At 40.1% G+C, this 72,089-nt stretch overlaps 1 long non-coding RNA gene and 1 pseudogene across 1 annotated transcript; both read right to left on the reverse strand.

Annotated features, from left to right (window-relative positions):
• Window positions 1-3,721: 3,721 nt before the first annotated feature.
• Window positions 3,722-48,705, reverse strand: LOC128870020 (cytochrome b-like; annotated as a pseudogene).
• Window positions 48,706-52,845: 4,140 nt separating this feature from the next.
• On the reverse strand, window positions 52,846-54,129 carry LOC128869675 (uncharacterized). The gene is made up of 3 exons (XR_008455360.1): window positions 53,339-54,129; window positions 53,148-53,277; window positions 52,846-53,091 (listed from the first exon to the last, which is right to left on the reverse strand). It is a non-coding gene; the product is annotated as an uncharacterized LOC128869675 (long non-coding RNA).
• Between the last annotated feature and the right edge of the window lie 17,960 nt (window positions 54,130-72,089).

A 72,089-nucleotide genomic window follows, 5' to 3' on the forward strand; every position in this document is an offset into this window, starting at 1 on the left:
TTTTTTTGTCACACAGTGTTATTGGTCAAATAAATAGTCAGCAATATTCCGCGTTCTGGAGCAGTGTAGCGTAACATTGTTTATTAGTTAACGTGTATTTCGCATTTGTTTACTACACAAATGTCAAAACAGAACTGACATTAGGGGCCAATCGCAAAATTTATAGCATTTTCTGATAGGAGGATTACTTTAGCGCCACCTGTTATATGCCTCTCACAAACAAACTAAACATGCTATATTGCTAAAACTGTGAACATAAGTATATTCGAGACGAGTGTACCAACATAAAAAAAATAATTACCAAAAGTTGAATGTACGTTGCCCACGAAATTTGGAAATTCATCTTATTTTTTTACCTCTTATACATCTTTTATCAAAAACTTTGATCAAATAGTTAGGTCGATAAAGGATGAGGGCGATGAAGTTTCATACATGACTAGTGCAACTTTTGACGGCTTCGAAGATTTAAATTTGACCTTTAAAGGTTTCCATGCCAGCCTGTTCCACAGCTTCTCTGGTGGCATTAAACAGTACATTAGTTGTTCATTCCCATCGATATATTGTATCGCTACTTTTCCGAGCCGAACTTAATGGTAGCTAGTACCAGAATTTCATAATTTTCACTTAGGTGTTCTAATTAGACTAAAAAATATGGAGCAGGTGTTTGCCCAAACTTCCAAATTGCTTACATAAATTTATGAGAGAATATCAAGATTTAGGGCATATGGAGTTGGTTGGAGAATCCCCCAAAAATTTTACTCCGCTCTCATATTATTTGCCACATCATGGCATAGAAAAACTTGTACAACCACAAAACTGCGCGTTGTATTTGATGGTTCGAGTCAGTACCCAAATAATCGCTCACTTAACGAGGAATTGGCGGCCGGACCTGCATTACATTCCGATTTATACCAAATAATATACATAATACTTCGTTGACGCAGGCATAAAGTAGCTACATATGTATTCTGGCATAGAAAAAATGTTCAGGCAAATTGTTCTTAAACCTGATCACGAACGTTTTCAAAATATTCTCTGGAGAGAATCTGTAAGGGATCCTATAAATATATATAAACTAAAAACTGTAACCTATGGCACAACTTCCGCTCCCTTTCTTTCTATCAAGACATTACAACAGCTTGCTACAGATGAGTCTGATGCTTACCCAATAGTCTCAGAAGTGTTGTTACACGATATTTATGTGAATGACTCTATAACAGGGGCAGACTTCTATCCGAGGATTTTCATCTGCAACAAGAATTGTGTGCACTACTAAAGGCTGGAGGATTTTATTTGAGGAAATGGTTTTCAAACAGCGCTAATCCTTTTCGATCAATCCCTGAAGAAATGAAATAACTGCAGTAGGTTTATGGGCACTTCAAATCAAGACGATGCTTTACGTAGTTTTTATGATGCAACGCACGGTGCTTATGGAGCCGTGGTTTACTCGAGAACAATTATGGAAATTGGAGAAGAAGTGGACCCTTCTAAATTAACGGAAGATAGGTTTGTTGAAAGCAGCAGCGATACAGCTGTGAGTCGGAGCACAGCCATTCAACATGGCGATAAACCAATTACCTCCAACGGCTCTGCTAGAAACAATTCTAATCTTTCCGTTTAGTGAAGTATTGTGGCCTTGGGACCGAGAATGTCCATGCTAAGCACATTTAAGTAAATATATAGTATATGTTTACTTATTACCATGTTAACGTTTATTATTCTTGTTCATGCTAAACATATTCAACATACTCACAATTTGTATAATTTAATTTTTGTGACTCACAATACCGTAAATGCAAAAATGCAATAAGTATTTGAAGTAAGTACTGGAAAAATACCGTATTTGAATGCTCTCGCCCCTTTCAAATTGTAATGCTGAAAACAGTGACCGACGTAAACTCAGTCCCCTGTCAGCTGTTGCGATCAAACTAATGAGAACCCCATGTAAATGAAGAATTTCTTCTTTTCGTATCGTAGTATCGTAAATTTTATTTCAGGATTTTTGAAAATTCCCGTAGAACCCTGTCAGCTGATTGCTCTCTCACCACACAGTGTTGCCAAGCAGTACATTTCGAAATCATTTACAAAATAAACTTAGAAAAATTATAATTTTTTGGCTTTGGTTTATTATACAATGAAAAATTATAACTGATATCGCGGATGTGGGAAAAAATTTTTAAGCAAAAATATCAATGGCAACATTGTGTAGATACAACCAAACACAAACCGATGTATTGTGTAAATATGTAACTAAAAGAACGCAGTTGCTCTCTACGGGATGAGTTTTGCTCAGTTTTGTGCTCGTTAGGGGCTGCGGTAAGGGACTGCGTACGTCGGTCACTGTTTTCAGCATTACCATGGTGCCGATTTACACACGGAGACATCTGGAAGGGAGACACTGGAAATTCTCTTTTGATGTTTCATTCGCGGTCACACGGGCAAAAATTCTTTCGCCAACATTCGTTAGCATCTTTTGACATTTCTCTCATTCGTGTAGCCGTGATTTTTTTGAATTTTATAAAGTGAAGAAATATATTAGTTTATAGCGAGTAAATATGGATTACAAACTAAAATATGAACTAATTAAAAGCATATGGCCATTCATTGGGGAGGCTGCGGAATTAGGCTGCGACGACAGCGATAAAGAAGAAATACTTTTAGGTAAGTATTTACATGCTTGTAAAATGTGTATATTAAATTATACTCCAATTAGGAACAGCAAATTTGGGCGAGAAAGCTTCATCGTTGGCTATCAAGAGGTCCAAGCGGCAATGGATAAAGGAATGGAGAAAAAAGAAATGTGATCACGGCTCGTTCGCTTTTTTAAACAAAGAGTTGCTGGCGCATGGTGCAAATCTTCCTTTTGCAGAATAGCTCCCGAGGTATGCAGTGTTTTGCTTAACAAATTAAAATCGTCATATTTAAAGGTATGCATACATTTTAGAAATATTATATTTCCAGTTAGACTTGTTTGATTTTGTATTTGTTTAGCTGAAACTAATCGAACACCTTTTGACTTTGCTGAAGGTGAATCTGAATTAGTTTCTGGGTTTAACATTGAATATAGAAGTGGTGGATTTGCTTTGATTTTTATAGCTGAATATGCTAGAATTTTATTTATAAGTATATTATTTTGTGTTATTTTTTTTGGTTGTGATTTGTTTAATTTAGTATTTTATTTAAAATTGGTTTTTATTTCATCTGTTTTTATTTGAGTTCGTGGAACTTTACCTCGATTTCGTTGTGATAAATTAATGTATTTAGCTTGAAAGTGTTTTTTACCTTTTTCTTTAAATTATTTTTTATTGGAGTTAAGTTATTATTGATATATTATATATTGTTAATTGATTTTAGTAAAGGTAATAGGAAATTTTTGTTCCTGTATTATGTTTTCAAAACATACGTTTGTTCAAGCTCATTAACTAATTAATTAATTAAATTATCTCATCATTTATAAATTAGTGGGTTAATAATGTAATATATTATAAAAAGTAAACTGCTCTTAAAACTGTTACTGTTGTCCGATTCATGTTAATAGAATTACAGTAACTACTATAATTCAAAATAGAATTTTATTTACAGGGTAAAATTGGATTCCTCGAAAGTTTCTTAAATGATAGAATGGTAAAATTGCTAGGATATTAATTGATAGAACTAATGCAATAACTCCTCCTAATTTGTTAGGAATAGAACGTAAAATTGCATGTGCAAATAGAAAATATCATTCAGGTTGAATATGAACTGATGTTACTAAAGTATTAGCAGGGATGAAATTATCGGGGTCTCCTAATAAATAAGGGTTAATTAAAGTTAATAATAGAAGTGCTATAATTATAACGATAAATTCTACAATGTCCTTGTATGTAAAATATGGATGAAATGGAATTTTATCAATATTAGAGTTTAATCCAATTGGATTATTAGATCCTGTTTGATGTAGAAAAAAGAGGTTGTCTGTAAAGTCGGTTTACTGACGATAGTTTAACGTGACAACGTCATAAGAAAATACTGATGTAAGGGTTGCAATTTTCAAAACAAAATTTTTATTTTATTTGTTTGATAGATATTTTGTATGGATATAGAGGAGGAGGTAAATGGAATTGCAGTGGAATAGATCAAGTTACATTTACACAAACGTGAAAAACGACGAAACATTTATCAAATTCATTAAAGATATGTATGTTCAATTTCGATTGTGCATCAGACGTTAATAAGTCAACAACACTAAGAGGCACCATCATCGATTTGCCTTTTTCAAGATACTTTACACTCGAAACACTCCCTTTCATTTCCTACTTTTTCTATCATCGTCCTATTCTCAACAGAGAAATGGTTCATTACCATGCACACAGGAAGAACGCATATGCAAATACAAGTATGTGAATTTATATACAAATGCGCACATACATACATATACATACATATATATGCTCACTCAAGTAGGACAGAGCCAGATGTCGAACGTTGCCGAACGCGGAGGCCGATTGTGCTCTTTGTCGTTCGTTCCGCGCTCTCGCTTGTAGTTCAAGCACATTAGCTTACATTTGCTTGCGTACGGAATAGATTCGTATATTTGATATGTCCATATGATTTGTATGCATCTTTACATATAGATTTGTTCTTTTTGAAAATTGCGCGAAATTGTATATGTATATGCATGTTTATATACATATATTAGTATACAACATATCTTATAAGGTATGTGGTAAATATTACCGTACATTTTTTCCTTCATATATAATAAAAAAATTAATAATAATAACATTAAAACAACAGGTATTATTAACAAACTTGGTTTTATTTTAAATTCTTCAAGTAAATCAAATTAATAATAATCAATAAGAAGGCATATGCAAATACAAATACGTGAATTTATATATGTACATATGCGCATATACGTACATATATACGCTCACTTAAGTAGGAGAGAGCAAGATGTCGAACGTTGCCGATCGTTTGCTTTGTTTGCTTTGTCGTTCGTTCCGCGCTTTCGCTTGCAGTTCATTCAAGGTAACGACAATGAGCAAGGTAACGACGAATGAGCAAGGTAACGACAAATGAGCAAGGTAACGACACATTTTTTCGTGCGTGCAGCCGGCTAAATCGAATTATAAGACGTTGTTACGTCAATAATAAATGAATTAGTGTTATTGCTAGTACAATAAATGGTAAAATAAAATGAAATGTAAAAAATCATGAGAGTGGCATTATCTACTGCGAATCCTCCTCAAACTCATTGAACTAAATCAATTCCTAGGTAAGGAATTGCAGATAATAGATTTGTAATAACTGTAGTTCCTCGGAATGATATTTGTCCTCATGGTAAAACGTAACCTATGAATGCTCTTGCTATAACTAAAAATAGAATTATTACTCCTACTAATCATGCTTAACAAATTAAAATCGTCATATTTAAAGGTATGCATACGTTTTAGAATATTATAAATATGTAATAAAATAAATATTTCGCAATTAATGACAACTTTTTTCGCAGCTTCCGAATAGCAAATCCGAACGGGAGGCCATAGCAACAGAATTCGCGCTTAAGTGGAAATTCCCCAATTGCATTTGCGCATTAGATGGATAGCATATAACTTTCCGTCCCTCACGTTCTGACGCAGCTTTTAACTATAATTACAAAGGCACTAACAGCATAATTTTATTAGCCCTGGTGGATGCTAATTGTAAATTTATTTTCGTTGACGTGGGTTGCAACGGTCCAGGAATGATGCTGGGGTTTTTCTACAAAGCAAGTTAAGTACTGTTCTTCAAGATGAGAAAGAAATATCAAAAGCAGCTTTAATTTGAAACAATCGATGCGTTCCGTATGTTTTAGTCGGAGACGATGCATTTCTTCTGCATGTGCATTTAATGGAGCTACATATATCCACACGCAATGTGAAGAACAGCAAGTTTTCAATCAAAGACTCTCCCGGGAAAGGCATGTAGTGGAACATGCATTTGGAATTTTGTCGAACCGATTCCGCGTTTTTCTTGCTCCTATAAATCTAGATGTGGCCACTTTACATAATTATGTGATTGAAAATGGCGAAACACACACTGATGGTAGCGGAAATGTAGAAACTGTAAACAACTGGTTCCATTATATTATAAAGGGTCCGCCATATAACTTTACGTAATTAAAAATGCTATAAAAAAGAAACTACTCAATATTTTTCCAAACCGGTTTTTTTTTATTTTGAAGTACAATCCTTCCGGTTAATGATGAAATACAACTTCATTCATATGGCTGCCTCGGCTAGCCATGCACCATCCCCTACGATCGGTCCAATTTTTCAACACATTTTCGATTGTATTGTTGAGAACGACGGTGAACTGATGTTCCTGGTGATTCACGAACACTCTCGGCCACTGCAGCAATATTTTCGGGTGTACGCTCGATTTTTGGTCGGTCACGCGTTGGTTTGTCAATAAGCAACCCAGTTTCTCTTACTTTTTTTGCAAAGTAACGCACATACGCTTCATTCGGTGCTTTTCTTCTTCCCATTACCGTGCGAAATTTTCGTACACATTCTGCAACATTACCATGATTTTCAAAGTAATGTCGCAATATTCCCCAGCGTTCTTTGAGCGTATACACAACCATTTTCGTTCAACGGAAGAATAAAACTAATTTTCTGTCAAATCAGATGACAGCTAAGTGTTACCATTCTTCAAATAATACCTAGTTCAAATCCGTAAAGATAGGTGGCGGGCCCTGTATAATCCGAGAAATGGTGAAAGGGAGAACGTTCGTCAAAAGTTTCTTAAATACAGTCGAACCTCAATAAGTCGAACTTCGATATCTCGAATCAAATTGCTTGGCAATGGCGTTTAGAGTGAGAATTGAGTGTAATTTTTACTTGATAACTCGAACTTCTATTACTCGAATATCTTGATAGCTCGAACAGAATATTTGGCGCCAGCTTTGATAAGTCGAGTTTCCGGGGGAATTCCCTTATTACGTGTTGCTTATTTTATAGCAAACAGATGTCAGCAGTTGGGTCGCTGCACTGTTTAAGTCCACAGGTATTTTATTAGTAGTTCTTACGCGAAAATAAACTCTGTTGACAGGTCATCAAAACGTTGTTTAAAAACTTTATCTATTGATGAAAAATTTAAACTAATAAAGGAAGTAGAAATGGGTGCGCGAAAAAAAGGTTTTGTGTAAAGTATGTTATTCCGGCAAATCAAATGTCAACTATTTTAAAAAATAAACAAACGGTTATTACTGCAATCGAAAGTGGTGGTGCAAGTGGGAGTTCAAAGAGACTAAAAAAGCCAACATACGTAAATGTGGTCAAAGCAGTTTTAGAATGGTTTAAATCGGCAAGAACACGGAATTTGCCTATAACCGGAGGATTACTTAAAGAAAAAGCACTGGAATTTAGTCAAAAATGAAAACAACCGAATTTCAAGGCAAGCACTGGTTGGCTCGATAATTGGAAACGAAGGTATGTGCATTCATAAAATAAATGTGCAAGCTGACACCTAAAGTTTGTTTTTTTCTAAGATCTGGTATATGTCATAAAAAGGCGTGTGGTGAGAGTAATGATGTAAGCGAAGAAGACTGTATGAAATGGCAACGTGATGTTTTATCTCATTTATTAGAAGGCTATCAAGCACGGGACGTATTCAATGCAGACGAGACGGGCTTATTCTTCAAATGTCTTCCAGATAACACCTTAACTTTTAAAAACCAGAAATGCCATGGAGGAAAGCACAGTAAACAGATAGTTACGTTGATGATTGCCGCAAACATGGATGGATCAGAAAAATTGAAATTACTCTTGATAGGTAAAAGTAAATCCCGCTGTTTTAGAGGTGTTAAATGGTTACCTCTCGACTATAAAGCAAATTCAAAGGCGTGGATGACGGGAGCCTTTTTTGAAGAATGGCTTCTTAACTTAGACAAACAATTTGGAAAATCCGGAAGAAATATTCTACTTTTTATTGACAATTGCCCAACCCATCCTAAAGACATACAACAGAGATTAAATGCATTTTTTCCCCCGAATATGACATCAAAATTACAACCACTCGATCAAGGTGTCATACAAAATTTAAAATGTCATTATCGTCGCAGAATTTTAAAAAATACTATAAAATGCTTTGAAGTAAACAAAAATCTTAACATTACATTAATGGCGATATAAAGCCTGAAATCATCTCTAATTGTTTTAGAAAAGCCGACTTCGGTCAATATTCTGAATGGGAGGAAGAAGATGACATTCCTTTGGATTTCATAAGCGAACGCATAAAAGAAAGGAGTAAAGAAGAAATTCAACTGCGGCATGAATATGAAGCTTGGCAAAATGTCAAAGGTACAGAAGGTGTTACCTTTAATGATTTTATGCATGTGGATGACGATATAATTACTTCAGAGTTTCCCACAGATAAAGATATTGTGGAGCTATTGGGATCTAAATCCGAATTTGAGCATGATAGCGAAAGTGATATAGAAGACGACTTGCAAGATGATATGCTGCAACCAGTTTCAAACGAGCTAGTTGCAAATTTGTTCAAGATTTTGCGGTCATATTTAAAAACCAATGAACATACAACCGATTCTCTGTACAATGGTTTAAATAATATTGAAGCATTTTTTGAAGATCATAATAAAAAACCCTCTCGTCAATCCCAAATAACTGACTTTTTTACTTTTAACGAATGAAAGCTATACATCTATTCAAACAATGTTCTTAATTATGTACATATATTATATTGTATATAATTTTAAAATATACACATGCAATATTATATAGCAACTATACATAATTTGAAGCATGTACTGTTTTATCAATAAAATTGTTTGCTAACCCTTGAGTTTTATGGATTGTTTTATTTTTCCATTAGGTTTTATTTTGTTTATGGATTTTTATGTATGTATGTACATATGTATATTATATTTGATAACTCGAAATCTTGATAGCTCGATTTTTTTTTGTGGCATGTCATAGTTCGAGTTATCGAAGTTCGACTGTATTTTAATGAAGAAGGCAAACTGGATTGGTTCAATAATAAACAATTTGTTTTATTTTTAATAACTTGAAATTATTATATATATGTATATAAACTTTTGTACTTGAATAAAAATAAATAAATTAAATATACTTCATGTATAAATATAGATATATATATATATATATATATATATAATATATATATATATAATTGGCGCGTACACCCTTTTTGGGTGTTTGGCCGAGCTCCTCCTCCTATTTGTGGTGTGCGTCTTGATGTTGTTCCACAAATGGAGGGACCTACAGTTTTAAGCCGACTCCGAACGGCAGATATTTTTATGAGGAGCTTTTTCACGGCAGAAATACACTCGGAGGTTTGCCATTGCCTGCCGAGGGGCGACCGCTATTAGAAAAATGTTTTTTTTTTCTCTTAATTTTGGGAGAGATTCGAACCGACGTAGGTTCGAATCTCGGTGAAACACCAAAATTAAGAAAAACATTTTTCTGATAGCGGTCGCCCCGGGGCAGGCAATGGCAAACCTCCGAGTGTATTTCTGCCATGAAAAAGATCCTCATAAAAATATCTGCCGTGCATCTGAAAAACAAATTTGTGACCTATGTTAATTATTCAATCATGTTAGCTATGTAGTATACGTCTTACGATACCATAATTTATATTTTCTTAAAATTTGTAACACATTGCATTTTAATACTACTATACTACTACATGGCCTTCTGTAAACGAGAGCTGATCAAAACACCAAAGCTTTGTTTCATATACATCATTTACTACGCTTTCAATTTTCTTGGAGTTTTTTATTAAACGTAGCTCCCTCATATATTGAGTACGGACCAACCTTGTCATGTCGGTGTCCTTGCCGCGGGGGTGAGGCTTAAGTGGTAATTTAACCCCATGACATGGAGATTAACTTACCACGAACTAAGAAGGCAGCTCCATGTAGGAATTGGGTATCCACCCATCCGCGGAACGGTGGAATTGGTTACCACCCAAGTACTATGTGGAGAGTACCGTACCGACAACCTGGCAGGAGGTATAAAATGCATTTTTCTACAATGTTCAGGTTAAAGATGGATGTGTCTGCACGAGGTAACCCACTTTCTGGAAATCCTTCCGTCGAGCAGTCCCTCCCTCTCAGTAGACTCAGATGGATCTCTGGTACCGAGTAAATCTTTGACAACGGTCGAACCTGGTGCGAATCAGGTAAGTATCGGTAAAAGACTGAAGTTATTGGAGATTCGAACGCAGGTGTTGGTCTATCCATCTGTAATGGAAATGGGGATTCGTGGCAGAAGGGAGGATTCCTTTGTAACGTGTAATCGGTGAGTCGAAAGACTTTCGAGGGGGAAAGCGTGGTGGACAGTATCGCAAAGGTGCACTGTTTCAATGCCTTTTCCAGAGAATGGCTGGGAAGAGAGATAGCAAAAGCTCCAGCCTGCGAAAACAGCAAGTTCATTCTTGTTGACAGTAGCAAAGAAAGGCTGGTACGAGCGAGTGCCTGGATTCAGGGTCCTTCCTGTAGTTCAGCAGAACTGCTCACACGCATCCGTGTGCAGAACAAAGATCTTGACACGACTCTCTGGAGAGTATACACATGCACGAGGCAGAAATCCGCTACCACTTCGGAAGTGGGTTCCCATCTGGTACTGGGTATCTCGGGTACCTCAAGGTTCTTAAGTCGAAGTACGGGTGCCGTCCTCACCTACATCTGGGGCGAATCCATTTCTGTGTCCATGATAAAGTGGAGGACAAAGCGTAAATATACTCAGTCTCATGACTGAAGTAATATTTACACAATAAATCTGCAGCATAGCAAAGCGTCTACGGCTCTCCTGTGCCGTAGTCATGCAAAACTGCAAACAAACTTACACATACTAATACAAGAACCATGGGTATGTCACAAGCGTATCTGTGGTCTAGGTGCTATGTCGTGGGGACAAACACTTCATTGTGAAGGGAATATGAGACCGTGAGCATGTATTATCATGCCGAGGTTGATCGAACACACGATGTTAAAAGAGCTATGCTCCGGAATTATCGTTGTTGTAAAAATAAAGTACTGGAAAAGTGGGACACTCTTCCCAGCTATCATAGTTTCGGCCTACCCTACGACTCTTTACAGCCACCTTCTTCGAGGGAGCTAAGAGAAGCGGTCAAGTATGCAGAATCCAATAATCTGGGGCTAATAGTGAGCTGTGATGCAAATTCACAGAACATTGCATGGGGAAGCAGCAAATGCAACCCCAGAGGTCTCAAGTTACTGGCTTTTATCCTGTCATCCAATTTGGTCATTCGAAACACTGGTAACCAACCATATTTTGTGACCAAAAGGAGACAAGAGGTTATTGATTTAACCCTTACCAATAAGTCAATGGGAAATCAAATGAACCGATGGCGAGATTTGGAAGAGGACACTCTTTCTGATCATCGTATTATCGAATTCCGACTGGGAATTGATACAATATCAGTACCTTCCGGTAGGAATCCTCGAAATGTGGACTGGGACAGGTATGGTGAGCTTGTAACAGAGCGATTACCAATCATGAAAAAACTCAAATCAGTAGAAATGATTGAAAATGCTACTAAGAAATTAGAAGGTACTTTAATCAATTGCTTTGAGGAACTGTGCCCACTCAGGGAAAGTAGACAGGGGAAAGCGGTTCCTTGGTGGAACCCTGAACTGTCGAAGCTTTCTTGTACGATCCAGAAAAGGTCTTAAAGACCCAAACAGATGAGGACTGGGCTAATCATCGTCTTACACAGAGAGAATATAAGAAAAAATTACGGCAAGCCAAACTTGAATCCTATAGAAATTTCTGCAGTAAAGCCGAAGAAGTGAGGGAAACGTCCTTCATTTAGACCGCTAAGTACGGCTGGATTCCATTCGAAAATCTGATGGTTCATACACAATTTCCAAATCGGAAACGTTTAATGCTCTACTCGAAACACATTTTCCGGGTAGTAAAATTCTCTCTGAAGTAGAGAGTTGCATGAACAATAACGGTAGAAACGGTGGAACCTCTAGGTACAGCTGGTATATTGCTAGTCGGATAGTGACAAAGGAATCGATAAGGTTTTCCCTGTCTTCCTTTGAGAACTTTAAGCCCCTGGATCTGACGGAATATATCCAACAATAATTAAAAACGGAGGAGACAGACTGATTGAGGCCCTGAAAAGGATCTTCACAGCCTGTCTTGCGTCCCAATGGCGACGCGTAAGAGTAGTATTTATTGTGAAACCAGGAAAAGATGACTATTCCCTAGCAAAAAGTTGTAGACCAACCAGTTTGACAGCGTGTTGAAAAGCCTAGAACGAGTGGTGGAGAAACATATTCGAGTAGGGGTATTGCCGAGAATTCCACTTAGTAGAAATCAACACGCTTACCAGAGTGAAAAATCATGTGAATCAGCCTAACACGATCTTGTTACCAATATTGAAGCCGGGTTGGAAGCTGGCGAATACACAATGGGCGTGTTCGTGGACATTGAGGGGGCTTTTGATAATGCCACTTTCAGCTCGATATGTTCTTCTGCCGAAAGACACGGAGTTATCAAACCATTTTAAAATGGATATATTTCATGCTCGGTGAGAGGCTGTTAACCGCTGGTGGGGGCAGTGACGAACAAATCACAGTCGGGACCAAGCAAGGATGTCCCCAAGGGGGTGTTCTTTTTCCGCTGCTGTGGTGCTTCGTCGTACGCTCTCTACAAGCGGAGATGCAGGAACCCGGTTTTCATGCCCAAGCATATGCGGACGATGTATGTACGCTAACAACGGATAAATTCTTAAGGAGGCTTTGCACGAAAGTTCAGAGGATTCTTGACAAAATCGATGACTGGTGCATGAGACAAGGTCTTTCCGTTAATCCAAACAAAACAACCATAGTTACGAGAAACCGGAAATTGAATGGACTCAGTCTTCCAACACTGAAAGGTGTGACACTTGGTCTTTCCGATGAAGTTAAATATCTAGGAGTAATCTTGGATAAGAAGCTGACTTGGGAGACACACGTTTCACTGAAGGTGAATCGCGCATCGAAGATTGTTCAAGAAAGTAAGAAGAAGCTTAACTCTTTCGCAAGACAAAGCAAGCTTGTACTTATATGGGTTCCGGTGCACTCCGGTGTTCAAGGAAACGAAATTACCGACAAATTGGCCAACTGTGGATCAGCGGTGCCCCCACAGGGACCATAGCCAATAATCGGAATCAGTTCTGCAGGAATTATGAATTGGATCAGCGATTATGTAGGCAATCTACACAAAGAGCGATGGTCCGGTCTAGAACGCTGCAGAGCTGCAAAGTGTTTTGTGACAAGTCAGAACAGAAAACTGTCAAACTTTCTACTAAAACTTAGAAGGAAAGACATTCGGTTGATGGTCGGCTTCATTACAGGACACAACCCATGGGGTCAGCATATGACCACCATTGGAATCATTGAGGACCCAGTATGCTTGTCATGCTTGGAGGAGGCGGATAGCACTAAGCACTTTCTCTGTGAGAGATTTTGGTTCCGATGTCATGAGAATGAGTAATATTATTTCTGTTAAATTGGAGGATATTTATAGATTTGCCAAAGAATCTGGAAAATTCTCACAGGACTAACTATCTCTATCTCTGTTTTTATTCTTTCTTATCTCTTTCTCTGATATTTTCTCCTTCCCTCCTTGACTATCTACCCCCTTTCCAGCGCTTCAAATAAATGGTGGTTAAATTTCAAGGGTCGATGTTGAATGTGAACCACACTTAAACGTCAAGTTTTTTTCTGCATTTCATTTGACATTTTCCAGTTTCAGACTATTTCAAGTGGAACTGGAGGATAAAAAGATACACAATCAAGCAACGCGTTAAAGTTATTCAGGCTTATTATGAAAACGGGCGTTCAAATCAAAATGCATATCGCGCACTTCGTGATTTTTTTGGTCACTTTAATCGTCCAAATGTGCGTACAATCGGACAAATTGTGCAAAAGTTTGAGCAAACCGGGTCTGTAGGAGATGTGAAAACACCAGTGCATGCTCGTACAGTTCGTACTGCAGAAAATACTGCTGCTGTTCGCGATAGTGTGGTTGAAGGGCCGTCCACCTCAACTTGTCGTCGTGCTCAACACCTGTGCACCTCTCACGCGGGTCGTTGATGAACATTATGCATAAAAACTTGCATTTACACGCTTACAGGGTGTAATTGACTCAAGAACTAAAGCCTCTTGACCATTTCAAGCGTCGTCAATGGTCAGAATGGTATCAGGAAATGGCAACAGTGAATGACCAATTTTCGAAGAAAATCATCTTCAGTGATGAGGCCCATTTTCACCTCAGTGGTTTCGTCAATAAGCAGAGAGCCGCGAAGATCATGTGATTTCACACCGTTGGACTTCTTTCTTTGGGGTTATTTGAAAGAAAAGGTGTACGTCGATAAGCCAGAAACAATTCAAGAGCTAAAGGATGAGATAATCTGGCACATTAACGGCATAGAACCTCAATTATGCCTCAGTGTTGTCGAAAATTTGGATCATCGGATGAAGGTGTGCCGCCGAGGCCACGACTGCCATTTACCCTATATTTTGTTTTATACGCAATTGAGTCATACCAGTATTAGCATAATAAAGGAAAATGACAATAATTTCTTAAAAAAATTGTACTTTATTCAAAATTAACACCGGCCCTTGAAACTTAGCCACCCTTTACAATGGGCTTTTTATCTTGAGTGTTTTAGGAGCCACCAATTCTCTTGGTGCTCCTTGGCTCGACATTTTCATATTTCATTTCATTTTTTCGAGGGTTGCCAAATTATTATACTCAAACAAAATTTTCTGTACTTTTATTGTTTTACAATAGTTTTATTATTTCGAACGCTGGACTGCGAAACATTTAGTAACTCAGTTTTTTGACGCTGGGTATATTCACAATCCAACATTGTGGCAATTTTTGCTTTTTTAGTTGGTGTGAGGTCAGCACAATTCCCCATCTCTACAAGGCAAAATTTTATTTATGTTATAAAAACCCAAAATGTATTTCTATAAAAAACCCAATCAATAAATAAGAAAACTAGAAATCATCAAAAAAATATGAGTATATAACACAATAATAACCCAAAAATAAAAATTAGCACTTACCTACTATTGTAGATTTATTCTTTCTTAAAAATCACACCCGCAAAAAGAAGCTTGCACTTTGAAATTTGAACAGACACTGTCACTAACGTCTGTCAAATATGAAACAATAGAAAAAACAAAAACATAAGTAATTCCAGATCACGTACAGTGTTGTCAGATGTGTACGTAATGATTCAAAACCAAAAATATTATATGTAACTACTACCCTATAACATTTAGTATGTTACCGCTAGATCTTTTTACATTATCTAAAAAAAATGATTTGTAGCTATGTATGTATATGTGTATAAGGGAATACTTAGTGTACAAGGGAGTGAGAAAGAAGCACATCCTTAAGCTTAGGGAGATTATTTGGATAGTACTCGTAACCTGTATGTTACTGTTATTGAGAATATGCTAATTTGTATTTAATTATGTATGTATGGATGTGTGCATGTTCTTGCGGGTATTATATGATGGGAAATTGAGGAATTCAATTGAGTGGTGCGATTTCGAAAACTTCCAATAGATAGTTTCTAGTTGTTGATATGTATTTATGGATGTGTGCAAATACATTGCCAATTCTTCGTTTAATGAGTCTACATACATACATATGTGTGTGTGTACATATATGGTTTATATGAAAATAATTTCAAAATTCGATGTCTACTTTATTACTACATACATATATACTTACACACCTACACGTGGGTTATACTTATAAGCTAAAGTACAAAAACAATTGTTCATTGTCATAATTTAAGCTTCAATACGCTCAGATATTGTTATTTTTTATAAATTTTGTCTATTTGTATTCTCTGCAAATATTGTGAATTTATTTAGATATATATTCTTTCTCTCTCTCTCTCTCTCGGGTCTCTCCCTCTTTCTTTGACTGCCTTGAAAGTTTCACTTCTGTTATGCGTACTACGCTACACGCACTTTTTTATGTCGTCTTGTGTGACTCCAACCATTTATATTTCCATTTTTTTGTATTTCCGCAAATGCCATCGCTTTTTTGACTCGGTTCATATACTCTCTTGATTTAATGCTGTACAAACAAGCATTTTCTTGAATATACACTATTCGTTTTTCAATGTTTCATCGATCCCACTTGTATTCCATTTTCAAAATCGGTTGATTACAGTACTTTTTCACAGAAAAGAAGAAAACGAATGAAGCAACTGTCAAAAATATTTTGCAGCCAATTTCACAATTGGAAATACGTATAAGAAGCACAAATCGTGTCGCCAGTACGGGAGACCAATTCCGTTCTCCCTTCCGCGGCCGACCTTCTCCCCCGAACAAAATGTTTCCCTGTGTAAATTAGCACTTGCAGTATATGAGAATTAAACTTCGCTTTCCTTTTTGTTTTGAACAGCAGACTGTTTGGTCGATTTGATATAAAAAATCCACACTGTTCCTTCCGTGCCAAGTAGCACTTCAGCAAATTTTTGGTTTCGACCACTGTCCACACTTTGCGTTTCCTGTTGAAACTGAAACTGTTGATTAATTTCTGATGATAAATTATTTCAAAAGAATAATAAATACTTGCACTATATTATATGTTGTCATTTAGTTATTTAGTAAAGGGGTGTAAATGAGAGTTTTGTCAAAGACCGGGAAGAATCGATTTGGCGCCGATCTCAACAATTTGGTCGATCTCAAATTTTGCTAATAGTAATACAAATCTCTTATCCACCCGGAAAGGATGTAAGCGCCTCCTTAGAACCATAGGAAATAATAATAATAAAATTTGCGAATTGTGTCAAAGCTCTAAATTGAAATACAAATATTGATTAAAATGGGGAATACATGTAAATATATTTTAGATAAAATTTATAAAGTTTATTTGAAGTCATATTCATAGGTATATATCATCTCCACTCCCCCTGCCTCTTGTTTTTATTGTAATTAAAGGAGAAATCGATTGTTCATCCCTATTACGTATTTTTTGTGTTTTATGCTTGTTCTTCTTGGTTAATATAATGTATTGATTGGAATTAGCGAGCTGTATTGGCTTAAGTTTCCGTTCCAGGCTATACAAGATCACTTATTGTGACTCCTACATTTGTTTGTTATTTTAAGTGGCGATTTTTCCTACTTTTGATCTCAAGTCTTTTACTTTAGAGATGAGTACCTTTGTTGGCGCACCCAACCATACATTTTTGGCTTCCGGGCTTTCACCGCTATAACCTATTGGGATCAGTCCTGATCATTGCTGGTACTAGGCAAAACCTCCTGTGAAGGTTAATCTCTTTCAGTGCGTATGTGGTCATAAAGAACCCTTTTCATATGAACTAAGTATCACCAGCCATTTGTTGAATGACTTGCTGTCGGAGATTAGGGTATGAAAATATAAGTTAACACCACAAACATTAACAATGCAAGGGACATGTTAGGTGCATGTGACGTTGCAAGCGATGCAAGCTTAGATTAAGAATTACATGATAATATTTGCTCAAAGAGCACTATAAAATATAAAAATAAATTGCGCGCAACGTCGTTAAGTGGGCTCAGTAAGCGCGGAAATTAGCAAAAGTTAATAAAGTTAATTATAATGCGTCAAGAAAAATTGTTTTTTCGGTCCGTTAGCCTAAAGAAGCCGCCTCACCGTACTCGGGAACAAGTCCAGTAGGAATCACTTTAGGAAGCTAGCTACAAAAATGCCGTTGATTATCGGACCCAAGGAACCACGTCTGTAGTGTCCGTCCGCAGGCAACCTCACCGACTATGTTACCATTCTACGTTACCGGAATGACTCGGGGTTTTCCCGACCAAGGACAGCCACCCCAGTAAACTAGGGCAGTCTAGTGTACCGTACCCCACCCCTAATCTATCGTCACAGGAGCAATCCTACGCTGTATATTTGCTCCAAATACTTCTCTTCAGGGCTAGTATTGAACCCAACCCTGGTCCATAGGTATTCTACTGCTGCATATGCCACAAACGGCTCCACCCGAGCTCCATCTCCGTTAGGTGCAATAAGTGCAACGGGGCGTTCCATGTTAAGACCTGCTTAGGCCTTAAGACACATAGGGAGTGGTCCACACGGCTTGTGGCCAAAGGCTGCTCCCGCCACCAGGCGGACCCTGCCTCAACGGCTTCATCGTCAAATGTGCAGGCACTTCAAACTGCCACCACTAATCAAACCTCAACGGTTAGGAGCCCACCGGTGCAGCAGAACTCCCTCTCTGACCCACAACCCTCCTGCTCCAATCCGAGTGCGGGGACAAAACAAGCAGCTCTTGGTCCTCCGCACATTCTGTTCCGTGTGTCAGGCCAGCATGCGTCGGAACTTGGCGTCAGTCAAAAGCCAATGCTGGTGCCACTTTCAGAGAGGCTCTGGCCTACGCACCACCCGTGAGTTGACATGCGACTTCGTTGCCCCCTGCTGCAGAGCTCTGCACAACCGGCCCCCGCATGAGGCCGCAACAACAACAGAGGAACGCACAGCAGGCCCAATGTAGACAACCACACGCATCTCTCACACCCCGAGTTACAACAGTCCTACCGAGAAGCTTCAAGCTTATGGAATTTAACTGTATCGGACTAACGAGCAAGGTAGATGAGATAGTCGACTTTATGAGTCAACACAAAATCCCAATAGCGGTGGTCCAAGAAACCAATCTACAAGCTAGCTCTTCCCTGGTAAGCAGGGATGGCTATGACGTGCACTGACAAGATCGCAAGCGAGACAACGGTATTGTCTTAGCGTTTATAGTCCGGCATACACTGCTGTATCGTCTCATCGGTGGAAGCATCGACCGCAGGGACAGTACCAAGGTATAGCTGTCCGGTCAGGCGATGCCGAGATCGAAATTTTCGATATATACATATATACCCCCTGTCACCGGCTGGATATCACCCTGATATAGGTGCGCTCATCAGAGGTGAAAACCGATTGGTTGTAGGTGACTTCAATGCGCATCACAATCTTTGGCATCCAAGCCTGCCAAACGCCCGACATAAAAATTGCTAGCGCTGGTGTGGTAAATAGCAAAACCTGGCGACCTATGCTATCGCTTGCAACAGACCGTTTCTCCCATTATCATCTCGATCGAGAGACTTGCCGACTTTTTCTCCGCGGATCATCGATCCTATATTAACTTTAACAAAGCTAATTGTTCTACCCATCCTGCCACTCGCTTCATATCTGCTGGAAGGAAATGCGTCCAAATTTCCCAGCTGAAGCAGCCGTTCTAGCAAACGAGTGTGACCACCTACGCCAGGCCAATCCCCGGGATCCTCGCAAAAGGGATTTCAATTTAGAGATCCGGCAACTGGTAATCCAACGTAAGCGGACTAAATGAGAAGAACATCTGAAGACCCGCAACTTCACCTCTGGCGTGAGTAAGCTCTGGTCCACCTTAAGGTCGATGTCGATCCCCACGAAGCACTACGACAACGGTTGCACTTCGTCGGACCCAAAGAGATGCGCGAGCTACTTTAGGCGGCAATTCATATTGCATCCTCCGACCGACAGACCCAAGCTTCGTGCCATCAGAAGGCTGCTAAACCTCACGAGAAACAGTGCACCACTTACTTTCTCCAGTGGAGAGGTTCAGGGGTCATCAACAACATGAAATCATCTAAAGTCATTGACCCTGGCGGACTTAACTTGCCGATGTTGAAAAAGCTGGGTCCATTGAAAGAACAGTACCTCACAAGGGGTTTCAATATGTCCTTGACTACTCTCGTAATTCCTGACAAGTGGAAAACAGGGATAGTGGTCCCTCTACTGAAATCTGGCAAACCCGCCAACCAAGGGGATTTCTATCGGCCGCTAACTCTCCTTTCCCTTTCGTTCTGGATATCCTTCTTCTTAATTGGCGGGATAACCGCTTACGCGATTTTGGCCAAGTTTAACAATGCGCACCAGTCGTTTCTTTTTTGTGCTAACCGGCGCCAGTTGGACACACCAAGTGCAGTCAAGTCCTTCTCCACCTGATCTTTCCAACACAAAGGAGGCCTTCCTCTTCCTCTGCTACCACCAGCTGGTACCGCATCGAATACTTTCAGAGCCGGAGCGTTTGTATCCATTCGGACGACATGGCCCACCCAACGTAGCCGCTGGATTTTGATTCGCTGCCCTATGTCTATGTCGTCGTAAAGCTCATACAAACTGTTTGTTTGAAGACAGGAGGTACCTCGTTTTGTCCTCGTTCACCACTAGACCCATTCAATTTCCTTCTTTATCCAGTTTATAGAAGACAGAATTAACAGTGCGGTTGGCCGATGAGGTCAATATCATCGGCATACGCCAACAATTGTACGCCCTAATAAAATATTGTGCCTGAGCGAATAAGTTCTGCGGCTCGTACGATGCTCTCCATTATCAGGTTAAAAAAGTCACATGACAGCGAATCCCCTGTCTGAAACCTCGTTTGGTATCAAACGGCTCGGAATGGTCCTTCCCAATTCTGACGGCGCTGCTGGTGCTGAGCAACATCATCTTGCAAAGCCGTATTAATTTTGTGTGGATACCGCTCTGAATATTGTAGCAGGTTAAACTCCTACTTATCCAGAATTGGCCCCGACATACCAAACATATGTCCAGCATGTGAAGGCACTCCGCACGACACTAACCACCTTTTCACATGCCCCATGAAACCCACTCAACTAACACCCCTCTCTCTCTGGACGCAGCCTGTCGAAACTGCAAGTTTCCTGGGCCTACCGTTAGATGAGCTAGAGGAAGACGAGCGGTGATTTACACTACACTGACAGGGCAAAGTATACTGCTAAAACAACAACAACTACGTCTCCCGAGCAGGACCCTCAGTAACGCAACTAGGCGCAAAAAGGACAACCACCAGGAGCAGCGAGGGATTTATAGTAAGAAAACACAGTAACAAGATATTTTATAGTAATTTTTTCGAGTAAAACAAAAAGTAAAGTTTTGATAGTTATTAAATAAAATATTGTGGAACAGATGGTAATGCTAATGGTAATGGTTGTACGGGTTAGGCCAAAACCTTTGTACACTGCGACCAGATTGATCTCTTGTGCGCCCCTATTTCCTCAATTATAATTATTTAGCATACCGAGGAATCGAGCCAGCTCCTTAGGAGGGAGCAATTGTACGTCTTCCTCCTCTAGTAGATACGAGCCCAGGATTCTGTGTCTCCTGTGGCCTAATGCCTCACAGCAGAACCTGCATAATCTTGTACTAGATAACCCCATTGTATTAAAGTGTTTACTACAGGCAAAGTGAACTGTAAGTGCTCCACATAGTAATCTGAGGTCCTTTTTATCTGGGGTTAGAGCAGGTTTGGCTCTGTTGGCATTGATGTTCAGAAACTTTTTGGAGTGATTGAGGTCACTTGTGCCATTCCAGTGTTCCCTGATTTTTGTTTAGATCCGTTTTTTTTGGTTTCCTGTTTTATATTATTTTCATTAAAGCCGAAAAATGGGGTTGGACCCATAAATGGCCTTTCTGCCCTTTTTTGTCATAAAAGGTTACGAGACCTTGGTTAACCTCATGACCTGGTACCCAAATCAGTGAGACTTGATTATAAGTGGCCAGTTTGTTCCGCGCATTTAAACTCTCTGTTAGGACTTTGGACTTGAATGTGAAGCTATTTAAGGCTTTGAGAACCGATTGGCTGTCCGAAAGTATTTCATTTTTTACTTTCGCGAACCCTCTTTTGGATATGATTTCCACTGTTTCCATTATGGTGAAGAGCTCTGCAAGAAAAATCGTGTTATCTGTACTTAGTGTTAGGGATTAGTGCGCTCTAGGAGCCATCTGTGTACCATTTTTGTGAGTCATAATTTAGCCATGTTGTGAAGAGTGGAACTTCTCTAGACGGTAAGGTAACCTTGTATCTCTTTATAAAATTCAGTTCAGTGTTCATTCGCCTGGGTTATGCATACCCTGTTCAAGATATTGAAGTGTCCAGTAAGATCTCCCGGTTTAAGTTTTTCTTTCATATGAAAAGAGAGTGCTTGGACAGTTGCTTCCTCTTGTATTGCTAAATGTACTGGCGGTAAATTAAAAAACATGCCAGCAGTTGGGGTAGTTCTCATCGCTCCTGTTATGCTGAGACACGCCAGCCTTTGTAGTTTACACAATTTTGATATAGCAGTAGTTTGATTTGTTTTAACCCACCATTTCCAAAGTCCCATATAGTACGATAAGTCTTACCATTTGGGAGTAAATCTAGAAGGTCATTTTAGGGTTCAGACCCCAGAATTTACCCAAGAGTTGTTTTGTTGCCCAAAGGTTTTTCGTTGCCTTTTTTATTACTGAGTTGAGGTAGGCCTCCCAAGAGATAATTCTTAGATATTTAACTGCTTCCTTTAGAGGTACCTCTGTTCCATTTACTAGGGTGTGTATATTTAGAACTCTTTTCCTGGTAAATGGGATAATAGTGGTATTGGAAGGGTTAATTGATAATCCCTCTTTACTACACCACTCCCAGGTTATATTTAAGGCATCCTGCATTAAGTCCTTTATGGTCTTTTCGTGGTAGTTTTTAATTATTAAAGAAATTTCATCTGTATACCCTGTTGTTTTATACCCTTTATTGTTAAAGTTTTGTTCCAAATCGTCAGCCAGTATAGACCAGAGCAATTGCAACGGCACCTTTGATGATGTTTCTGACATTTTGATTTATACCGCCTGACTAAAAAACAAGATGTGAGTGATAATATTATTTATTGTATATCAAAGTGTATTTCTCCAATATCCGTTGCTAGTATTTATCATGTCCCTGTAGATATTATGCTAAACTTTTATGAGTTTTTACCTTTATCATGTATTGATGAAACTATTTTTGATTATGCGTCCTCTGCATATGTCAACTTTAATAATTCTCTTTTAGAATTTAAATGGAATGAATTATTGTCCGACATGAGCATTCACAGTGGTTTTTCTTATTTAAAATCAATAATGCATGAATTTCGCGTTAATAATATATAAAAATAAATACCTCAAGGAATTTAAAGCAACAAGTAATCAGTTATTTTTTCAAAAATACAAGCTTTTTCAAAATACAAGGGTTTTCCAATAAGAGGTGTTATTTTGATATTCCAAGAAAGATGCTATTTTTTAATATAAGTGATCGGATGTTTATTTCATTATAAAGAGGAAGGTGTGTCGTTATTAGTGGAAAATAATATCAGGCAAATGACCACCACGCTTACAGGCCAATATCCTTTTCATGAAATTTTCCCTAACCGAATTGCAAAGTGGCTGCCCTATGTCCTCGATAGCCTCACGAATTCCCTCTCTGAGGTCTTGAATCGACCGTGGGCTGTTGGCGTAGACCTTCTCTTCCACGTGGCCCCCAAAAAAAGTCACAAGGTGTTAAATCACAACATCTCGGTGGCCAATTGTGATCACCTCTTTGAGAGATAAGACAGTCCGGAAACTTTTCCCGTAAAAGATCAATGGTTTCGTTGCTTGTGTGGCACGTAGCGCCGTCTTGTTGAAAATAAACATTGTCCAGATCAATACCATCCAATTCCGGCCATCAAAAATCGTTAATCATCTCTCGATAGTGATAGGTAACACCTGTTATTGGAAAACCCTTTACTTAATACTGAGGGGAACATCAAAACTAATCCGAAGTCACTTTGGAATTTTGTAAAATCTATAAAGTCTGGTTCAAATATACCTGCTTCGATGATGTTGGATAATAAATTTGCAAGTACACCTGCTGAAGAAGCTAACTTATTTGCAGACTTTTCTATGTCTAATTATGTCTCAGCTGATGAGATATGCCGTAACTTTTCATCCTACATAGTTATCTTCATCTCTAAATTTTTGACAATCTACACATCTCATCTGATGACATTTACAAGGGGATGCTTTCTCTAAAACCGTCGTCACATACAGATGCTGATAGTCTTTCAACTATTTTGCTTAAGAATTATCTAGCGTTGGCAGAGATTATTTTTTAAAAATCTCTATCTGTGGGTACTTTTATAAATGATTGGAAGTTTACAATCATCACACCTTTTTAAAAGTGGAAGAAAAAATGATGCTCGATGGTTTTGTAACAGACCGATCTACAACTAATCTTGCTGTTTTTAGCGAATTTTGTATGCCATCATTTTCTAAAGGACTCCAAGAGGATTGCGTTTATACTGACTTCTCTAAGGCATTTGACAAAGTGTCGCACGAAATTTTAGTAAAGAAGTTGGCTTGTTTGGGCTTTAACTCCACATTTCTGCGATGGCTTAAGTCATATTTTATCAATGACATAAGCAAATGTTTTACTTTCTTTTACTAATTTCTTGCTATTTACGGATGATTTAAAAATTGTCTGATCTGTTAGGGATTCGGTGGTGCAAAATTTTGCGTCTGTCCTCATATATTAAAGAAACGTTTTCTTTTAACAATTTCGAAGCGTCACTACATTTTTAGCACATCGTGCACCATTTCCAATAATGTACTACAAAGTGTAACACAGTTTAAGGATCTTTGAGTATTATTCGATTAGAAATGTTCCTTCAGTGGTCACATTATTTTTATTCTTTGAAAATCGTGTTTGGTTCTAGGCTTCATCCGTCGAAATACATCTGAATTTTCTGATTCGTATTCGTATGAACTGATGTTTACGGCTCTTGTTCGTCCTCACTGTTATCATGTTATGACATGCCAGGGTCCAGGAGCTAAGAAGAAGCTAAGAAGTGATGAGAGTACTCCAGGCAAGTATGCTTAGAAGTCGCACAGCAGACGCTCTGCTCGAACAAAAAGCTATCGAGAGGGAGCTAGATGCGGTCATCATCAGCGAGCAGTACGGACGGATTCCAAAGGAACCTGGTTCGAAGACGAAACAGGAACGGCCTCATTTTCACTCTCAAGAGGTAAGGCAGTCACAGCACAGAGCCCGTCGTTGCTACACATACGCTCAAAATAAATACCTCACAATGCTGAGCTGCTATCTTATCGACAGTGACAGCGACAGTGTTGATCAAATTAGAACGAAGCTGTACCTTATTGAGGATAAGGTTCGAGAAATAAGTGGCCCCTTCATCGTAGCTGGAGACTACAACGCCAAGGCTGTCGAATGGGGTCCCCTACTACGAACACACGGGGAAGACATATACTAGGAAACGCCAAAGTTAACACTGAAGCGCTCCTAGCTCACTTTGATGCAAATACCATGCCGCATATAGGTGGCAAGCATCGGTGCCTCGCGAGGAGTTACGCTCAAGAAGAGTACCTGTGTATTGGTGGACATCAGAAATCGCAGAGCTCAGAAAAACCTGCTTCCGTTATAGAAGAAGGTACGCCAGAGCCAGACGAAACAGAGAAGCAGAGACGGAAGCTACTGATTTCAGACAATCCCGAAAAGCGCTAAAACAAGCAATCATCGCCAGTAATAAGGCAAAATGGGAGGAACATCGAAGGAATCTAAATAGCAACCTTTGGGGTATGGGCTATAAAATTGTTACGGGGAACCTAAACGCCAACTCCACAGTGATGCTATCAGCAAAATAGTGGACAGACTGTTCCCCATGCAGCCTATGCTGTGCATGGACTGAAACCCCGAAGGTGACGAGATGCTCCCACCCACTACCTTCTCAGAACGGATATGCCAAACCACGCTGCGGTGGCGAAGCTTATAGAACACTGAATCGAGTAGCAGATGGACGACGAAACTTATTGATTCAAGGAACTTCGGGAAAGTAAAGTACTTCTTAACTCCGTTCCTCTCGGGTCACGGATACTTCCGGAGATACCTATACCGCATGCCCAAGGTAACCGATTTCAAGTGCATATACCGTGAAACACTGAGCGATGACGCTGAACATACTTCTTTTAGTTATAACATGGTGGATGGTTCGCGGAAAGAAATGCTCTGAGGGAGCAGATTGGCGACATCGCGCAGAGGAATGTAATCAGCATAATGCTCGAACGCGAGGACAGCTGGAACGCGGTAAAGAAATACATCGAGAACGTACTACGAAAAAAAGATTGACATCGACACAGTGCAACAAATCGAACCCGCACAGATAGAGACACAAAAATACGAGCCTATAGCATGAAAGCTGGCTACAAATATGGTGGACCCAGATGTGGGTGCATAGAATTGGTCCTTTATGGATGCCTTTCTGGGCCCTTCCGAAGTAATATAGGAAGCAGCCTTGGGAAGGGTGTCTCCCGTGAAGGAGAGGAGGGATCGTTTTAGTGGCCACACCACACGACGCAGTAGACGAAAGTCGCTGTAAGTGCGAAGGCATTTTGAACCCTACCTCACTCACCTAAACAAAACAAAAAAAAAAGAAATGTGACGTTGATTAAACAGGATATTTTCAGTAGTTTTCTTTGGCAGCTGCTTTACAATTTTCGTAGTTATAAGTTCATAACCTGGCGATTGGTTTGGCTTTAATCTTTTAATTTCATTTATTGTTTCGTCCGCGGTTGCCGGAGGGATTTTATTTACAGTATTATGATTGTTAACATGTTCCTCGTTTGAAGTCACACGATTGTTATTGTTGCCAGTCGGTTCGCGAAGTTTCATCGTTGGCACCAATATCAAGCGGTCGCCTCGGTTTCCATTTCAGTTTATTAACCACGTTGATTATTTTTAAACCTTATTGCTTTAAGTATATTAGAAAATATTTCTTTGGGGTCACAACAGTGATGTAGTTTTTTTGCAATGATTTTAATTGGCCGCACTTGTTTATCTTCGTAAGTATACCACGATATTTTATTACTGGTCAATATAAGTAAGTAAGTAAATAATTGGCGCGTACACCCTTTTTGGGTGTTTGGCCGAACTCCTCCTCCTATTTGTGGTGTGCGTCTTGATGTTGTTCCACAAATGGAGGGACCTACCGTTTCAAGCCGATTCCGAACGGCAGATATTTTTATGAGGAGCTTTTTCATGGCAGAAATACTCTCGGAAGTTTACCATTGCCTGCCGAGGGGCGACCGCTATTAGAAAAATGTTTTTCTTAATTCTGGTGAGATTCGAACCTATGTTCTCTCTGTGAATTCCGAATGGTAGTCACGCACCAACCCATTCAACAACGGCGGCCGCCATTACTGTTCAATACCTCCGTAATATTTCTGTAATCATTTGGATCTTGTGTAGATAAAAAAACTTTGATTGATAAAAAAACTTTTCGCTTGTTCCTTTCTTTATTATATTAAATAGTTCGCGTTTACTCATTGCTGTAACAAATAAAAGCCAATGAGAATTATTCAAACCACGGTGAAGCTGCTCAAGACATATTGCCAAATACAGACAGGGAAATGAAGGCAGATATTGTAATTAAAGAGTGATTTTTTAAGAGCTATAGAATATAGTACTGCGACTGCGCTTCAAATGGTCCATCCGTTTAGTCCAATTTTGGCATACTCTTTCCAATGTTTCGGCCGGTATCTCACATATAAATGCTTTAATGTTGTCTTCCAATGCGTTAATTGAAGCAGACTTGTCTGAATAGACATGGGCTTTAACATAGCCCCACAAAAAATAATCTAAAAGCGTTATATGGCACGCTATGGGAGGCCAATTGACAGATCCCGAACGTGAAATAAAATGTTCACCGAACTCGCCTCTCAACAAGTCCATTGTTACGCGTGCTGTGTGGCATGTGGCACCGTCTTGCTGAAACCACATGTCATGCAAGTCAAACACTTACATTTTGGGCAAAAAAAAGTTGGATATAATTTCACGGTAGCGCTGACCATTCACAGTAACGTTACGGTTCGCAGTATCTTTGAAGAAGTACGGTCCAATGATACCTCCAGCCAAAAACCGCACCAAACTGTGACCTTTTCGAGATACATTGGTAGCTCTTGCAATCCTTCTGGCTGATCTTCCCTCCAAAATCGACAATTCTGCTTATTTACATACCCATTGATCTAAAATTGAGCTTCGTCGCTGAACACAATTTTTCGATAAAAAAGTGGATCTTCGGCCAACTTTCCAAGAGCCCATTCATTAATTGCGGTAGGTCGTTCGGCTTCAATTCTTGCACCAGCTGTATTTTGAAAGGCTTCACACCTAAATCCTTTCGCAAAATTTTCCGCGTTGTTGAGTAACAGAGGCCCAATTGCTGCGAACGGCGACGAATCGATAATTGATGGTTGTTGTTGTTGTTGTTGTAGCAGTATCTTCGCCCTGTCAGTGTAGTGTAATTACCGGTCGTCTTCGTCTAGCTCATCTAACGGTAGGCCCAGGAAACTGGCTGTTTCGACGGGTTGGGTCCAGAGGGAGAGAGGTGTTAGATGAGTGGGTTTGATGGGGCATGTGAAGAGGGTGCCTTCACATGCTGGACATATGTTTTGTATGTCGGGGTCGATTCTGGATAAGTAGGAGTTTAACTTGCTACAGTATCCAGAACATAATTGTGCCAAGATTACGCGGGACTCTCGGGGAAGCTGGAGCTCTTCGTTTGCGATAGGTGGTGGTTGGACTCCGATAACGGCATTCGGGGGTCGGGAGCTTAAGAAGGTGGTAAGGGTCTCCCGATGAATGTCGTTAATGGCCTGTCTGTACACTGTCTGATCCTGGAGTGGTCTGTCCGTTTTGTCCTGGATCTCGTCCACGTAGTTGAGGAAGTGTCTCCTGATGTGCCTGGGAGGTGGCTCAGGCTCGAGCAGGTGTCTGCATGGATGAGGCCTACGGTGGCACCCAAGCAGAAACTGCTTGCCGAGCATTTTGTTGTGCTCCTTAACAGGGAGCATGTGCCCCTCGTCATGCAAGTGTTGGATAGGGGACATCAGGAGACATCCTGTCGCGGTCCTGATGGCAGTATTCTGGCAGGTCTGGAGCTTCGTCCACTGCGTATCACTGGTTCCAGGCGACCAGAGAGGCGCGGCATAGTTAAGAACCGGTCGGCCTATTGCTTTGAAAGTCGACAGCAACATTTCCTTGTCTTTGCCCCAAGTGCTGCCGGCGAGCGACTTGAGGACCTTGTTGCGATTCTGTACTCTCGTTGCAATAGCGGTTGTGTGCGCTGAGAAGGGGAGCAAGCTGTCAAAGGTGAATCCCAAAATTCTGGGGTTATTAACCGTCAGTATTGGGGTATCATCGACGTGCACCTGAAGTGGCAGCTTGACCTCCTTTGTCCAGGTGGTAAATAGGGTCGCCGTGGATTTAGTGGGAGAAAGTTTTAAGTTTCTCGCAGTGAAGAAGCGAGAAAGGCGGGCGAGGTAGTCGTTTATTTTAGAGCATAGGCCATCAATGTCATTGCCCGACGCCATTATCGTGTAGTCGTCGGCATATGAGACCAGGGATACTACCTCTGGTGGCTGGGGGAGTTTCGAAATATAGAAATTAAAAAGCAAGGGTGAAAGGACCCCACCCTGCAGTACTCCTTGCTTTATTTTTCTCTGTTTTGAAGTTTGGTCTCGAAATATTACCGACGAGTGACGACCACTCAGATAGTTCGCGGTCCACCTCTTCAGTCCTGGCGGGAGTGTCGACTGTAAAATGTCATCTAGTAGCGTGGCGTGGCTGACTGTATCGAAAGCCTTTTGTAGGTCCAACGCAACTAGGACAGTCCTCTCGCAGGGGCCATTTTGGTTTAGTCCGCGGTTTACCTGGGTGTTTATGACGGAGAGTGCCGTGGTGGTGCTGTGCACTCTACGGAAACCATGCTGGTGTGGGGCTGGAGTCAGGTGTTCAGTGAGGAGTGGGAGTAGAAGGGCTTCAAGCGTCTTCACTACTGGGGAAAGGAGAGTTATCGGACGATAAGACTCCCCTTGGTTGGCGGGTTTCCCATACTTCAGTAGTGGGACCACTCTCCCTAATTTCCACTTATGAGGAATGATGAGAGTGGCCATGGACAGGTTGAAGACCTTTGTGAGGTATTCTACTCCCAATGGACCCAGCTTTTTCAACATCAGCATGTTTAGTCCGTCGGGGCCAATGGCTTTTGATGGTTTCATGTGTTTGATGGCCCCCTGAACCTCGTCGCTGGTGAAAGCAAGCGGTGCACTGTTGTATGGCAGTTTGTGCAACCGTCTGGTGGCACAACGTATGGATCTGTCGACCGGAGGATGCAGTATAAATTGCCGGCTAAAATAGCTCGCGCATCTCTTCGGGTCCGACGAAGTACGACCGTTGAAGGTGATATCCACCTTGTCGTTGTGCTTCGTTGGGTTCGACAGGGACCTTACGGTGGACCAGAACTTGCTCACACCAGAGGTGAAGTTACAGGACTTCAGATGCTCTACCCATTTGGTCCGCTTATATTGGGTGACTAGTTGCCGGATCTCCGAATTGAGATCATTTATACGAGGATCCCCGAGATCGGCCTGGCGTAGGCGGTCACGCTCGTTTGCCATAACGGCTGCTTCGGCTGGGAAGTTGGGACGTAATTCCCGGAACCGTCCAGCAGGTACGAAGCGAGCCGCGGCGGCTGTAATCGCCTTGCGGAATGTGCGTTCGCCTGCGCGCACATCGGTGTGAGTGGGTAGGGCTGCGAAGATGTCCTCAGTAAATTCCGCGAATCTGGTCCAATCAGCTTTGTTAAAGTTGATGTATGACCGGTGATCCGCGGAAACAAAGTCGGCAGGTCTCTCGATCGAGATGATAATGGGCAAGTGGTCTGATGCAAGCGATAGCATAGGTCGGCAGGTTGTGCTATTTATCAGACCCGCGCTAGCAATTGTGATGTCAGGCGAGCTGCTGCAATTGCCCACTACCCTGGTGGGGGCGTCGTCGTTTACAGTGCTGAACGTCGAATCGTCTATCTGCTCTGCCAATAGCTGTCCCCTACGATCATTTGGCAGGCTTGAATGCCAAAGATCGTGATGCGCGTTAAAGTCACCTACTACCAATCGGTTTTCTCCCCTGATGAGCGCACCAATATCGGGGAGATATCCTGACGGGCAGCAGGTGACAGGGGGTATGTAAATATTATATATTTCGAGCTCGGCATCGCCTGACCGGACAGCTATACCTTGACGTTCTAAGGTGCTGTCCCTGCGGTCGATGCCTTCATCAAAAAGACGATACTGCACTGAATGGTGTACTATGAACGCTAGGCCACCACCGTTGTCTCGCCCGCGGTCCTTTCGGTGCACATTGTAGCCGTCCCTGGTAATCAGGGGGGAGCCAGCGTGCAGTTTTGTCTCCTGGACCGCAGCTATCTTGATTCCGAACCGACTCATGAAGTCGACTATCTCGTCAATCTTGCTCGTGAGTCCGTTACAGTTCAGTTGCAGAAGTTTGAAGCTTCGCGGGAGTGTCGTCGTAATTCGGGGGGTGAGGGACGCGTAATGTTGTCTACGTTGGTCCTGCTGTGCGTTCCGCTAAATGGGTAGTGGCCTGATGTTGTCTGATGGTCGCGCCACGGGGGGCGGTTGCGGGTGCAGAGCTCTGCAGCAGGGGGCAACGTAGTCGCGTGTCCACTCACGGGTGGTGTGCAGGCCGGAGCACCTCCGAAAATGACACCAGCCACTGTAAGAATTGCATTGAACAGTTGTCAAGTTCCGAGGAACTACGGTCTGACACACGGAGCAGACTGTGCGAGGGACCAAGAGCTGCTAGTTTGTCCCCGCACTGGGGTAGGAGCAGGAGGGTTGTGGGTTGGAGAGGGAGTTGTGTTGCTCTTGGGGGCTCCTTACCGTTGAGGTGTTGTTAGTGGCGGCAGTGTGATGTGCCGGAACTGAGGGCAGTGTAGCCGTAGAGGCGGGGGCCGCCTGTGAGCGGGAGCAACATGTGGCCACATACCTTGTAGACCACTCCCTGTGTGTCTTAAGGCCTGAGCAGGTCTTAAGATGGCACCACCCGTTGCACTGGTTACACCTAACCGAGGTGGTGTTCGGGGCGGAGCCGTTTGTGGCAAATGCAGCAGTAGAATACTTCAGGTCCGGGGTTGGGTTCGCCGCCAGCCCGGAAGGGAAGTATTTGGAGCAAACTGGCTGCAATGAGTTGCTCCTGTGACGAAAGATTTGGGGTAAAATACGGTACACTAGACAGGGCTAGTATACTGGGGTGGCACATCTTGGTCGGGAATAAAAACCCGAGTCATTCCGATAACGTAGAACCGGCTGCCATGGGAATGATAATTCATGGTCATAAGACTGGCCGTAACTTTTTTTTTGTGGAAATCCATAAATTTTCGGGTCTTAGAACATGAGGTTAGGAGTAATGAAAAACGGTGTAATTTTTTAACCCGATCCGATGATGCCTAATCGTGCCCATTTGATCCCAAAATATGGACAATTTCAAAAAATCATAATTTTTACAAAATTTTTTTTTTGTTTCCAATTTATATAATTTAATTTAATTTAATATGTATATACTTAATATATATATAATTTAACTTTATTTATATAATTTTTTTTAATTTAATAAAATTTTAATTAAAGAATTAGATTGTCTATTTAATGAGAGATGTATTGGTGTAAGACGGATACAATTGCCGGTAGTGCTCAACAACTTGCAGTAAGTACTGTTTATCTTTTTATCTGTGATCAATTTGCAGCATCATTAACTACAGACAAATGCTGACAAATTCGTTTTCCCGCTATATAGTCTTCACTTTCTTGCCATGTTGAAAGATCTTTGCTGGATTCTTGCTGCCGTAAAGCGTTATTTCTGACATTGTTGCAACAACTCTCTTTGGAACAGCATCTTCCTTCTGGTTATCGCTAGTAATTGCTTCCACCATTTTTCGCTTAATATGTGAAGGAATTTGATCATCAAAAAATGAAAGGCCAACCGCCTCTTCCGACAAATACCATAATTGATTTTTAATTTTATGTAACAAGGCATTGGATACATTCTTATCGAAATATACAATCACATCTTGAATGAGCTTAAGGTCATTTTGTGAAGCAGCTATTGGATCCACACAACGAAACCAATATGGAACGTAGATGCAGGTTAAAAAATACAAACGCTTCTTAGACTCTTTATCTCTGAAGTCGTTAACACGAATTGCTCGCGAAACAGAAACATTTTGTAGCAATATAGGCACTTCGACATAAACCTTGGGTGTGATGTTGCACCAGGTGACCGTACTTGTGAAAAATTTGGTACGTCTTCCCCAACAACGAGCAACGCTAGTTGTAGTAATTCTTTATAATCGGCACGAGTGTGGTGACTATTTAATGCGGTCAGACAAAAATTCTTAAATATTTCCACTTCAGCTATTGTAAAGACTTTCCGAACTTCATTTTCCGATATTCCACTTTTGAATGACTTAGAATTAATGTTTTTCCAGCTGTTAGAGAAACGATTGAATAAGGGAACTTCCGGTGCTGATGATTTGCCAAAATTTAGTTCGAACACTGCGTTGACTAGCAACTCACTAACATGGTGACGACAGGGAAAGAAAAGTAGATTTCGGCCCAACCTTTTTTCAAGCAAGACCGCTGCTCCATTATCAACTCCCGTATTAGTAGCTGTTGTATCAAATGATACAATTTCCACTAAATCATAGAGCTTCCACTTGCATAACAAATTATGTATTTCTGCAGCTATTGCATCTCCCGTTGAACTTTCAATTTTTGGTATCCCCAGCAGTTTTTCCATATTTTCTCCTGTGACAACGAGAGACAATCTATCTTTCTTTTCTGTGCCTCGGATTTCTGCAAGCAGCTTGCCATCCCAGTGAAGGGCAAAAACGTCGGGAATCTACAAACAAGTCAAAAAAGAAAGGTCAAGAATCCAAAATCTTATAAACATATTCAGTAAAACCATTACATTGAATCCATTAATAATCTCTTGAGCTTGTCTGCGACGATAATCGATCCTCATCGAATGTAATGTTGTTCGATTAAGAATTAAATCTTCTATTTTTATTGACGGCGTTCCATTAACATTTTGCATGGGGTTTATGAAGGCAGCAACCGTTGCACTCACCAAATGCATGGCATCTCTTGTTGAGAGGTTACATTTGTCCATGCATGCATGCATTCTATCATCAATAAAATTAATTTTTCCTCGATTTGCCTTTTTCGGTAGTAAATTAATGTTACTTCCGTCTGTATCTTCCGCTTTCATTCATATCTTTTGCTGTATTTTCTTCGCCAGCTGAAATATCCTTTTCAGCATACTCGGTATCAGAGACTTCAAGAGCATAATTAGCTTCAAATGGGATCAAATATTAAAAAAAAAGAACCAGTAAAGCTTAACTTTAATAAACTTACTATGAACGTCCTCTATTTCTTTGGAGCAAAAGAAAATCTTTATCTTCCTGCATTTTCATTATACCTAGGGCATCCATGGCTGCAATGTCAAATATGAAGTTTTCAATTTTATCCTTAAACTCTGCTTCATTTTTACGACACTACTCGTTAGGAGTCTTGGAATGTTTTTGTAAATTTCTCCATTCCTCGTAAAGATTTTTAAGTTTTTTAATACAATTTTTTTCTTGCGCAATCGTTTATTTCATACTGCTTTCCAAAGTCAAGTTTTCGTGCCTCAGTTTGTAAAACAATAATTGGAGCACCTGTTTCATTGATGGCAACTTGGCCCCCAAAATAACACTTTCACATTCACCCACAAGAACTATTTTTTGCTCAGAACGTAATCTTTTTTTCGGAATGCCTGATAATGATTTTGAATTCATTTTTTCACTAACTAATTACTTTTGTACTATTAAACGCATAAGACAACTGAAACTTAATATAAATGCAATGCCATAGCCTACCAATTCAAATATCGAGAAAAAAATTCACACTGAATCAAAATGCAATGTCAAAGCCTACTAATTCAAATGTCGAGTAAAAATTCAAAACTTTTAGCGTATTCAGCGAACACAACAGTTGATGAATTGTTTAGTGATCACCAAAGTGTTGATTATGAAACAAATTTTTATTTTTATTATTATAGTGAAGTGTGAAAAATTATTTAAAAAGTACCTTTGCATAAAATTTAAAAATAATTATTTCATTTAGCAGCTGGCTCAACACACCGTTCATAAAACACAATTTCTATTATTCAACTGACGGTGACGTATTTTCCACGTATCACTAATCAGTTATGTGTGCTGAAAGCGCCTTTTGTCAGGTGGCTTTCGCGATATAAATTGGGCCATACCGCAATAAAGTAACAAGATCATTAATTAAAATCGCATCACATCAATAAATATAAGATTCGAACAAAAAAATTGGAAACGAAAAAAAATTAGTAAAAATTGTAATTTTTTCAAATTTTCCATACTTTGGGATCAAATGGGTACGGTTAGACATCATCGGATCGGGCTGAAAAAATATACCGTTCTTTATTGCATCTAACCTTATGTTTTACGACCCGAAAACTTTTGGATTTTCAATTTTTATGTTTCTCCATACAAGCTGCGGCCAGTCTAATGGTCATCATTAACACTGGCCGATACAGCTTCGATATTTTCTTCAGTTCGCACTCAGATTAAGCGTGTTGGTGGTTTGATGTCCAATAATGTAAATTTGGTTCTAAATTTAGTCACAATAGCTCGGATAGCCGCTTCATTGGGTCGATTTTTATAATAAAATTCAATGATTTGCAAGCGTTGTTCGTTTGTAAGACGATTCATGGTTAAATTATAGACCAAACAGAAGATGGGAAACAAAACACGAAACGTGCGTCAGCTGTTTAAACCGTCTGTTTAAAAAAGATAATAGAAAAATATCATCCGTTATAAGTGAGCCCTTCAATTGTAAACATTACAACTCATAGGTCTACGACAGCAGGAAAATGCGCGCCTATCTGGCTCTGCTTTGTAAACTGAATATAATAAATTTTGTCAGCTGTTACGCAAGATCCGGTTGGAAAACAAATGGCTTTTTCAAGATATTGCTCTGGAAAATTGCCTTTAATTATGACTTTCACTCCTCGGCAACAAATAAGCATTCGCGTAACTCCAAATTACTATTTTAAATAGCGGGTCAACTTATACATATAGGAAGCTCGAAGTCGCATCCAAACAAACAGGTCCATAGTGGAAGGACAAGAAGCTTGATAGCGAAGCCCTTCAATACATAATCGAGCACTTTCAACTCATAGTTGGTACCGCCTAGAATAGAACTAAGCTCCTAGTATAAGGACTACGAAAAGCTTGCTACGCTTCCGTGCCCAGGCGAGTAGTGCGTTAACACATATGTATCTCCGTGCTATAGGTGGGACGAGACGTAAGATGCAGTATAGTAGAGGATATCCGATTTTGCTGACAATGTTCATAATTTCAGATAAGAAAGTTTCAAGAAACTTTGCGAAGAAGCTGATATGTATCTGATCTTATGTACGACGGCATACTTAGACTAGATACGCCTCCCCATCGATAGTCATTGGATTCGCAGATGATATCGCGGTGTTAATAGTGGCAAAATATATCTCAGAAATTGAGAGGATCGCCAGTGCCTCAGTAAGTATGATCAAGACTTGGTTGATGTCCATGAACCTGGAATTAGCTGAGCACAAAACTGATTTCGTTCTAATAAGCAGCAGGAGGGCAGTAGAATCCATGAAGGTAAAAGTTGGGACTGTAACTATCAATTCAACGCATCGAGTGTGCAATCCTCTATGGCTCGAATAATGCCAAACAACGGTGGTCCTAGTCACCTCGGTCCTCCTGGCCTGAAAAGGCAGTGAGAGGAGCGAATACTATCGATGGCGTAAAGTCTCCCTACTCTCACAACAGCATAACCTGGACGCACGAACTTGTTGTGTATTGACATAAACGCGGCTCAACCTTGAAGTTATGTTAACGCGGTCTCAGAATTAAAATCAGCCTAGGGTGAGGTATCTTTGATTCTTGTGTGGTCCACAGGGAAGCACCCTCCTATGGTATCGCGTCAGTGATAGCAGCTTTTAACCAGTCCGTGGAAGCGCCACATTTACAATGCAAGACCATGTACCCTGCTTCGTAGACCGCACTCAAAAATGCCGGTTTTTGGGTCTGGTCTTTCTCCACCAGTATTTTCTCAAAAATAAAGTTCTGCATGGAGTCCATTCCCTATTCTTGGGGGCGTATTTGGTGGCTCCTAAAACACTCCACCACATCGGAACCCTTAGCCTTACTCTGGCAAAGGCAGGACACTCACAGAGAAAGTGCATTGGGTCCGACCATCAACCGAACATCTTTCCTGACAGTTTTCTGTTTGGACTTGTCACAAAACGCTTTGTAGATCCGCATCGTTCTAGGCCGAACCATCGCTCTTTATGTAAATTGCTTGCATAATATCTGATATACTTCTTGGTTCCTGCGGAACTGATTCTGATTGTTGGCTCTGGTCCCTGTGAGGGAACCGCTGAGCCACGGTTTGCCGATTCATTGCCAAGCTCGTTTCCTTGAACACCGGAGTGTCCTGGAATCCATATAAGTACAAGCCTGTTCTGTCTTGTGACAGAATTAAGCTTCTTCTTACATTCTTGAACAATCTTCGAGGCTTGTCTGTCATTAAAAACTCCAATCTGTTTCCCGCTCCATCTCCTCTCAACTATCCATTCGGCTACTTTCCCCATATCATTGAGATCCTTATTACTCTCGTCAAACCTTCCTGAATGCATTTTGGATTGCTCCATTGCTCACTCAATAGAAATCTGACATCAAATTTCCTTCCAAATAAAACTATGGGTATCAGGTCATCTTTAGGTGCCAAAAAGAGTGGAGACTGCTCAGGTAGCATTTTAACGATTTCTCTGTGTCCCGAAGTTCCGTCTTCGTGCCAGAAACTATATTTATTGAGTCTACATATTGCTTTTATTGCATCCTGTTGTATCTTAAGATCCAAGGGAAGTAAGCATTTAGAGCATCGCCGGAGGTTGTGCTCATGGTGTAGATTTAACCATGGTCCATCGCCACCAAACTACAGAGGCGGAAGTGATTATTGATCTGAAAAGTGCTGAAACAGATTTCAGACCCCAGGTTTTACCAAAGGCTCTGCGGCATTGCTGAAAAATCCTTAATGCGCGATTCACAGTGAAACGTGAGTCTCTCAAGTCAGCTTCTTATCCAAGATTTCTCCTATAGGTATATTTAACTTTATCGGAAAGAGCAAGTGTCACACCTTTGAGTGTTGTAAGACTTAGTCCTCCAATTTCCGTTTTTTCGTGAACAAGACTATGGTGGTTTTGGTCGGATTGACGGAAAGGCGTTATCTCATGCACCTCTGCACTTTCATGCAATACCTTCTTAGGGACTTATCCGATGTTAACGCACAGATATCGTCCACATATGCTTGGACATTAAAAGCGAGTTCTTACATCTCCGTTAACAGAGAGTCTACGACCAAGCACCATAACAACGGAGAAAGCACATTCCCTTGGGGACATCCTTGCTTTACTTTGACTGTGATAAGTTCGACACTAATAGTCAAGTGCTCTAAGAGAGCATGGAAAATATCCATTTTACAATGGTTTGATTAACTCCAAGTCTTTCGGAAGAGGAACATCTTGAGCCAAAAGTGGCATTATCAAAAGCACCTTCAATGTCGACGAACACGCCCATTGTGTACTCGTCAGCTTCCAGCCTGGATTCAATTTTGCTAACAAGATCATGTAATGTGGACTTCTAGGCAATACCCCTACTCGAATATGTTCTTATTTGGCCCAGCCTGTAGAAGTTGATCAGGCTATTACTATGACAAATGGAAATAATATAGGGGAACTTGACAAAATTCCCGATGTAGTTAAAAGTCTTCAAGAATTTTTTAATACCGATAACGGAAGCAAACTTTGAAAGATCTTCGTTCTTTCCTAGTACTTTCAGGGTATTATCGCCGCTTTATCAAAGATTTCGCAAAGCTGGCAAGATGGGCGTAAACCCAAAACCGTTTCGAAAAAAATCCACGTACCATTAGACGAAGAAGCAATCGATTCATTTTGAAAAAATAAATAATCTCTCACTGCAGAAGAAGTGATGCTCATACATCCTGAATATTCAAAAGAATTTCAATTAACTATAGACTCATCTAACTACGCTATTGGTACAGTACTTTCTCAAAATGTGGTCGCGGATGCACCTTCGCGACCGCCCTAAATAAACTCATTGAAAGGAACTATGCATAGCGAAGAAAGCTTCGAACATAATTTAATACCGATGAATGTCTTTAAGAATCAAATATTCTGATTTATACAGATTTAATATAATTTTCCGCACGCACCACAGGCATACCGTCTCCGAAAATGACTACTCTCAAGAGAAATTAATTTAAATATTTAAACGATATTTAAATCCGTCAGCCGTAAAAGGCTTAAGCACTGAGGAGCACATTCTCGGCAAAATACAAGAAATTTACCCTCTACACTTCAAAAACTATAAAATTTGATTCACGCGCAAAATACTAACATACGCAAAATACATCATTTTATTATCCCCAAAATGCAATCGAGAATAGACTCAATAATAAAACAGAGTAAAACTTGTAATACGCAGAAATGTGAAAGACATCATCTAAAGCCCATTATACAAGCGACTCCAATCCTGGACAGATAGTATGTACATTTACACATTTACTACACAAACGGCAGGGTAATACTAACTGCAATAGATAAGTTTTCCAAATACGCACAAGCGACATAAGTCAGGTCAAGAGCCGCACAACACATACAGACCCTCTTAGAAGACTATTGATGTGTTTCGGAATACCAGAAAAATAGTTATCGATCGACCAATAGGTCTTAGTATTACCAGATGGAGTATGGAATCTAAGTAAGCTCGATCCCCGAGAGGCATTCTAACTTCTCATATTGTAAAGCTCCTAAGCATTTTAATCTAGTTCTAGCTAACGCAGGGCAAGAACATAGATTTTGTTCTAGCGTTTCCCTCTCTCCGGTTCATTGAAAAATCTCCAGCTATCGTTGTTTGTAATTCCTATCTTGTATGCGTGCGCCGCTAGCAAATTGTGGCCTGTCAGGATACCTACGACAGTTTGGCTTTCTTTTCTGGATAGAGCCAGTGCACACATGATTTTCTCGGTTTTGCAAGTGGCTAGATTATTCCACCTTCTCCGTATTTCCGTAGCGATGTCATTGTAGATCGTATTTAAAGGTTCAAATGGTATGTAAACAACGCTTTCGGCAATCTCAACTACAATTACGTTTCCTGCAATGCCTTTATGCCCGGGTACCCAATAGATATGCAACCGTATGTCTGCGGATAGTCTCTCTATGACTTCAATGCTTTTTAGAATATTTTTTGGATCAGCTTTACTGGTACATATTTTTGAAGGCCAGTTAAATATTGAAATATTTAAATCCCCACCTTATACTAGTACAGTAAACGGACAAATCGAACGGTTTCACAGTACTTAATCAGAAATAATGCGTTGCCTGAAGGCAGAAAGAGTTCATTTATCTTTTTCAGGCCTCCTCGATAAATACATTTGGAAGTACAATTATTCTATTCACTCTACCACAAACCAAAAACCTGTAGAGCTGTTCTTTAGTCGACAAGTAACGTAACGGATGCTGATCTTAATTATCACAATAAAAAAAGAAAGCCTTATAAGAATTATAATGCTGGAGATGTAATCTTTGTTAGATCAAATAAAAGAATTAGAAATAAACTTACATTTAACTTAGTTAAGGGGGAAGTCTACTGTGACAAGGGAAAAAACAGGCTTATTTTCCGGATTTTATTTCTAACAAAATATTGCTCGTACATAAAATCTATTTAAACTCTTATCTTTATTATATATTTAAGTTTTTGAAAAAAAAATTTTAAGTCAAAATATTCAAAATGGCCGCTGTGGCACTTCTGCAAGCGCAGGTCCGCTTTTCTTAGGTGCCTAAACGGTGTACATGAAATCTTACGTTTCGGTGATCTAAAACAAAAAAACAAAATATTGTTATCATATACATAGTATTGACTCTCGTCTGACGTAGTATTATGTCGATAAAAAATTTTGGCGTTGAAAAAAAAATTCTTGAAATTTTTTTCTTTTTTTTTTGCCTAAAATTGATGTTACTATTGTTTATATATTAACAATTTAACAAATAACGATATCAAAAAAATCCTATGTCAGACGAGAGACACTATTACAGAGAATATATAATTAAATTTTTAAGCTGATTCATTTATCAGAACTCGAGATATCGTGTACACCGTATACAAAAACTTAGTTTCGAGAAAAATGCGTTTAAAGTTTCAGTATAGCAGGTACGCGCTTTGGAGCGCTTCGGGAAAAGGTAGAAATTTCAACGAAGAAAAATTTAGCCAGCTGTAACACATATTGTACCTTATTTAAGAGGGTTCAAAGTATTTTTTAAGCTAAAAAAAAAAAAATCGATTTTTTGAAAAATTCACAGTAGACTTCCCCCTTAATAATACATAGTTAGATAGTAAAGAATGTGATGATTACTTAGCTGACAAAAGTTAATTCCATTTTCAGGAAACAACATGACTGACCGCGTAAGAATTTTATTAAAATTAATTACGATATGTCACTGTGAAACTCAAATATTAGACTGCAGGAATTCCCAAATAATTACAGTCGATAAGGGAATTGCACTACTACAGACCGGTACATACAAACTCATACACATAATTAACCTTCACCAATATGCGATCTTCGACATAGAACCCACAGTCAAAAACGACGTGACACCCAAGGGCAGCAGTAACCTTTTCCTAATACACGACATCGAGTTACATAAAAGCATAATTAACGGACTCAAACCTAGGCGAAGACGAATCCTGAACATCCTCGGGACTGCTTGGAAAATGGTTAGCAGGCTCTCCAGGCCACGACGATTTCCAACGAATATCCGGCCAAAGAATTAACATATTGAGCAATAATGATAACCAAGTAACATGAAATTTCGAAAATAACAAATTCGCACAGTTCATTCAAGTAAAATGCCGAAAAAAGAGATCATAAGAAATATAGAACGGAAACTTAAGATAACTAATAAAAAATTGGTTCAGTTAGATTACTCAACACAGTGGGTTAAAGCAGGCTTTGTCAACTCCTTTATTTTATTAAATTTAATTAATATTACAAAAAACATTTTCGAAGAACAAAAAATGCCTTTTATAAATTTAATACAAGCCTTCGAATTTAGTGAAATATAAATCGCTTGAAATCAAACAACTTTATTGTACATTGAATCGCTACCATTAACTGAGAAAAGCAATTGTAAAAAATTATTAAAACCAGTAAAAATGAAAAATGTTAGCATTAAGTTAGAATTTGAAAATTTAATTTTGTGCGAAATTGAAATATTAGGAATTAAGAACTATTGTAATACCTTAGACGAAATATCAATTTGTAAACCCTGAAACTTTGCTAATATTACTAGCTCTAGTTGTATTCTTAATTTAATTAAAAGCTTGCCTTCAATATGCACCCTTACCAACAATCAACATTTACCGACAATCCAAGAAATAACAGCCAATAGTCTTCTCCTAAATTGTCACAACAGAGAAGTAACAATAAATAACAGATCCATGTCACTGCAAGGAACCTTCCTGATTCGCCATAGCAACTCCACAATCACAGTACAAAAAAAACTATCATATTTAGAAGCAAACAGCTATCAGCCGCTAAACCATTACCTGAAATAGCACAAATCTTCAAGAAAGCCCTATTCTTACAGATGCTGAAATAATTACAAATTACCAACTTCGAAGAGTTGAACAAAGTCAGATACAAACACGGCGCTAGTCCAACTACCAATTTCATCATCTTTGTCATAAAGCAAAAATAGGTTAGGTTAGGTTAGCCTGGTTGGCAATAAGCCACGCTTAGATCTTTTGGTCCCTAGCGATACCAGATAGAGACCGACGTTTATGAATACTGAAAGTAGACATCATGTAGGATGTCAGTGCTTTTGGCGAATCTAAGCAGAGCTGGGAGATCCGCTTTTTAGACGTCCACCAGACCCTCAAACAATAGGGCTCCCAGGCATTTTAAGCGCGTTTTTAATAATACCGGACAGACGCACTGAATGTGTCTAAAGTTTCCATAACCTCCTCTCTGCATTTCCTGCATTTGTCCATGTTAGCAATCCCTATCGTGTACGCATGTGCAGCCAATAGATAATGACCTGTTAGCATACCTATAATAGTTCTGCAGTCCTTAAGCGAGTACGTAAGTACGAATTGTGTCAGTTTTTTGTCGTTAGTTCTACACATAACTTTTGCTGTTTTGCATGTGGTCAAATTAGTCCACCTAGCTTCCACTAGTTTTTTCATGTAGTCGTCCATTTCGTGTATATACATAGTATTTAGCGGTTTTGGTATGTTGTTCTCTTATACAAATGGTAGTCTACCAGCACTTTTTGCTATCTCATCTACTATTTCGTTCCCCATAATGCCTTTGTGAGCAGGTACCCAATAGATATGCAGCCTACTGTTTGCGGCTAGCCTTTCTATAGTCTGCCTGCTCCGTTGAACATTTTTGGACTTAATACAATATGTGCTTATTGCTTTTACTGCTGCTTGACTGCCCATGTATATATTAATTGTTGAGTTCTTTCTTGCTCTTGTGTAGGCAAGCTCCGCGGCTTTCCCCACAGCAAAAACTTCCGCTTGGAAAATACTGCTGTGGTCTGGCAGTTTGATAAGCTGCCCTATCCCTAGCTTTGAGCAGTAAATGCTCGCTCCCACTCCGTTTAAAGTAATAGAGCCGTCTGTATAGATATGAAAAGTCCTATGGCCAGGCTTCATCCCTTTGTGCCATCCCTCCACTTCAATTGTTGTACGAAACCTTCTCTCCCAATTAAATTACGGAGCCATGTAGTCTGTGCAGCCTGAACTCCACTTTCCTACTGAGCTGTGTCCGAAGGTTCTACCGGTGAATACTCCCGCAGCCACTAATCTCCTCGCGGATTTCGCTGCCAGGTTTTCTCCCAAAAGACTAATAGGTGGCATGCTGAGTATCATTTCCAGCGCCGCCGTTGGAGCATTCTTATACATGCGTACAACGCATTACTGCCCTTTTTCATCCTTTCCTCAACATTGTACTTCCACAGCAATTTACTGTCTAGTATTACTCCGAGGTACCTCGCATGATCTTTGAGAAGTAGTTCGTTGTTGCCTAGCTTCGGAAGGTTCCACGCCAGGGCCTTGTACTTCTTGGTAAAAAGTACCATGTCCGTTTTTTCCGCGTTTATCCCTAGCCTTGCGCTTGATGTCCATTGGTGTAACGTTTTAAGTGTGTTATTCATCATATTACTGATGGTGTCCAGGTACTTTCCCGTAACTACTATAGCTTTGTCATCTGCATATGCCACTAGTTTTTGTGCCCCTCCGTCAAGTTTCTTGAGCAGTTCATTTGACACAAGTAACCATAATAGTGGCGATAGTACCAAATCTTACGGAGAACCTCTGCAAGCATATTTGGTGACGCTCGCATCGTTCCACTCTGCTCTTATCTTTCTGCTAGCTAATAGCTGCCTTATCCATAGATAAACCACGCGTTGCACATTAAGTGACTCTACGCTATTTAAAATAGCATCTTTTGCCACGTTGTTAAAGGCCCCAGATATATCTAGAAATACTCCTAGAGCAAACTCCTTATATTCTAATACCTTTCCTATGCTTAGTACAAGTGAGTGAAGTGCAATTTCAGTAGATCTGCCGTTAGTGTAAGCATGTTGCGCCTTGGATAATTCGTCCGGGGCAATTGTGTCTTTCATGTATGTTTCTAGAATCTTCTCCAACGTTTTCAGGAGAAATGACTTCAGACTAATGGGCCTGTATTCCTTCGATTAGAGAAGGTTTGCTTTTCCCCGCTTTTGGAATAAACACAACTTTTGCTTCTCTCCACAATACAGAAACGTAGCTGAACCTCAAGCATCCCCTGAGTATCGTTCTTAACCATCGTACTACAAGATGGCTTTCTTTTGGAGCATGGCTGGGAAGATTCCATCCAGTATCTTGTTAGACGTAATTACGTTCGTCGGGATGTCGTGCACAATATCTCTTCTAGCTTCGAGATCTGTAGTGTCCGCACTTTCTGGAAAATGTGTGCCGACTAGGTCTTCTAGAGAGTCTTCACAACTGTCAGCCCACTCTCCGTTAATTTTTCGTGTTGTTCTTGGTACAGATGGATTCTTAGATAGCAGTTTCCTAAGTCTAGCCACCTCATTAATGTCTTCCATACAGCTACAGAAGTTTTTCCACAATTCTCTCTTGGCTCTACGTACTTCTTTCTTATATACTTTTAGTAGATCCCTATACTCCTTCCAACAGAACTCATTGTAAGCGACCTTGGCTAACCTATAGAATTCATGTACTCTACGCTTTTGTGCTCCTAGTTCCTTGTTCTACCAAGGAGGCCTTACCTTGCGTCTATTACGTGCTGGGGGACAGGATCTTTTGTAGACTTTAACGAGAGTAGTTGCAAATAACTCAACCCCTTTCTCAAGTGCGACGTGCTATCTCTTATCTTTCTGCTAGCTAATAGCTGCCTTATCCATAGATAAACCCCGCGTTGCACATTAAGTGACTCTACGCTATTTAAAATAGCATCTTTTGCCACGTTGTTAAAGACCCCAGATATATCTAGAAATACTCCTAGAGCATACTCCTTATATTCTAATACCTTTCCTATGCTTAGTACAAGTGAGTGAAGTGCAGTTTCAGTAGATCTGCCGTTAGTGTAAGCATGTTGCGCCTTGGATAATTCGTCCGGGGCAATTGTGTCTTTCATGTATGTTTCTAGAATCTTCTCCAACGTTTTCAGGAGAAATGACTTCAGACTAATGGGCCTGTATTCCTTCGATTAGAGAAGGTTTGCTTTTTCCCGCTTTTGGAATAAACACAACTTTTGCTTCTCTCCACAATACAGAAACGTAGCTGAACCTCAAGCATCCCCTGAGTATCGTTCTTAACCATCGTACTACAAGATGGCTTACCTTTTGGAGCATGGCTGGGAAGATTCCATCCAGTATCTTGTTAGACGTAATTACGTTCGTCGGGATGTCGTGCACAATATCTCTTCTAGCTTCGAGATCTGTAGTGACCGCACTTTCTGGAAAATATGTGCCGACTAGGTCTTCTAGAGAGTCTTCACAACTGTCAGCCCTCTCTCCGTTAATTTTTCGTGTTGTTCTTGGTACAGACGGATTCTTAGATAGCAGTTTCCTAAGTCTAGCCACCTCATTAATGTCTTCCATACAGCTACAGAAGTCTTTCCACGATTCTCTCTTGGCTCTACGTACTTCTTTCTTATATACTTTTAGTAGATCCTTATACTCCTTCCAACAGAACTCATTGTAAGCGACCTTGGCTAACCCATAGAATTCATGTACTCTACGCTTTTGTGCTCCTAGTTCCTTGTTCTACCAAGGAGGCCTTACCTTGCGTCTATTACGTGCTGGGGGCAGGATCTTTTGTAGACTTTAACGAGAGTAGTTGCAAACAACTCAACCCCTTTCTCAAGTGCGACGTGCTTTCTCTTATCTTTCTGCTAGCTAATAGCTGCCTTATCCATAGATAAACCCCGCGTTGCACATTAAGTGACTCTACGCTATTTAAATTAGCATCTTTTGCCATGTTGTTAAAGGCCCCAGATATATCTAGAAATACTCCTAGAAATACTCCTAGAGCATACTCCTTATATTCTAATACCTTTCCTATGCTTAGTACAAGTGAGTTAAGTGCAGTTTCAGTAGATCTGCCGTTAGTGTAAGCATGTTGCGCCTTGGATAATTCGTCCGGCGCAATTGTGTCTCTCATGTATGTTTCTAGAATCTTCTCCGACGTTTTCAGGAGAAATGACTTCAGACTAATGGGCCTGTATTCCTTCGATTAGAGAAGGTTTGCTTTTTCCCGCTTTTGGAATAAACACAACTTTGTCTTCTCTCCACAATACAGAAACGTAGCTGAACCTCAAGCATCCCCTGAGTATCGTTCCTAACCATGGTACTACAAGATGGCTTACCTTTTGGAGCATGGCTGGGAAGATTCCATCCAGTATCTTGTTAGACGTAACTACGTTCGTCGGGATGTCGTGCACAATATCTCTTCTAGCTTCGAGATCTGTAGTGTCCGCACTTTCTGGAAAATGTGTGCCGACTAGGTCTTCTAGAGAGTCTTCACAACTGTCAGCCCACTCTCCGTTAATTTTTCGTGTTGTTCTTGGTATAGACGGATTTGTAGGTAGCAGTTTCCTAAGTCTAGCCACCTCATAAATGTCTTCCATACAGCTACAGAAGTCTTTCCACGATTCTCTCTTGGCTCTACGTACTTCTTTCTTATATACTTTTAGTAGATCCTTATACTCCTTCCAACAGAACTCATTGTAAGACCTTGGCTAACCTATAGAATTCATGTACTCTACGCTTTTGTGCTCCTAGTTCCTTGTTCTACCAAAGAGGCCTTACCTTGCGTCTATTACGTGCTGGGGGGCAGGATCTTTTGTAGACTTTAACGAGAGTAGTTGCAAACAACTCAACCCCTTTCTTAAGTGCGACGTGTGACCTGTATTTCCGGGGTATCAGTGGCGTTGTTGATAGTATATCCCGATATAAGTCCCAGTTCGTATTCTAAGGGTTTCTAAAGGATATATTTTTGTGTTTTGAGCGGAATATAACCTGAAAGCTAATGAATCTCTGATCCGAGAATGAAGACCTACACAACACTTCCCATTCCTGTACCATAACTTGCTTGCTTGTGTAGAGTGTTAAATAAAGTACATTCTTCGAGGTTGGTCCAACGTATGTTCGTTCTTCACCTCTATTAGCTATTTCTAGGCTACTCTGAAGAATATAGTTAAATAGTGACTCCCCTCGGGCGTTTATGTCTGCACTACCCCAGACCGTGTAATGTGCGTTAGCGTCAGTTCCTACCACCAGAGCGTGCTTCTTTCTACTAGCTTTCGAAGTTCTATCTGTGGTGCTTCTTGATCATGTGGCATATAGCAAGACCCAAAGAGTAACGTCTCATCCTTCCAGCCCTCCAGCGCCACCATTGTCAGATCGTCTGAAGAAATATTATGATTAATATAAGAACATATACATTTTTAAACCATTATCACTGTTCTTACCTTATTCTTTGCAATCGGGATGTAGGTGTTGTAGTTATGTGACTTTAGACCGGAGACTATGTTGCCCAATGCGTGGAAATAATGGGATGACAGGGGTTTGGGAATAACAGAGGTATCTTCGTCGATACGGTGATCTTCGCATGTTGATTGGATGGCCACCAAATACGCCGTAAAGCAGGTTGGATGACTAGCCAATCGCCATATGGAGCTTCCCTCTTAGTTCGTGTTGGGCCAGTCCCCATGATATGAGGGTTAGTCCACCACTTAAGCCTCATCCCCGCGGCAAGGAGACCAACATGATGCGGAAAGCAAAAATACAAACAAAACGAAAAAAGAATGCAGATGACATTTCCTATGCCTCAATCCACAATACCGAGGACACCGCTGAATCTAAAGAGGGAGGAGTTAACTTCACAAACATTAACAGTGCAGTTCACACGCACAACACACTGTCTGCTGGCGCTCTATGTCTGCTAGTTTTGGGTGTCATATCGCCCAAATTCCGTAACTGTGGGAAGCAGGCAAGGTACATTTTAGGTGCATGTGATGTTGCAAGCGGTGCAAGCCTAGATTAAGAATTACATGTCTTCACTAAGTCAGTAAATTTTTAGTTCTAATAGAGATAAGATGTGCTCATAGAGCGCTATAAAATATAAATTTTTTTAACTTTATTTTAATTTTAATTTATATTGCATGTTTAGACGTCCATATGTACAATTTATTCCCAGTTTCTTACCTGATTCACACCTTTGAAATGCTGCTGGGGAATAAGTGATGCTAATCTCATTGTTTTGCATTTTATTTGCTTTATATTTTTTATACAATAGAAGAATGTTTACCATCAAAAATGTAATTGGCTGTGCTATCTTTCCTTAACCACAATTTTAACGATTTCGCTATTCGGTAACCCCTTTAATAACGAAAATCGATATGACAAAATCAGCTGTTTGGTTAACATATCGATTAACGCAAACTAAACGAGAATAATTTTGTTGTTGTTCAAATGGCTACCACAGGTCTGGGCAATCGGCAAACTACTGGGGTAAAACAACCTATCCTAAGGTAGGCCAAAATTAGGACTGATTCCGAAAGCAGGCTATCGGAGCGAACAGTGGTGGGTAACGCGGTGTATACTACGGACTTGGGCAACCGCAGTGTGGAAGAACCAGACACAAAGAATCTCGCTGATCCAAAGGCCAAATCGGATGATAGATACGGTGTCGCAGAGGCCTGCAGTGAACAAAAGAGGAAATCGGGTCACAAAAGTTCAATGGTGTTTCTTCAGAAGTTGAGCAAACGTGACCCAAATTCTCTTTCCACACACGAGATAAAGCGCTGAGGAAGAAGCAAACGTACAACGTCCAAAAATACAAGAAGCAGCATGCTTTGAGTATGACGGTGAACGCGAGGTTTCCACGTCAGTCCGGTCCAGAAAAAAACGCGCCAGACTACAACTCTCCTGCGAAAGCCGGAACAATCTTCGAAGTCAAAAGCCTCAGGTGGAACAAAGCGTTCGGAAACGGAGACTACCCTTTACTTACTTGAGACCTTCAACTTGAAAAGCTGCGGCTTTGGTATAGAAAACGGCAACTTTTGAAAACTATCGTAAAACAATAAATTTTAATTCATTTAATTAACTTATATAAGCATAACTTGTTTGCTTAATTTAAATAAAAAGGAACTTCAGGTACTAAGATAAAGACATAAACAAGTAGAGCTGCGGAATTAATTTTTAATCTACTTAATATCACGGGGAGATTCCTAAATCCTGTGGTTATTGAAACGATGATGTTGTGAAAAAATCCAAATATCAACTCGTTTCTTCAGTTTCGAAATTACAATTTTTCTACAATAATTTTTCTAAATATAATTAGGATGTAGAATTTATTTTAATCTAATACTTAGTTGCACTCAACAAACTGCCGCGCTTGAATTATTTTGAAAATATAAAACAAAAGAAATACCATTTACGATGAATTATTAGTTTCTTCATGAAAAAAATCTTCGTTCGTGGGGCCCAGCGGGCAAGGTGAGTATGTGCATTTAGAGATTATTAACTTGGCAAGCGGACAATTCATAGGCAATAGGAGTACCAAAACGCTGTATAACAATGAGTCGCCTGTTAAAAAACGTAGAAAGGAGGAGATGACTCGGCTTAGAATACTATAAGTATATTGTCATCACCAACCATTGATCTGTAGAGTTAGTCATATGAGCACGAATGCTACTTCGTATGTCCAGTCCTGTCGTGTTCTCTTGATGTCTTTTGTCTCTACAATTGTTCAGAGCTCCTCGAGAAAATAGGACCAACCCACCATAGGTGATGACGTAATACTTCGGAGGGGGTTATACCTCTTGAAGTGATGTCTGCAGGATTCTGTTCAGAACGGACGTGATTCCAACACTGGGAAGGGAGGACTTCTTGAATTTCAACGACGCGATTGGCAATAATCGTCATGCATCTTCTAAGGCAAGCTTGCAACCATACCAATGTTACAGTAGAGTCAGTCCAAGCGCAAAGCGGGTAGCGGAGATTAGGCCAGCAGTGGACAGATATGGCAACGATGTTGATTTAAGCGGTGCCACTTTGGTTTTCGAAGAAATTAGTGGCACAGTAATGCTACTGTCGCTTTGTGTTGTACGCGCGTACAGTCAACGGCTTAAGCGCACTCGGACGTGTCAGCGAAAATGTGCACTTGCGTAAATTACCCAACTGCTTCCGTACAAAGCTAACCGTTCACCTTCAGATATGCCAACTGCTGCAGTTGTATGCGATGCTCCAACCACTTCGTGGCGATGATCTCAATTATGTTTCCACTTAATTCAGCGTAGTTAGATTCCCACTTTCGAAGTTCAAACTAGTACAACCATTTGATGAATCTCTTAAAGTGATTGGACAGCTAAATGAGACGTAGCTGACACTCCGCACGTCACGTGAACCATGCGAAAATCTTGGATGGGCAGGGAGTCTACATAAATACCGTCAGTTGAACTATAGGGGTGCCAGATGGACCCTTACGAAATTCTGTACAGATAAGTTTATCCATAACGTCCATGCCAATCAATATATCGACTAATCCAGGCTTCATAAACCGTGGATTTCCTAAAAACAAACTTCTGATAGGCGGCCACATCGAAAAAGCTGTAGTCTGTGTTGGTAAGTCGCTCGTAATTTTGAGCAAAATTAGCGTTTTGACAGTGAAACATTCCGTGCTCCATCCTCCATGCGCTGACCTAATTCCAGTAATGTATACTTCGGATGATATTCACGGCAGGTCCTACCGGTGCACACACGCCTCGGTCACAAAGGAAGCATGCAATTAAGAGTCGAGTAAACGGAACAGTCGCGTATCTTCACTAATGCGGTTGATAATAACACAACTCCTTGTACTGGGATGGGCGGATTGGAGCTGGAGTTGAAGCATGAAGAGACACGTGCTCCGGCAGCGCTCACTGGAAGTTCAAAAGCTTCTGCGCTCTCCTTTGATGTGGCGTCAGCACCGGACAACGGACGGGTTGCGTTGTTAACGTAATTGTGGAAAAATCTAACACACGAAATTTTTCACAACCGTAAGTTTTATGAAAACTATATTGTAGTGCATATACGTTATTCTGGAGGACGGAGGTTCATCACTAACGAGCGTTAGCTCCCACTGCACCAACCAATCATCCCAAAACTCAATCAGACGGACCAAAGATTTAAGCTCACGAACATGCTGTAGGAACACTTGAATTACGCCTTTGATTGCATCAGCATTGTCAAGCGTAGCCCGCCGATGGTTAAGGCCAAAGCACGAAAATGAACTTCTCCAATTACACGAATAACCTTATACCGCGATGCTAATAGACCCCAAACTTCAATGTAATTTGTGTCACATATTTTAAATCCACTGATAATTTTCAACTCGCCACCCTTCAAGCAGCTTAGGAGGTAGTGCAACTTTTGTCCATCCTATAAACCAGAGTTACTGTCGACTAACGAGGAAAACGCGATCCTTTCTGTAATCACCGGAGAATGTGGGTAACTTCAAGCTCAAGCCGTAGGGTAGCGCGTTTCGGCTTGGATACGCAAATGTTCTTCTAGCTCAACAATATCGACACCATAAGAAATTTCGACAGCGTCTTGGGCAACATTAAAACGAACCCACTGTTCAGTCAATAACTGGGGGTAGCTCGCAATATTTTCCGCATCCATAGTGAATGCCTCATCAATAATTTTTGCCATATACCGTTTAATGGCATTGAGAGCGGAATCTCGCGTTTTAACGGAATTCGACATTTTGTCTTAAGTTTCGAATTTGGTGTACCGTACTTCCAATGCTCAAAGGAAAGTCACGGTGGGCTTTTAGAACTTTCGCAATGTAAACTGCAGGAACGGCTGCACAAACCTTACACACGATTTAATGCACCCATTACACGTTATATTTGTGGTTGCAAACTTTTATCACCAGAACGTAGTTTTATTGAATAATTAGTTGCTTTGGATCTTCCAGCAAGATTCCGCTCAAGTCCATAAGGCAAAAACCACCCAGCACCAGACCTGAATCCATTGAACTACAGTTTGTGGTCAGAATTGGAGAAAATGGCCTGTCGAAGACTTTATGGCAGGACTAAGCATATGAACAAAGAATTTATTTTAATCAAATTCTTAAGTGGACTCAACACGATTTATACATGCGATAGATTTCATTCGTTAGATTGTTGAAGGCTTCCGCGGCAGCTATGGGTCCCTATGGCTTCCGCCATCATTTTATTCGCCTGGGCACTTGCAGAGAGCTTTCGGCTAGGATCTTTCACAAAATAACAAAAACAATTAATATAATACCACTTTTATGTATTGAAAATAAATTACTTTTAAAGTGCCTACTTGCTGTTTCGCGATTTCTACGGTTTCTACACTCGACTCTAGTAAAAAAGCATCACCAATGGACAAATATAATGAAATTATTTCACATGAATTTCAAAGGAAATTGGTTTTAGTGAGTCTGCCTGTTTTTCAGCTATTTCCATAACTTTCTTCCGACCATCACCGTTCCATGCGCTTTCTTTTTAAGTTCGCTCGCGGTGTTTTCCTATCTGAGGTGTTCGAATTACATGACTTTAACGTCCTTAAAGTCGACGGGGCTTCCGAAATCACGCTTTCATTTCCCACTTCGAATTTGAATTGAATTCTCTAAAAATTAGCAAACTAGTGAGTTACACCTAAAACACACACTTCATTCAATTTACCTCCTCTAATGTAATATTTTCAGCTGTTGAATAGTGCCCATTCCTCCTCATTGATAGACCTGTTTTCAGTCGAAGCTTGCTTCCTTCGTCGTCCTTTGATGCCGGTGTGGCTTTTTAAGTCCCGCCATACCTTTTTTGGGAAATGATTAACATCTCGAATAGAATTAAATACTAACACAATGTTTTCTTACGGTGTGCTATTTAGCGACGGTCCTCTCTGCTACACTCAGACTCTTTAGCATTATTGCTACCATGCTCCGCTAAGCCCGGATTTCCATTAAGGGGTAACACCACTGTAGAAATTTCAAAAAATTGATTTTTTTTTATAAGCTTAAAAAATTCTTTGAACCTTTTAAAATACAGAACAAAAAGTTTTATACGTTACCGAAGTTTATTTCATAAATATTTAAAGCTTTTAACCAAGCGTTAGTGACTGCTACCTAACGACTTCTCCAAATTTCCAAACTTTAAACGCGCTTTTCCCAAAACACGTTTTCTGAAATTGGCACGCAGCATAACTCAAACAATTTTAAATATTTTTAATCAGGTTTTTCACTACGTCTGTATAACAACCTTCTTAAGAGAAGAGCGTAGGGGATTTTCGATAGATTAATTTAAACGATTGTTATAATTATTTAAGTGCCGTTTTTTTAGTCCAAAATAGAGTTTTTTCCGTCAAATGCTTGCTAATTCCACAAAAATAAATATTTTTTAAATCCCCTACGTGTTTCTCTAGCTTTTCTTATCTAGATTAAGAAAAAAAATGTTTCTTTGTTCCAGATTAAAATTTGCACCCTCTGTGCTGCGTGCCGCGGAGCTCCTTCAAGAGAAACCACATTACAAAAAAGGTACTTACCAGAAAGAATTGATCCCCAAAAAATTTTGAACATTGAAATTTTGAAATTGCTCTTGAAGTAAGGACTAAGATATGTCTTTTTTTTGCTGCGATATCGGTTTATTTGCCTCCTGATCAAGAACTCGATCCTCGCCAATTAAAATCAATTTTGATTTCACTGCCACAGCCACGTAGCATTTGCGGGAATGTTAATTCGGGGAGCCCCTCTTGAGCTTTTCTGTTCCGAAAAGAGGGATATACCGTTGATGAAGAAATTTGTTCTATAGACTATATATTAGTAATTTCAAATGATAAATCTCCGGCACATTTCTCTACGTGGCATACATTTACGCATGTTGATATTTTGATATCTTCCAACAGTATTTATCCATTCCTTTCTTGGAAGATCTGAGATTCGTTCTGCGGCAGTGATTACTAACAAATAGTTTTTCTCCTTAATTGTGACAGAGGGAATAAAACTGTACACGTCCTTAAGTTTAAACAGATTGGGTTCAATACAGAATATCGTGGGATGAATAAATTCAACTTCAACCGCTTAAGCTCAACATTTACGAGGAAGCCGCTTCACTTAAAAAGTTTATTGTGCGTGCAGCCCTTTCGTCTATACCAAAAACTCGCCCAAGTTTTTCAAAAAAATGTGATCTCTGGCGGCCGCCGTAGCCGAATGGGTTGGTGCGTGATTACTATTTAGAATTCACAGAGAGAACGTTGGTTCGAATCTCGGTAAAACACCAAAATTAAGAAAAACATTTTTCTAATAGCGGTCGCCCCTCGGCAGGCAATGACAAACCTCCAAGTATATTTCTGCCATGAAAAAGCTCCTCATAAAAATATCTGCCGTTCGGAGTTGGCTTGAAACTGTAGGCCCCTCCATTTGTGGAACAACATCAATACGCACACCAAAAATAGGAGGGGGAGCTCGGCCAAGTTGGAATGCGACCCGTGCCTATTGGGTGGGTTTGGCTGCCGAGGGATGAAATTAGGCTGTCTTTTCAAGAAGTCCTCTTGATACCAGGCCGCTTCAGGTTGCAACGGTGGCTTTACCAAGTATAGGGCACTGCCATGGTCGACCGATTATTTCCCCAATATTCTCTTCAGTCACCGCACATGGCGACATGTGCAGCCCCCTGGCGAGGCAGGTGACCGCATGAAACACAACAACGAACAAAGAAAAAAAACCAAAAATCAGATAACATCCACAAACGGACGGATTAGCGAATAGGGAAAGTTGAGAACTTCCCAAGTTGGCAACTTCCTCAGAGGACGAGCTCTTGGCCTCCAGGCAAGATACTGTTTATGGCAAAGCTGTGGGCCATAGACGTCATTAACTTTAAATCAACCATTCACATCCGCTGATGCCAAGGGGCAAAAGCGTCAAAATCTAAAAACAGGCACGTCTAGGTATAACCTTTAGCAGAGGTGGCTATTCTCGGCAGAATAAGCAAAACTGAGGCCGAAGGTAAAACTCATCCTAAAAACGCTGCCGACGCGGCAAGGTGCCAAAAGGTAGCCGAGGAGTCCCTGGCGTTCCAGGACACCCAGAAGGCAAAAACCATGGAACGCAATGGTTCACAAGACGAAAGCGACAAGCCCTCGAAGAAGCACAAAGTGACCAACTGCGTTGATAGACGAAATAACGAACGGCGGTAAACCTGCATGGAAGAAGTGGTCCGAAATCTAGGCACGACTGTCTCATATTTTCTTTGATCACATCATGCCAAACCCGGAAGGTCAAGTGCCAGAATTTGACTTAATAGAAGTTGGCCGTGGATACAGGGTGTTCAAATGCGACGATCAGCTTTTTCATGACTTCCTGCAAACAGTTGTTGGCAAGATCCAGAAGGACTGGGAACGTTTGAGGCTCAAACGAATCCAGGCCACCGAGATCTCACGACGTCCGAGGGCTCGCATTTGGATATCGAATAAGGAATTTGAAGCCAAACAACTGATTCCATACCTGCAAGCTCATAATCGCAATGTTCCGATGGATGACTGGAGCATCATAAAAGCGGAGGCTTCCTTCTGCGAATATCGGAGGGGAGCATCAAACCACTGGGCAAAGTAGACCACATACATCGGTCCGGCGTGAGGAAAGGGCAGTTGAAGATATTCCGCTCTGGAGGATGAGCATGACGAAATTGACGACGCCAATGAGTTGCTCACGGGCATGCAACTTGACGACGACGCTTCTACAAAATCGATGTCGTGATAGAGCAGCAGCCGGGAGTGCAGCTTGACGGCGCTAGCAAATTGTTAAAAGACCAGTAAACATGGGTCTCAAGGCTATCCAGATAAATCTGTAGCACTCGAAGAATGCAAGGGATCACCTAACCGTTCTCCTGGCGGAGGAGGACGTCGACATCGTATTAATCCAGGAGCCCTGTTTGCGGAGCATCGAGGTGAAGAAGTTTACTGGAAATAACCATAACATGTTCTACAAACGGATTCAAGGTAATCCCAATTCTTGTATTATGGCTAAAAAACATTTGAATATATTTTTAGTCCCATCATTCAGTTTACAGGATGTGACGGCTGTTGAGGTGGAAGTCGCTGGCGTTGTTGGCACAATACTTGTTTCTATCTACATGGCACTTGATCGTCCATCAACGCCCAAGGAGACTTATCGGCTTGTGCTTGAAGCAAGAACAAAAGCGTGCTACTCGGATGCGACGCCAGCTCGGAGACGAACGATCAAGGTGAGTCCTTTTACGATTTTATTATTAACACTAACCTCACGGTATGTAACAGAGGTAATACACGTCCCTCCACCTCTCCTAGTACGGAATACTTTAGGGGATGAGCGGCTGTGATAATTGTTACTTAACTGTCTGAAAACAGTTCAGTAAGGGTAGACAAATGGAGGGTCTCCAACAAAAATTCTTTCTCGGATCACAGCTTGATCCTTTACGAGCTGGATCTGAGGGTGGATCCGCCCTTACCTTATCGAAACCCATTAAGAACTAATTGAAAAAAGCTCAAGAATGTAGTTAATAATAAGTTAGGAAGAATTCCTATCAATCAAATAACTCTCACGGAAAACCTTGAAAGTAGGGTTACAACATTGAAGATGACTTTCAGTAGGGCCTACAAAACGACATGTCTAGTGGAGCAATGAGCTCTCAAAATTAAGGGAAAAAGGCAGATTAAATTTTAATCTCAACTTCTTCTTCTTCTTAATTGGCGCGATAACCGCTTATGCGATTTTGGCCGAGCTTAACAAATCGCGCCAGTCGTTTATTTCTCGTTATAACCGGCGCCAATTGGGCACACCAAGTGAAGCCAAGTCCTTCTCCACCTGATCTTTCCAACGCAGAAGAGGCCTTCCTCTTCCTCTGCTACCACCAGCTGGTACCGCATCGAATACTTTCAAAGCCGGAGCGTTTGTATCCATTCGGACGACATGACCCAGCCAACGAAGCCGCTGGATCTTTATTCGCTGCGCTATGTCTATGTCGTCGTAAAGCTCATACAGCTCATCGTTCCATCGTCTGCGATATTCGCCGTTGGCAACGTGCAAAGGTCCAAAAATCTTACGCAGAATCTTTCTCTCGAACACTCCAAGCGTCGCTTCATCGGATGTTGTCATCGTCCAAGCTTCTGCGTCATACGTTAGGACGGGCATGATGAGAGTCTTGTAGAGTGTTAGTTTTGTTCGTCGAGAGAGGACTTTACTGCTCAGTTGCCTACTTAGTCCAAAGTAGCACTTGTTGGCAAGAGAGATTCTACGTTGGATTTCAAGGCTGACATTGTTATCGGTGTTAATGCTGGTTCCTAAATACACGAAGTCTTTTACAACCTCGAAATTATAACTGTCAACAGTGACGTGGGTGCCGATACGCGAGTGCGCCGACTGTTTGTTTGAAGACAGGAGGTACTTCGTTTTGTCCTCGTTCACCACCAGACCCATTCGCTTTGCCTCTTTATTCAGTTTGGAGAAGGCAGAACTAACAGCGCGGTTGTTAAAGCCGATAAATCAGTATCATCGGCATACCCCAGTAATTGCACGCTCTTATAAAAATTGGGCCTGAGCGATAAAGTTCTGCGGCTCGTACGATCCTCTCCAACATCAGGTTAAAGAAGTCACACGACAGCGAGTCACCCTGTCTGAAACCTCGTTTGGTATCAAACGGCTCGGAGAGGTCCTTCCCAATTCTGACGGCGCTGCTGGTGTTGAGCAACGTCATCTTACATAGCCGTATTAGTTTTGCGGAGATACCAAATTCAGACATCGCGGCATACAGGTAACTCCTTTCCGTACTGTCGAATGCAGCTTTGAAGTCGACGAAAAGATGGTGTGTGTCGATTCTCCTTTCATGGGTCTTTTCCAAGATTTGGCGTATTGTCAATATTTGATCGATGGTAGACTTTCCAGGTCTGAAGCCACACTGATAAGGTCCAATCAGTTGGTTGACGGTGGGCTTCAGGCTTTCACAGAATACGCTCGCTAGAACCTTATAGGCGATATTTAGAAGACTAGTCCTGCGGTAATTGGCACAAATTGCAGGATCGCCCTTCTTATGGATTGGGCAGAGCATACTTAAATTCTAATCGCCAGGCATGCTTTCATCCGACTATATTTTGCATAGGAGCTGATGCATGCACCTTACCAGCTCCTCGCCGCCATGTTTGAATAGCTCAGCCGGCAGTCCGTCGGCGCCCGCGGCTTTGTTGTTCTTTAGCCGTGATATTGCTATTCTCACCTCGTCATGGTCGGGTAACGGAACGACAATTCCGTCGTCAACGATTGGGGTATCGGGATCTTCACATTCTCTATGACATGCGCAGCTGTCACTGTTTAACAGGTTCGAGAAGTGTTCCCTCCATAATTTAAGATTGCTGTGTACGTCAGTCACCAGATCGCTGTCTGTGTTCTTACAGGAAAACGCCCCGGTCTTAAAACCTTCTGTAAGCCGCCGAACTTTCTGGTAGAATTTTCGGGCGTTGTTCCTATTGGCCAGCATCTCAAGCTCCTCGCACTCACGTATTTCGACCTCTCGTTTCTTCTGTCGGATAATACGTCTCTCTTCCTTTTTCAGCTCTCACAGCTGCTGCACAGGGGCGGGTGCCCACTTTGGCCGCAACGAGTCAATGTTGGGTCCTCGGATCGTAGGTACATCTAATACACTAGAAGCGTGTCTTCCATCTATCACAACATGATCGATCTGGTTTCGCGTTTTTCGATCAGGAGACAGCCAGGTGGCTTGGTGTATCTTTTTTATGCTGGAATCTGTTGCTGCAGACTACCATGTTTCGGGCCCCGACGAAGTCGATCAGCCTCTGTTACCGTTACCGGATGTTTCGTTGTGCAGGCTGAATTTTCCGACTGTGGGACCAAAAATTCCCTCCTTGCCCACCCTGGCGTTGAAGTCGCCAAGCACGATTTTTATGTCGTGGCGGGGGCAGCGCTCATAGGAACGTTCCAAGCGCTCATAGAAGAAGTCTTTGGTCGCATCGTCCTTCTCTTCCGTGGGGGCGTGGGCGCAAATTAGCGGAGTGGACCACGGTATTTGGAGACGAAGTCTCTCTCCCACAACAAATCCAACCCCGAATTTGGGCTCCTTTACATGGCAGCTGTAGTAGACGTCGCAAGGTCCTACGGTTTTCTTACCTTGCCCCGTCCATCGCATCTCTTGGATGGCAGTGATATCAGCCTTTACTCTCACGAGGACATCAACCAGCCGGGCAGAGGCACCTTCCCCATTAAGGGACCGGACATTCCAGGTGCATGCCCTCAAATCATATTCCTTATTTCGTTTGCAGGGGTCGTCATCAGTAAAGGCAGTTCTCATCCGAGGCTTTGCAGTTCTTTTCATTGGGGGGGATTTTTAAGTGGCGGGTCCCAAACCCAGCGCACAACCAGCTATCCTGGAATGCTTCGCCTTCTCAGCGCTTAATCTCAGCTACTCAACAGGTAATTGGCAACTTTACAGAGAAAGTCGGAGCAGTATAAGAAGGCAACTAGGGCCGCCAAGTAAGAGAGCTGCAGAGATTTTTCTTCTTCAATCGAATCTACCAGAGATTCTTTTAGGCCCAGCCGTATTTTGTCCAAAGATCATTCAATGGCTTCTTGGGCCAAGAACGGATTTTAGACATTTACATTAGATGCTCGCTGGAGAGCTCTAGTACATCAATTGCACAACATGCTTACCTCAAAGGCAAATCGACGGAGACAGCGCTTCGCGAGGCAATCGGAAGCAAAGCCAACAGTATACCATGGTAGCTTTTCTAGACATAGAAGGCGTATTTAATAACGTTAGCACTGTTGCTATCCAACGGGCGTTAATAGACTTAAGGGTGGAAAATTGTATCAGTAATTGGATCACCTCTATGCTAGAAACCAGGATCATTAGAGCTAATATGGGCAATATCAACATAACTAGAAGAGCCCACAGTGGTACTCCACAGGGAGGAGTATTATCACTAGATATGAGGGGGGCACAGGTTGTGGCCTAAGTTTAAATACGCGTAAAACAGAACTGATGCTATTTACCACCGATTACTATTTACCGATTTTACTCTACCAAATATTAATGGAAAAACTCTCTCACTTTTAACCAGTGCAAAATACTTAAGGGCAATTCTGGACTCCAAACCTAGAAACTAAAACATAGAAGAACGGGCAAAGAAAGCAGAAATAGCTTTATATGCTTGTAAACGTATGGTAGGAAGGATATGGGGTATTCAACCCAAGTATACATTATGGTTGTATAAGGCGGTTATCCGACCAATCTTATCGTATGGCTCGGTGGCTTGGTGAAAAGCTCTAGAGAGAGAATACAGTATCAATCAATAACCAGTGCAATACCAGTCGGTGCAATCAGATCATGTCGTAGGGAGGCTCTTAACGCACTGACACTCGTTATTCCGTTTATTTATTAAGCAGTTTTATTAAACCTTTTGGCTTATACAACTAATATTCTTCAAAATAGAACCTTTGAGAGTCAATACACTGCTGGTAGCGGTCCTTCCACTGCAGGAAACATTTCTTAAACTCATCCGCCGGAATCGCGTCCAATTCGGCTGTCAAAGTTTTTTGGATCGCCTCGATGGAGTCGAAACGCCTCCCCTTCAGCTTTCTATTCAGGCGCGGGAACAAGAAGAAGTCCGGAGGGGACAGGTCTGGGCTGTAGATAGGGTGGGGAAGCACCGGAACCCCCATCTAGGCCAATGCAGAGGTGCAGAGGAAAGCGGTAGGCGCCGGCACTTTGTCGTGATGAAGGGTCCAATTGTTGACGAGGTCGGGTCCTTGAACGACTTGTGTCACCGTTTTACCTGGGCACTGGACAGAGATTGGTCCCCGTAAGTCTCCTTGAGTAGCTCAATGGTTTCGGTACTCGTTTTGTTTAGCTTTACGCAAAATTTGATCGAGTAACGTTGCTCCAACGATCGCTGCATTTTCGCCACTGCAAAATCCTAACACACTTTTAAAACTTCCGCGCGGGAAGGCTCATTACTTTTCAATCAAACCCTGTATACATATCAAGAAGATGGTAACAATAAATGCATTTAGGTTAAATAAAGCGGGTCGCTGGAAACAAATACTTATGATCATGCCAGTCTATTATTACGACAAACACAGTATATCTCGTAGAGGCCTAATTATATCATCCCGACGGAACATCCAATAGATTCTTTGCCGCCTTCATTCCATCTCACGTGGAATGGAGTAAGGGATTCTCACTTAACAACTGCAACACTACCGTCTCCAAAATGGAATGTGGATGGTTATATGGATGATTCCTAATGCCTGCAGTATCTTTCAGCTATTGGGGAGACTTGTAGGTTACTAATCGGAGATTTCTCTTTTAAGGAAAATATCGCTATTCTTTCGAATAGCCAAGCTGCAATCCAGGCACTGGATCCAGTTACTACAATCTTTTAACTGGTGGAGCAAATAAGAATAGACTTACCTTCTTGTGTGAAAACCATAAAGTTACCTTAATCTGGCTCCCAGGATATCGCAGCATTGAAGGCAACGAAGAAGCAGATCAACTGGCAAGAGGGGGATCTGCCATGAATAACGCTCTTGCAGAATCGGTATTCACACCATTAGGTGCAGTCAAGAATATAATTTCCGCAGTTGTACACAATCAAAGAAAAAGGAAACAATCTTCCATTCAAACAACTGTCTGAGTTCGGTATCAACTACCTAATAAGGTTCCTGAACAGCATAGGCTGGACATAGTCATGCCGTAAATAACCGTTAAACAAGGTGGTAACGATGATGTGGTAGGTAATATGGACCAATATAAAGAAGTTATCGTTTCCTAGAGTAATTCTACTACTTATTGTAAATGAACTTCCCATTTCCTGCCCGAAAGAAACGGTCCTTTGCAAAACACTGTTCCGAGTATTCAGGAGACAAACAGTTTCTTCAAGAATTTGTAACACATAAATTAAAAATTTAAAGAAAGGTATACTGTCCTCAAGAAAATCTTACTCGCACAGCTAGAGAACTTGAAAACCCATTATTATGCGGGAGTTTGAAAAATTTATTAATATGGCCCCAGGACTTGCTCAGATTATTCATACGTTAATAAAAAATTCAGCTAATTCTACTAAAAATATAAGGTTAGCTTTTACAACTGCGTTTTTTCTTTTTTCTTTAAAGCTGGAAATGTGCTTGTATAATCATAATTCCAAAACCCAAAAAGCAAACTTTAGCCCGATATCCTTTCCCCCATGTATAAGTAAGGTCTTAAGGAAGAGGATTGCCAATCGACTAATGTGGTTTGCTCTTAGAAAAATTATAGCACTATGGATGTTCTCTTATTTTCTGACCACTTTCCTTCGTCTGCCTTGTTGAATAACAATCACATTACAGTATTTTACTGAAACTTCAAAAAAGCTTTTGATTCTATTAGTGAGCACATTCTTCTAAGTCAATTAAGGAAGTGGAAAGATGGGTCTAAGATTTATAGCATAACCAAATATGTTCTAACAAAGTGAAAGTTTATAGTGCGGATAAACGATTCCTCTTCCGACTATTACAAGTCGGAAAAAAGTTTTTTTACTATCGTGTTTGAAGAATTTAACCAAATTATAAATATTGTTACGAATTCGTTACGTTTTATCCAAATAAAATGCCTCCCAATAATTCTTCTGAGTTCAATCACTGGATTGTTAAATATAAGTCACAAATTATTGGCAACACAATTGCTTGCTGTAGTGAATCATTTTATTGCTTTACAATTCGTTTCGCTTCCAAAGATGGTCCTACTCGGCGATCGGCTAGCAGTTTCATGTTTCAATATTTGGATGTGTTTTTTCCAATTTCGTTGGCACCGGAGTTGTTGCTGTAATCTTCCGCTATTCTTTTCTTTTGGACCCTTCCCTGCAATGCACTCCTCGCAATTGCGAATGTATTCGGTAACTGATTCACTGCAATTCACCCAGTAGAACCGCTACTTAATCTTGTCCAGTGTTTTAGTGATACCCATATGACGTCCCCTTGGCCCATGGTGGAATTCCTATAAAATGGATGTAATTTTGGATTTAGGAACTTTAATCATATTATGGTATGATAATGATTTCTGTCCTCACTTTCCCATACGCGATGCGGAACCCCTTCAATGTTCTAAGGCTATTCACAGGACATTCTGTCGCTTTTCAGTTTTGGATGGTGTCACTCCAGCAACTTTCGCTTCCACGACCTTTTCCAAGCCAGTGCCATTCAATTGCCTTCTTCTTTTCGCCGTTGGTTTCTACTCATCATCGGATTGCAACTGCATTAATCTGATGTTAACTATACCCTCAGATGTCTTGACTTTGGAACAATGCTCACTGCATTCTCGAAGTCGTAATTTAATGCGTTTAGATACACCGTGCCAATTGTCCTTCCGGATGCTTGAAATGGAGTAGGCATCTCAATGCTGCATGTTCTGTTCTTAATTGAAGCGCTTCCTGTTCTTTGGCCACACAAAAGCACAATTCTTCTTAGTGAGATTGTGGAGACTCCGGGTAACATTTACAAATCCTAGAACAAAACGATGGTTGTACGTGTACGAAACATCGCACTTCGTGATCTTTTCTTGGTTATGGCCTTTATTTTCTGTTCGTCTGTCTTGAAGCCCTCGGTTATCACCTCATGTACAAGACACGTGACTTTTAAACAAAGCGCACTTCTGAAGGCAGTGAAGGACTTCTTCCAAGGTTTTCAGATAGAGGTTCAAGGTTCACCAAACGAGTTTTCCAGTGAGTTGCCCTCAGCACATGCTCCATCAGGCGCTCAAAGGTTGCTGGCGTGTTGCAAAATTCGAAAGGCATCAACGAAAACTGCCACAACACATTTCCTATGCTGGAGGTTGTCTTTTCAAGATCGCAATCCTCAGTTTCCCTCTGCCAGTAACGACTTTTTCACTTAGGAGAACCTATAAACCCTAGATGGCGCGTCCCCAAGTGGTGAATAGGGGAACACCTCACCTATATGGGTGGTAGGAGAGTAAATATCTCATGTGAACCACACAGATCAAAGATGTGAACTTTATTAAAAAAAAAAACTCCCTCAACGCAAGGTGTGATGCGACCCGTGCCTATTGGGTGGGTATTGCAGCCGGGGTATTAAATAAGGCTGTCTTCTAGCGTAGCCCTCCTGATATCAGGCCACCTCAGGTTGTAACGGTGGCTTTGTCATGGTATGAAGCGCTGCCATGATCGACCGGTTATATCCCCTTAATCATCTTTGGTCACCGCGCATGGCGACATGCGTAGCTCCCTGTGTGGGACAGGCGACCATACCAACCAGATGATATGAACAACCCAAAAAATAAAAATTCCGATGTAGGAAAAAAAAGCTACAAAACAAACGGACAACCTGTTAAACAGACGGAAGCATTGACAGCACGGATTTACAGACAAGGAAAGAGAACATCTACACTAAACAAACCGACAGACAAATGGATAAGTTGTACGGAGTTGGTCAGGATGACTGGATCACCCTCGGAGGATGAGCTCTTGGCATCTAGCCAAGAAATAGTTTAGGGAAACTGAGAAGGTCACAAACAATCACAAGATCTCGGATCATGGTATAGTTGCCTCTAAACCTGCCAAACGATTTAATGAGGTGCCAAGGGACCATCTTCAAATGGCATTAGTAGATGAAACCTCCAACCGCGGCAAACCTGTGCTTGACAAGTGGTCAGAGATTATGGCACAGTTGTCCCGCATAGTCGTCGACCATTTCATGGCGAGCCCAGAGGGTCCAACACCAGGCTTCGTCTCGGTGGAGGATGTCGCGGCTACCGCGTCATGAAACGTAATGACCAATTCTCTCTGCATTTCCCAACAATCGCGATTGGAAAAATCAAGAACTAGCAGTAATTGAAACTCAAGTTAACTCCGTTCGCATCTGGAGAGTAAACATGGCATTTGAAGACAATCAGTTGATCCCCTACCTTCAGGCTCATAACCGCTCAGTGCCGGTGACCGACTGGTCGATCATCAAAGCGGAGGCTCCGCAAAAACACAACATGCCGTTCCTTCTTCCCCAGCTGAAGGTATTCCGTTCTGCGAATCGGGAGAAGGAGCAGGATGAGGTCGATGGTACCAAATATCTGCCAACTGGTATGCATCTATGATGTCGCCGAAACCGAAATAGAAGACCAATAAACATGGATTTAAAAGTTGTCCAAAGTAATCTGCAGCATTCAGGGACTATATATATTATATATATATAATTGGCGCGTACACCAATTGGCCGAGCTCCTCCTCCTATTCGTGGTGTGCGCCTTGATGTTGTTCCACAAATGGAGGGACCTACAGTTTCAAGCCGACTCCGAACGGCAGATATTTTTATGAGGAGCTTTTTCATGGCAGAAATACACTCGGAGGTTTGCCATTGCCTGCCGAGGGGCAACAACTTTTAGAAAAAGGTTTTTTCTTAATTTTTTGGTGTTTTCACCGAGATTCCAACTGGAAGAGGTAATAAATAACAGGATAGGAGGGATTTCGATCCACCAAATAACTCTCACATAAAACTTAGGTGTAGCATTGGTTAAGATATTTAGGAGGGCCTACAAAACGTCCTGCCCTATAAAATATAGCAAAAAACTTACACTTCTTGGTGGAACATTGAGCTCTTAAAACGAGGAGAAAAATCAACATCAGTCTTTAACCTCAGCTACTCGTCAGGAAATTGGGAACTATACAGAGAAAGTCGAAGACAGTCCAAAAGGCAACTAGCGCCGTCAAGAAAGAGTGCTGGAGAGAGTTTTGTTTGTCAATAGAGTCTACCAGGGATTCTGCTAGGCTTAGCCGTATACTTTCCAAAGATCATTCAATGGCTTATTGGTCAAGAAAACAGATGGCACTTGGACTGTTACGACAAAAGAATCGGTAGAACTTCTGTTAAATACTCATTTTTCGGCGTGCAGCGCTTACGATCCACAGCATCTTGCAGATGAAATAGTTACCAACGGGAAAGTTACATAGGCAATCAACTCATTTTCACCTTTTAAATCTCCTGGCTTTGATGGGATCATTCCAAAGATGTTTCAGAAAACCGTGGACTGTATCTTACCATGGCTAATGGAAAGTTTCAAGGCGTGTTTAAACTTATGCCATATTCCAAACAGCTGAAAACTAGTCAAGGTCGTCTTCATACCAAAAGTAGGTAGGAGGAACCATGAATCAGAGAAGGATTTTAGACCAATCAGTCTTTCGTCTTTCCTAATACTTTCGAAAGCTTTTGAAAGACTTTTGGATATATACCTAGAAGGTGTTTTGGGATATATGGTATATCTAAGGCAAATCTACGAAGGAAAATAAGATTAAATAAAAAAAGTAAGCTAAGAAAAAAATTTAAATAAAAGTAAATAAAAAGTAAGTAAAGTGAAAATAAAGTAAAATAAGTGAAATGAAATGAAATGAAATAAAATAAAGTAGGAGAAGTTTAAATAAAATTCAATTAAATAAAGTAAAATAAAGTACTTACAGGTAAGATAAAACAAAGGGAAATAAGGTGAAATAAAATAAACTAAGAAAATTTTAAATTAAGTAAAATAAAAGTTTTATTTCTTCAAAAAAGTAAAAAATAATGAATTAAATAAATAAAATTACAAATTAAGATAAAATAAAGCAAGAAAAAAATTAACTAAATAAAGGTAAATAGAGGAAAATAAAATGAAATAAAATAAGAAAATTTTAAATTATGTAAAATAAAATATTAATATAATTCAACTCTTTTAATGGCGTCCAAACATTTAGTTTTCGTATTTTTATTTATGAGCTCAATTCCGGTTTAACAATAAAACAATAAATTTAATTATTTCTTTTATTTGTTTCTCCGTCGTTATTTTGACTTCAATTGGAAGTCATATTCAGGAACACGTGGAAGTGCGTGGTCGATGTAAAGTAAGAAAGTTAAATAAAATAAAAATAAAAAAGTTAAAAAAAAATAAATAAAAAAAAAAATATAATAAAAGAATTAGGAAAAAAAATAAAACAGATATGGAAATATAAAAAGATACTTCAAGCGGAAATCACCTTCAGCAAAGTCAAACATATAACCATGGGTTATATTTAAAATAATTGACCTTAAGAATAGCTTAGATAAAAGAATTAACACTTTAATCCAAATTATAGCTGGTATTAAAGAAGTTGTAGTTGGAGAAGCTATTAATATAAATAGGAGAAAGATAAAATAATGAGAAATCGGTTGAGTACATTCAGCAATATTCGGCAAGGTAACGTAGCAATTTATATTATATTTGAAGCTCTCTTCTACATGTTTAGTTTTTTGGGTAAGTTATTCCAAAGACGGGCAGAAGGCACAAAGTATTTACGTCAGAAAACAACTGTACTTCGTCGGGACTAAGTTAAACGAATCGCAAGATTTTCAAAAATTAAGTCGATGTTTAAGGTATCTGGGTTCCTGAGTATGCTGAGAGTTCTGGAGTAAAACTAAACACTTAAACTTAAGCAAATCCTTCAAAGATACAGATGCAATCTTTCTCGCAAACACAGATATGCGGTGATACCTTTTTTACAGTAAACGTATCTCGCAATATTATTGTACAAAACATTAAGTTTACTACAGCACACACTATCATAATGAGTATATGAATCACAACCATACAAATCCGTTTTACCATTGAGTAAGTAATAACATAGAGTCACAATCTGCACAAAATTCTTTTGTGTGGGGCATACCAGTAATGGCCCCGCCTTTTCACTCAAACATGTTGCGAGACTCATATTTGCAAAGTATGACAATAATTCGGCATCATATGGAATAAGCAGGGAATTGAAAAATATGGCATGCTGTGGTGCAAATACAGCATATGTTTTAGAGGTCAGTTGATGTCTGAGTTCGATATTTGAGTTTGATGTGTGAGCTCGTTCCGATTCCTTTAGCGCACTCGTGGCTACAACGTTTTATTGTTTCGTGGAATTACTCATTGATTGCTTTTGTAACAAGATCCGTAGAAGCTTGGCACAAGACTCAAACTCTGGAACCAGCATCTCCGTAGGTTTACTCTTTATTTTTAATTTTATTTGTTTGATAATTACTTTTTCAAAAATCTTTATAAAGAATATAAACGTTACTTTTAATAAAGTTTTTAAAGTATTTGTTAAAATATATGCATTTATGTAAATCACATACATATAAGTACGTACATATGTATATATGCCTGCTGGTGCATATGCATATATATATGTATGCCGACTTAGGTGTACGTTCATATACATATATGGATAGGGAAATATTGTCGGAGGGAATAGTGCAGAGAACGTAAATGATATAGAAAAGTCTCACGAGCCACGAATAGCGTGAGTTGTCAAAAATGAGGTGTAACTGCAAAGATTTTTTTACCTCGCCAAACTCGACAGCGAGAAGTTCTTAACAGAACAGATTATAGTGAATTCTGTATAAGTGTATTGGCTCTGCATAGTTTTGGCTTCTGTCTGAAATCAAATTGCCAACGGCATTTGGCAAGCATTTGAATGTGCATTTATATGTTCCTTTGGCAAACGAAATTGTATTCAATTTACGTTTTATTGCAGGGAATAATATATGTATGCATTTTTAGATAGCATAAAACTTTGAAATTTAAAATAAATAAAAGAAGAATTCAAAGAAACCTATTTGCATATACATATGTACATATGGGACAACTAAATTCAATTGCATCTTTGCACACATTTGTATGCGCTGAAGCAACCATGACCTACCTCATGAGACATCACCTTATAATATTTACATACAATTATTAGGGAGTAAATACCCAAATTATCGAATTCCTGCCTAAAAGTACGTTCACATATGCATTAATTACTAATAAGTCCACAAAATTAATCTACCCATTCACATATGGCAGATTTACTGCAAAACAGCTGTCAATATTGTTGTGAAGGGTTTTTCTTCATAGAAATTATGTTGGTGGAATATTTCGGTGTTTTTGGTTTGTGTAATTATTATTAACGAAATGAAGAAAAGACAAAAGGAAGGAATAGCTAATTTAATTGCACAGTTGGCTGCTAAAGATTCGAAATTCGATATTGCATTTTTGGAGAAAAATTTTCTATGCGCAATCTCGCTTTTTAATAACGGACTGGGAGTTAAGCATAAAAAAGTAGATGATCTACTTTTATGTGGACGTATTATAATATATGCTAAAAGAATTCTCTTTTGCATCTGAATATACATATTTGTATGTGGATATGCATACTTAATGCCCTAGCCTATATACGTACACATTTGTATTCTGAACTCCCAGCAAAACTATGATTATTACTAAACACATATGCATGCACATATAGCAGCACACACAGAGCACTCGCTTTATGCCTCTGCATGTGCATGTTGCCAAAGCTAAAATTATAAGCCTACCGATTACAAGAACAAAATACATTCATAGGCGCAGTGGTAGCGGCCAAGATTCTTTTAGTCGCAGAGGCGCTGAACAGTTTCAACTATTATACAACCTTCAGGAACGCCTGGTCGATTTAAAACTAAAAAAAATTAAATTAAAAAATTAATAAAAATAAGTTTAAGAAAAATAAAATATGTATAAATAAATTTAAAAATATATATTATATATAAAAAAAATGAAAAAAACTTGATTAATTGATTGAATTAATAAAATGAAAAATGGTAAAATTTAAATAATATAAAAATATATTATTAATAAAATACTTTAATCGGAAGTCACCTTCAGGAACACTTGGAATATATATTTAAAAAAATTTTTTTTATTAAAAAAAAATTAAAAACAAATTAAAATGAAAATAACGAAGATTTGTTTAATAAAAACAACAACAACAAAAAATTACCAGTCTAACGGTTAGACGCGATAGAAGTGAAACCTTCCGTAAAACAAACTAAGAGAGAATGAGACGAAAGCAGCATTAGGAGCGGGATAATTATAGGTTCATTATAATATTGTTATAAAGTTCATATTTTATTTTCTTCATTTTATTATTATTCATCCTCAATGTTTTCAATTTCAGTGATAGCTAAAATATGATACAAATGCTTTGGTTTCGAAGTTGTCAACATATCTTTGAAATACCGCGTCAAAATTTTTCTGTCGATATTCACGACACTTTTCTGCATTATTTTTCGGCATAATTGCGGTAAATATTTAAAAATGAAAATATTTACGAATATAAAAATACGAACGCAATACAGCACACGCGGTTGCTATTATGAGCGTCGTAACGCGTATATTACACAGACGTACTAACATGCACACAAACATTCGTAGAACGCTTGGTCTAAGCAAGTACATATTAGCTAGTGTAGTATAGGTATACATAATGCCTTCTCGCTCACCGTGGCTCCGTAATACGCAGGCGCGCACACATATTCACTAGCATACATACAAACATGCATACGTATTACGCTTGAACTAAATACCAAAGCAAGTAATAGGCAGTGTAGTATACGTGCTACAATACTCACTATACTAACGTGGCTCAGCAGTACGCAGCCACACACATATACGTATATCAACATATACGCTTCGTAGTGTCGCTTTTTCGTTTCATCGAGTCTCAAATCACTCCCAACGATTCTAAAGAAGTTTTCACTTCAATAAAAATAAATAGAAATAAAAAAAATACCAGTCTAACGGTTAGACGCGATAGAAGTGAAACCTTCCGTAAAACAAACTGAGAGAGAATGAGACGAAAGCAGCATTAGGAGCGGGATAATTATAGGTTCATTACAATATTGCTATAAAGTTCTTATTTTATTTTCTTCATTTTATTATTATTCATCCTCAATGTTTTCAATTTCAACAAATGATACGAGTGGCTTATGATAGCTAAAATATGATACAAATGCTTTGGTTTCGATGTTGTCAACATATCTTTGAAATACCGCGTCAATTGTTGTTTTTGATCGTGTTGTCGATTCAGTGCGATTGTTACACATTTTTAAATTGAATGTTGTATTGAGAAAGTCAATTAAAGGAACAGCTGTGTCCAATGCAAAGTTTACGTTAAAATCGCCACTTAAAATCATTGGAACTTTATCGTAATCTTTTCTAAGTATCCGCGATACTTCTGGTGTATACTTTATTAAATTTTCGAGAATGAATTCCGTGATGCTATTTATTGATTGATTCGGTGAAATATAAATTGCGACAATTAAAACTGTTTTTCCATTGCTCAATCTGGTTTCGCATGCACTTATTTCTCCCACTTTAGAGAGCTGAACAGACAGTGATTCTAGTTGCTGTGCATTCAGATCTATCTGTGGAGTTACAATACGAGCACGGTCATTTTGATTGTGGTATATTGCAACACAGCCTGCAAATGCGGTAAATATTTAAAAATGAAATTATTTACGAATATAAAAACACGGACGCAATACAGCGCACGCGGTTGCTATTATGAGCGTCGTAACGCGTATATTACACAGACGTATTAACATACACACACACATTGGTAGGGCGCTTGGTCTAAGCAAGTATTAGGTAGTGTAGTATAGGTATACATAATGCCTTCTCGCTCACCGTGGCTCCGTAATACGCAGGCGCGCACACATACGTACTAGCATACATACAAACATACATACGTATGACGCTTGAGCTAAACACCAAAGGAAATAGTAGGCAGTGTAGTATACATACTACAATACT

Source organism: Anastrepha ludens, chromosome X, assembly GCF_028408465.1.
Source record: "Anastrepha ludens isolate Willacy chromosome X, idAnaLude1.1, whole genome shotgun sequence".
NCBI lineage: Eukaryota > Metazoa > Arthropoda > Insecta > Diptera > Tephritidae > Anastrepha > Anastrepha ludens.